Raw genomic sequence first — 72,089 nt, 5'->3', positions numbered from 1 at the left:
GAGTGCTGTGTTACTTTTTGGTAACGTGGCAAGTGTGAGCTGTGCATGGCACAATAAATCTCTGCATTCAGAAAAGCTTGGAGGATGCACGACAAGTCCATACGTTACTGGCAGCAGCAAGGAGACTGGTTGCACATTTTAAAGAGAGTGAGATGGCAACAAGTGTTTTAAATAAAACAAACAAAAATGCTGAACACAGAAAAAGCAGCACTCAAGTTAATACAGGATGTACAAACAAGGTGGAACATGGATTATTATATGTTTGAACGTCTTGAATTAAAATGGCCAGTTATTGCTGTTTTGTCAAAACCAGATTTGACCAAAAAGTCTGACGCAGCTACTTTAGATCTCACGACGCTAATGGCTGCGATACTACTACAGCCATTCAAACTGGAGACAGTACTTTGAGTGCAGAGAAAAACATTATGGCTAGTTGTTTGTACCCACTTGCAACAGGGATAAAACACAGACTGACTGAAGTCCCTCAGGAAGAGGAGACATTGTCTTCTTCAAATTCAACTGATTTGCTAATTCCAGTTACACAGAGTTTGAGAGATAAGCTAGTGTCTCAGTGATTTTGTTTACATCAGCTGAATGACCCAAGTAATGAGGTTATGCCACTGCTTTTTGTGTCATTTCCTGACCCCACGATAGCCATCTGGATTTCCTATACAAACATGCCAAAGACCGCATGTCTGTAGCATGGTCTTCCAAACTAGTGAGGCTGGTGGAGGACAACCTTGAAAATGACAGAAATCATCCCTGTACAAGTGAGGACTTGCCTCTTAAAAACAAATACAGAACAAGCAATGGAACTGTTACTTCATGGACAGCAACAAAACACACACTGCTTCCAAGGAAATCTTAATCCAACAAGAGATTATGATTTATGCTTCTGAAACTCCACTAATCAGCAAAGTTCCCCCGATTTGGCGGAAAAATAACCTGAACACGCTTTCCTAACCTAGCACCCTTGGCAAAGAGCATGTTAAGTATCCCTGCAACATCGGTCCCAAGCGAGCGTGTGTTCAGCAAAGCAGGGATGCTTGAGAACAAACTCCGTTCTTTGAAACCGGAGAACGTCGATGTCATAATGTTTCTGAATAAAATGTCAAGACATCTTAAAGTAAAACAGTAATATTTTATTAACCTTTTGTGAGGAACCTCACCAACAGTGTGACTAAACAATTACAAATGTGTAGTTAAATTCAACTGGAGAAATGTTTACTTTTATTATTTATTTCTTAGCAGATGCCCTTATCCAGGGCGACTTACAATTGTTACAAGATATCACATTATTATTATTATTTTTTTTACATACAATTACCCATTTATACAGTGTTTTTTTTCTACTAGAGCAATCTAGGTAAAGTACCTTGCTCAAGGGTACATCAGCAGTGTCCCTCACCTGGGATTGAACCCACGACCCTCCGGTCAAGAGTCCAGAGCCCTAACTGCTACTCCACACTGCTGCCCTACTTTTTGTGATTAGATTTGATGAAAATATGTGTACTTATTTACACGTTTTTTTTTGTGATGAAAAAACAATGCATTGGGTCTTCATGAAAACGATGCATTGATAGTAAAAAAAGCACTATCGTCCCAGCCCTAATTTAAAACGTGATCATAATTGGAAAGGTTTGCTTTAATAATAGGAGGATGTTGAAAACACCAAGGTGGTTCGCAAAAAAATAGTAAACCAAAAACTTACAGGCTTACAATGGAGGGAAAAAAGGATGTACTTTCCATTGCTCTACTGGTACAGGAGGTGGTTTCACTTCCGACGACAAAGCAAGTCACCACCGCTGGGAAGGTCGATGGGTTGCTGAGGATTCAAACGTTCTCTGAAACAGCCTTACAGTAGAGATCCTTTAGAAGTTTTGAAGAGTCACGGATTAAAATCAAAACTGCAGTAACGACTGTAGACGACGTGACTTTGTTTAAGCTCTTCATTTTTATTATTATTATTTTTTTTTTTTTTTAAGTATTCCAGTGAAATTGTGTACTGTTCATTAAGAACCACATTACAGAACTATAATTTCAATCCAAAGATGATCATTCTGTGCCAACCTACACACACATTCAAGGTCTGTTCACATTCATAAGTCAGTTAATGCTAAACCAACAAAAAATAAACAAACATTCACCCCTTCAGTTAAAAATTAAAAAAACAAACCCACTGATAGACTGTATCTTATCTCCTTTCAATGGTCTCATTACTATGCCACACATACATAACATTTATAACGAGTACACTTGTCATCACACAGTACTATGCTTCAGCGCATTCTGTGATATTTAAATAAACCCACTCATATTTCCTTCATCTTGGGCTCGTTTGCATTTGGAAGGACAATTTCTCTCGATAAAATTAACTCACATGCAAACGGCACTGTAAGGAAGTCATTACCAAAAGAGCGCAAGTTATAACGGAACACGTTTTTCACTTTTTGCATGCAAACATGGCCATCGTCTCACTTCAGATGTGTTCATATTCTAATCGTTCTGATTATCTTTTACAATTCACATGCCAATTGTTTTAGTCTCAAAGAACAGTAACCTTTCTTCACTTCTAAAGCAGTGGTTCACAGCCCTGGTCATGGGGACCCCTTGTCTCTGCTGGGTTTTGTTCCAACTGAGCTCTGAGTTATTTAAATGAACTCAAGTGAACTAACAATTTGGTTAATATTCTTCAGCTTATAAAGTAGTTGGAGATTTCAAGTTCTATTCAAATTTCATACTTAACCTGTTTAAACCCCAGCCCCTCACAGGCAATTTCTGCCTGGGGGGCTGTGCCCTTAAATAAATCACAATATCTTCCAAAGTATAGACAGCACAGGCATGGTTCAGGGCTTGAACCCCTTGGGCATCAGGAGTAAAACCTCAGGTGTGATCAAAGTCTTACTCAGTACCACACTGGAAGGAGATATCCAGAAGAAAATACATAAAAAAAACAAACGCTTTTCATTTTTTTTTTATTTTCTATAGTCATTTTTTCAACTTGTAGCATATGAAAAGAGCCAGATTTCTTTCCAGTGCTTCACCAACATGTCTACTATAGGTAAAAATTTAGAACTGTTTGAACAAAGGGATCAAATTCTACAGGAGTTTTTACAAAGCTAGGCCCAAGTGTCCCCAAACCTCTCCAACAATGAACATTGTGTAAATCTTTATGTCAATTGATATACTAGTTTCTTGAGCAAGTTCTAAAAGGGACGTTAACTTCTGGCACCTCACATGCTATCCATTGCCACATGAATTAGATTTTGTAATCCTCTTTTTTTTTGTCCAATATTTCATTCAAAAGGTGGCCTTTTTGGAGAGCTTTGGGGTGCCCGAAATGTATCCATGATGAGTATGCATGATGACAAATACTCTCAAGCCATATGCCACAACTGTCAGGCACATTGCTCTCACATAACTGTGTGTTTGTGCAGGAGAATGTTGCTACTGAGAATGTTTTGTAGCTCTGAATTTTCAGTACTTGATTCTGTATTTGTGTTACTCGCTTGAAAGTATGTAAAAGTCAAGAAGCAAAATTATTATTTATTATTTATTTCTTAGCAGACGCCCTTATCCAGGACGTCTGCTAAGCAGACGCCCTTATCCAAATAATGAAGAGTTGTTTTTTTTTCAAAAAAGTGTTTACTTCAAATCAAATATTTTCTTTCAAACAATACATACAATTGAACAAAAACCTAATTACACCATGAACTGTACAAAATGAACAAATGAATTACTTGCATCCCTAAGTTGCTATAAAGTCTTTTTTTCCTAACGCATGTGCCATTTCTTGAAGCAGTTTCTGTCCACAATGACACATAATGGCACATCACAGGCTTCGCATTTCCAGGGTGTTTTGTTCCTCAGTTTCCCTTCATTGCACAAAGCACAGTGTCTACGCCCAAAGGAGGCCTTCATGGAGGGGTCGAGTTCCTTGCCCTCTGTAATGGCTACAGGGACACAGAGTTTATCTGTACTCGCACTGGCCTCCTGCTCCACAAGCCCGATGTCCACCAGCTGCTTGCATAGCTCCTCTCTAAACGTTTTGTGTGAAAGTGCCTTTGTATTTGCAGCCTGTGCCAATTCCTTATGGAGCAGAAAACTGTTGACAACAGCAATGTCAATGAAATGATTAAAAATTTCCTTGTACCACTTTTTGGTTTTCTGTGCCATGTTGTAATACTTCATAAGGGCATCTGACAAATCCACCCCTCCCATGTGCTGATTGTAGGCCTTTACAGGAGTAGGAACAGGAACAGGAACATTCTGTGTTCTCCAAATCCCATCTTCATTCCTTACCCGTTTCTGGACTTTGTCTCCTGTGTACACTTTATGAATGGAACTGCACATCGTCACTTCACGTGTATCCATCCACTTGGTGTACAGCAGTTTGTCGCTTCGTATCCAGCGAATTGTCCCCCTATCAGCTTTTTTAGGGAGGGCGTTTTCTTTTGTCCGTGGGAAGCCCTGACGATTTTCTCTAATGGTCCCACATGCTCCAAATTTGAGCTTGTAAAGGTCCCGAAACAGTGTTGTGCTGGTGTAGAAATTGTTAACATACACATGGTACCCTGTGCCTAAGTATGACACCTTTATGAGGTTCATAACGGAGTCATAACTCAGTCCTTTCCCAGAATCTGATTTGGATTTTCCTGTGTAGATGTTGAAATCACATGTGTACCCGTTGTGGGCATCAGCCAGCACGAACAGCTTGAAGCCCCATTGTGTCGGCTTTGCTTTCATGTACTGCTTGAACCCCATCCTGGCTTTTGAGGCCACCGTGCGTTCATCAATTGAAAGGTTCTGTCGGGGGTGGTAGTATGCCTTGCAGGACAGGAGGAGGGAATCCAAGAGGGGTCTGAGACGGAAGAGGCGATCATGTTGTGGAGTTCCTTTCTTCTGATCATTCTCTTTATCTTCCTCTGGGTCACTTATGTGCAGAGTCCAAGCGATGGCTTCATATCTCTTCCTGGACATCACAGTGTGACAGAATGGGATTCCATAAGGCTTACGTGGACTCCAGTAATCCCTCACGGTGGAAGTTGTCAGTAGCCCCATTAAAATTCGGATTCCTAAAAACTGGTAGAAGTCCTTGATTGAAACTGGATCCCACTGGTATTTTTTCCCCTGGGCCTGCTGCTTTTCTCCATTTTTATTTGTGTTTGTACACAAAGATTGAACGACGTTCATGCTGAAGTAAAGCTGGAAGAGGTCTAGCGGGGAATACTTTCTTGAAGTATCCAGTTGTGCTCCAGGAGCTCGTGCAGGACAGAAGCGGTGCTGCATAGGTTCAACGTCATCCTCAGTTACAAATTTCCACCTCTCCTCAGGGTCTGAGGTTGTGGGGGTGGGGGTGGGTGTGCTTGCCCGCCTGCTCTCAACTGGTCTTGCAGGCATGCTTGAGGTGATATAAGGGAGAGGGGTGGGAATGGATCGTCTCCTTTTCCGCTGAGAAACATAAAAACTCTCACTTGAGGGGGGAGGGTTTTCTTCAGTGTCCTCACTGAAAATAAAAAGTGAAATGAATTGAAAATTAGAATAACATTTCCATTAACAGTATCAATGAGCAACAGATTCAAGCACAGTATTTGCACTGCTGAGAGGTGAACATTGATGGATAAAAGTGTCTGCTAAATGTCTACAATAATAATGAGATTGCAGAGAACTTGGCTGCTCTCAAATCAAGCTGCCAGACTAAAAACACCTCAGTTCCTTTCATCTTTACTTTGATTGGCAAACAAAGGAACTGAGTGAGTGATTGTTGGGGCAGGCAGACAGCTTATCTTGAACGGCTAAGAAAACATACACTGTCTCTAGGGGAGTAACATCACTCCTTGTAATCATGGAATTAAAAAAAAAAAAAGTTTGCTAAACACTCCCATGCAATAAATCAGTGAACATCAATGAGAAAACAATAAAGACGGTCAGGAAGAAACAATTATTTCTTGCAACTTCTATTGCATGTAAAAATTAGACTGTATAGAGCAGCACAGCACAGATGAGACATGGTTTTTAAAAAAACGTTATTTCTATGTGTCCCTTGAGAGTCAAATGGTTGCATTTTCTAATAACATACTTACAGTAAAAAAAATGCATATTGAAAATTATGTATAATAATAATAATAATAATAATAATAAAATGTAGTGTGGATCCATTATACTTACAAATCCTGAAGAGGATCCAATCCATCTTCAAATGCTGCTTCAGACATTGAATCAGCGCTCTCCAACCCAGAAAGTTGATCACTTTCGCCGTCACTTTCACTACTATCCATCTCCTCCAAATCTTCAGAAACACTGAATCGACTTCGTTTGGGATGCTTTGGAACACTGCAACATTTTGTTCGATTTTACAAATTTTATAAATTGAAAAATGATCAGAAAATGTTAAGAACCCGTGATCCGTTGTGCATAATGCTGCGCGCTTGCTTGCAATAGATGTGGCTCTGTTTACTTCGCACATCGATTACTCTAATGGATTGGGCTACAAACAAAGTCAAGGTATGATTGGACAGCTTGTGACCTCCCCTACAACGTGATCTGGGAGATTTCACTATCATCAGATAGTTGCAAGACCAGATGGGGTACATTGCTATTGTACCCTTGAACAAGGTACTTCACCTAGATTGCTCAAGTAAAAACCCAGCAGTATAAAAGGGTAATTGTATGTAAAAAACAATGTCATATTATAAGGGCATCTGCTAAAAATACTGGGGGCCATTTTAGTTGAACGATAATAGGAGTGCGACTTCAACTGGAGTGTTTAAGTACCTAGTAGCGTAACCCATCTGCTCCCTGCCTCTCAGTCCTACTGTGGATAATATGACACAGTATAATTACAATGCCACGGCTACTCAGCTACTCACCTGCTGGACTGCATTCTGAATGTGAACTCCCCACCGTCTTCCTTTCCACATCCTCGCATGCTGTTGGGAGAGCTGGCTTCCGCTCCAGCGCCCTGCACTCTCAGGCAGATTCTCTTCAGCACCACACTACACGCCCGCAGGCGTACAGGACCCAGCGCAGGAGGGGCTGCTTTCAAGTCCTCTGATTCTTCCCTCTCTGGTTCCAAGCATTCAAACTCCACTTTGAGGGGCTCCTGTTTAATATGCATTATTTCCAGAACTGCTTCTTGCAAGGAAACTGGTTCTGTCTGGCAGATCTCCAATTCATTGCATTCAGCTTTAATCCCAGCAGACACCTCTGTTTTGATCTCACAGAGCTCCTGTTTAATGGGGAGGGAAGCCAGTGCAGATAAAAGTCTAATTGGGGCCACTTCAAGTTCAGGGAGCGCCTCTTTAATCAGGTCAGTTTCAATCTTCACACTGTCCATGGCATCACACACTGTTCTGCTTGGTAGCTGCTGTAAGAAGAAAAAAATAAATAAAAAATGCTATCAAAAGATGTTTAAAAATGAAGTCCCTGCATGTTGTTGAGTAACATTCATGCAATTATAACCTCCATTGTTAATATCCAGACAAGTTTTTACACTTTAGTAAAAGGAAAAGAAGTTAGACGTGCCCAGATAAGATTGTCTTGGCCAATACCGAGAGCCGATCGAGTTCTGATTTTTTGTGTTTTACCTTATTAGGACACACAGATAGAAAGACACAGAGAACAGAAAGACAGCAAGACAGACAGACAATGCAAACTTAAATGCAAAATACTGTAGAACAGTTTTGATTTTAGCATAATTTAAAAACATTGCCATTATGGAGATTACGGAGAGCAATCACAAGCTGGCTAGAGAAATGAAGTGCTTACGTGTGATAAATAATTAGTATAATATCCATCACCTATAAAATGTGGCATTGAAGTAAAGAAATGGGACCCTCAAAACACCAGGTCCTTTCCAGGCTGGAGCCGGGTTGAAAACTGATTTCTCAGAGGAGAGTGTACTCACTTTGATGTGGACAGCACTTAAGAAATACATGCATGTTACCAGCACAAAGGAAAGAAGCAAAGTTTGTCGGTCTGACATTACCAGGTTAAGTGGCATCTACACAATACAATATATTTCATACATACCATTTCCAGCACCTCTTCTTTAATGGGAACTGGTCCTGCTGTCTGGGGGATCTCCAGTTCATTGCTCTCAGCTTTAATACCAGACACCTCTGACTTGATGCTGTCACATGGCATCTCCGGTTTCATGGGGAGGGAAAGCAATCCAGAGAAAGCCAGTCTAATTGGGACCCGTTCAAGTTTAGGGAGCTCCTCTTTAATGGGGACAGATTCCATCTTCACACAATCCATGGCATCAGACATGGGGGTTCTGCCGAGTAGCTGCAGTTAAAAAAAAGAAATTAATAAAATGTGTCGCCATTCTCTCAAGTAGCCAATCAGAATGCAGCATTTTGTATTTTGACTGGCTAACCCAGACCAATCATATATTTTTATTTTACCGGAAAGTCAGCCCCTTTTAACAATCCTAGTCGATTCAAATTTGCAGCCGCTCTGCGACACGGGGGGGGGGGGGGCAGAGCCCGCAGCACAGAAAAACAAACTAAAGGCAGCCAGTGTTCACTCTGACAACATGTGAGGCGACAGCGTGGGAGAAATACTAGTGGACAAGTACAACGCAGTTAGAAGCAGGTTGACAGCTGCAGAAGACAAACTAAACTTCCAAAAATAAAAACACACATGGTCGTCAAGCCAGTAATCTGTGACAACTGCATGATGTGGGAAATCTGAGAAAACCCAACAGAGCTCAACCAAGTGTGTGTAAAGTGCTGCACGATCCAGGAATTGCTTAAATTAGTAAGTGTGCTGGAAATGGAGCTGGAGGAAATGAGACAGCAACAGGAGCTTGAGGAGCTGACACACCCACAATTCATGGAAGTCTGCACCCCTAGCAGACTGAAAGCCACCAGGGAGATGGAAGAGTCGAAACAGCTGGGTTCAGATAGGCAGAAGAAGGGAAAAAAAGAAACTTCGTCAAACACAACCACCAGAAATCAAAACATCCAACAAATTTGAGCCACTTCAAAATTTAGACAACCAAAAGCAACATCAAGATAATGAAAGAAACACCCAGGACCCTATAAACAGTGCTGGCCAGGCAGCAAAAAGAAGGGAGGTCATGATTGTTGGGGACTCCATATTGAGGAACACAGCAACTTCAGTTCACAGTTTGGACTCTCTTATTAGTGTGCTGCCTTCCAGAAGCCTCTGTCAAGAATATCACTGAGGACGTGGACAGGCTCCTAGAACGAACAGGAGAAGACCCGGTAGTAGTCGTCCACATCGGTGCAAACATTGGAAGAGACAGGCCAAGATCCCTGCAAAACAAGTTCAGGGAGCTAGGAAGGAAATTAAAAGACAAGACCAAAACTGTGGTATTTTCTAGGATACTGCTGGCACCTTGCAAAGGACCATATGGGCAGCTGGAAATACAAAATCAAAATGCATGGCTGAAATCGTGGTGTACACAGGAAGGCTTCATCTTTCTTGAACATTGGAGCACTTTCTACAACAAGGACTATCTATACAGGTGGGACGGACTGCACTTAAACAGAAGGGAACCAATCTACTCGGAGAAAGGATCCTTCAGGAGGTCCAGAAGCATTTAAACTAGAAAGAAAGGGGGAGGAAACAGAAAACAGAAGGGAGACCACATCAAAACAAGGGCAACTCAGGTAAGACAACTATTAAATGTATTTATCTTAATGCTAGAAGTCTCCGAAAAAATATGTTAGAACTTGAAACTACTGCACTAAGTAGTAACTACGATGTGATAGGTGTTACAGAAACTTGGTTGTCTGAGAGTGATGGAGACAAATATAATATTAGTGGGTACACACTGTATAGGAAAGACAGGCAGGACAGAAGAGGCGTAGGGGTAGAGCTATTCATAAGAAATAGTCTTGAAGCCCAGGTGTTAAATCAGGACAAAAAACAACACCGAATCAATATGGGTCAGAATAAATGGACAAAAATTCAAAGGTCATAATAGGAGCATGATACTGACCGCCAAATTCAGACGCCGAGCATAATAATCTGTTACACAATGCCATTAGAAATGCATGTAGAAAAGGAGAAGCCATACTAAAAATGGGGGATTTCAACTTCCATGTAAAATGGGAAAACCCGGTAAGGAGCACAACAGATGAAATTGAAATGGTGGAAATGACAGATGACTGCTTCCTACCGCAATTTGTCAAGGCACCGACTAGAGGGGAGGCATGCCTTGATTTAGTCTTTTCAAATAATGAAGACAGAATAACTAAAACAGAGGTCAGAGCGCCATTGGCAAACTCAGACCACAACATGATGTCATTTGAAGTGTTTTTTAAAACCCCAAAAGTAATGACTAAAGCTAAGGTTTACAATTGTAGAAAAGCAAACTATGAAGGTATGAAACAAAGGCTAACAGAAGCAGATTGGAGTAAAATAGAGAAAACATCCACAGAAAAAGGATGGCTTTAATGTAGTAATAGAGGCACAAAACAATTACATCCCAAAAGTAGACAAATCCAAAACAAAATGGCCAAAATGGTTTAATAGATCAATTAAAAATATTCATAAAAAAAGGCAATTTACAGAGCATTTAAAGGGGACCAAAAACAAAAGTACACAGAAAGTGTACTTCGAACTGCAAACAACTCAAAAAGGAAGTTAGAAAAACCAAGAGAGAGATCAATATTGCTAAGGGGGCTATAACCAATTCCAAACTTTTTCCAATATTATAACAGCAAAAGAGCATTCAAAGAGGAGGTTAACCACTTCAACACCATGACAGACTCACGTACGTCAAATGAACACCCACTTACAGTACCACGCCGTACCTGCATACGTCAAGTTACCCATTCTATTCTATGATCGGTTTCTCAGTCTAGCGTTTCAGGTTTCATTCTCTAAAGCAGTGCTAGTACTGTGGAATGTGCAATGAAAGTTGAGGGAGGGTCAGGTGACATTGGAATAGCTACATGACACACAATTGGATACAAGTCTACCTGTGGGCATTTAGAAGGATGAGATACATTTAAATTATTATGTTTTGTTTTATTATTAGTTTTACTTGTTAAGTTGTAGTTTATATAGTTTTTAGCGAAAGCTAAACATGGCAACGTACGTGGTCTTTCTATAATGAGCAATGGGAATTAAGTTGGTTCGGAGGATTTTGATACCAGCGACAGTGATGCTAACTTATCACTCAGCTATTATGATGAAGAGGATGTGGAGCCAAGAACAGTACAAACAGAAGAGCATGCAGCTACTTTACAGGTAAGCCAGCTGCAAACGGGAAGCTGTTTGGTTTGAAATTGCAGTACTGTGACAAAATAGTAATCAAAACACAGCACTGGGTACAGGCAATGCAGCAGCCAGATCCATCACAATGCCTGTGCAAGGTAGCTGTGTACAAGCATTTGTGACTATCCCTCCAACACAAGCGAAGCAGACACTGTAAAACAGGTACAGGGTCTGCTACAAAATGAAAAAAAAAAAGACACAAGAAAAAATGTGCCGTGGTTGCGAAGGCAATCCTGGTTTCTGTTGTATTGAACATTTCAATAAATGGCACAGAGCAAGTCGATAATGGCACACGTTTTGATGTTCGATTTTTATTTGATAGTTACTGTTTACCGATTATTGTTATTAGCAGCGTTTGCTTTCATTATTAAAAAAAAAAACGTTTTTATCTCTATATTGAATATAGGTATGTAGTACACAGCAGCATAAAAGGTTAATGAAAAACACAGCTTAAGTGATTTATTTGTGTTTTATTAATCATATGTTAACATTTTATAGCAATTACAGGTTTGAAAACATTTTCAAAATCTGAAACCTGGGAAGGGGCTTCATTTTTACATCTGGAGTTGAAGTGGTTAAATGTCTAAGACACAAATGGACATAGACAAAGAAAAAAAATAGCAAATATATTAAAGGATTACTTTTCACAGGTTTTTAACAAAGGAGGACACTGACAACATGCCCCACATGTCGACCTGTTCCTATCTAGTTTTAAATAACTTTAGCATAACAGAAGCAGAAGTGTTAAAGGGACTAGGAGCTCTTAAAATAAACAAATCCCCTGGGCCAGATTAGATCTTCCCAATAGTACTCAAAGAAATGAAAAGTTATTTACAAACCGCTAACCAAGATCATACAACAGTCTCTTGACACAGGGGTTGTACCGACAGACTGGAAAATAGCAAACGTAATACCGATCCACAAAAAGGGAGACAAAACCGAACCAGGTAACTACAGACCAATAAGCCTGACTTCTATTATATGTAAACTTATGGAAACTATAATAAGATCCAAAATGGAAAAATTACCTATATGGTAACAATATCCTGGGAGACAGTCAGCATGGTTTTAGGAAAGGGAGATCATGTCTAACTAACCTGCTTGATTTTGTGGATGTAACATCAACAATTGATAATTGCAAAGCATATGACATAGTTTATTAAGATATCCAGAAAGCTTTTGACAAAGTCCCGCATAAAAGATTCATTCTCAAACTGAACAAAGTAGGGATTCAAGGAAATGCATGCACATGGATTAGGGAGTGGTTAACATGTAGAAAACAAGAAGTATTGATTAGAAGAGAAACCTCAAAATGGAGCGAGGTAACCAGTGGTGTACCACAGGGATCAGTATTAGGTCCTCTGCTATTCCTCATCTACATTAATGATTTAGATTCTGGTATGGTAAGCAAACTTGTTATTTTCAGACGACACAAAAATAGGAGGAGTGGCAAACACTGCTGCAGCAGCAAAGGTCATTCAAAATGATCTAGACAGCATTCAGAACTGGGCAGACACATGGCAAATGACATTTTATAGAGGAAAGTGTAAGGTACTGCACGCAGGCAATAAAAATGTGCATTATAAATATCATATGGGAGATACTGAAATTGAAGAAGAAATCTATGAAAAAGACCTAGGAGTTTATGTTGACTCAAAAGTCTTCATCTAGACAATGTGGGGAAGCTATAAAAAAACGCCAACAAGATGCTCGGATATATTGTGAAAAGTGTTGAATTTAAATCTAAGGAAGTAATGTTAAAACTTTACAATGCATTAGTAAGACCTCACCTAGAATATTGTGTTCCATTCTGGTCACCTCATTACAAAAAGGATAATGCTGCTTTAGAAAAAGTGCAAAGAAGAGCAACCAGAATTATCCCGGGTTTAAAAGACATGTCATATGCAGACAGGCTAAAATAATTGAATCTATTCAGTCTTGAACAAAGAAGACTACGTGGTGATCCGATTCAAACATTCAAAATCCTTAAAAGTATAGACCATCAACCCAGGAGACATTTTTGACCTGAAAAGAAAAACAAGGACCAGGGGTCACAAATGGAGATTAGATAAAGGGGCATTCAGAACAGAAAATACAAGGTATTTTTTTTACACAGAGAATTGAGGGTCTGGAACCAACTCCCCAATAATGTTGTTGAAGCTGACACCCTGGGATCCTTCAAGAAGCTGCTTGATGAGATTCTGGGATCAATAAGCTACTAACAACCAAACGAGTAAGATGGGCCGAATGGGGCCTGCTCTCGTTTGTAAACTTTCTTATGTTGTCATAGTCCATATCACCGACATCTTGGTTTGCAATTTGATGACGACGCCATCTTTGTTAGTGTTTTGTGAAGGAAGAGCCATCTTGGTCAGCAGTATGTTAGTTTTTTTTTTTTAATAATTTTAAGGCACTAAACCTGATCAATAGACAAACATTTATAATTTAAAAGTAACGAAAAACTGTGTGAAAATACAAGCGGGTCAAGCGATATTAACAAAGTTAGAAAGAAAACATGCTATTGTTATATATATATATACGACAAGTTACAGACTGCAATACAATAACATGTACAGTTTAAAATGTACAGCATATATGCATTTACTACTACAAACTATCAACCTACCACTACATTACTTATATAAATAGATGTGAATACCTCGGTAAAGGGATAGTTTGTGTCTCGCAGGTCCAGATTGGGAACAGAAATATTTTGCGTTCAGCAGGCAGCGCGCTGAAAGTTTGAAACACTTCCTCTTTGTCTTCAGTCCCTGCCGAAGCGGTGTATCATGGGAATCCAGCGATGCGGTGACGTGTTTCCCAATAGTGTATACCTGCTAAACGGACTCACCACGGCTTATAAACCTGCTTCTGCAAAACTCATACCACTAACACCACCTCTACAGTGATGCAATCGACAAGCCCCACACTCATCCCACCCACGGGAAGCCTTTTTTTTTTTTTTTTTTTTTTACAGAATCTGCTTGTTTGTATTGTTAAGAAAAGCTCAGACACCTAAAAAAGAAAGTGCAACATGCCAATTTGAAGCGTTTTACAAATACTGAATACATCGTCAATATTTCTTTAAACAAGTTTGAAATTGGGAAAAAATGTATAGTGTTGAAAAATAAAGCAAGCTTGAAAATGTGAAAAACAAAAATGTATCAAGTGTTGAAAAGATAAAGCAAGTTATGAAAATAAAATGAGCAGTAAATTGTTAAAACCTGTAGAGAACAGAGAAGCGTGTCTGTTAAAAAAAGAATAAAAACGTGCTAAACAAATAAATAAAACAAAATAAAATGTGAGAACCTGTATACATTGTTAGCATTTTAACAACCTTAATTTACACAGCTTGAGACCCAAGCACAAGTTCCAACTTTGTTACAATGTATTTGCTTAAAGAAAAACAAAAACATTTTTAAAATAAAATGCTGCAAACCCTAAATGTGTCTGTGTTTGTCTGTGTCTGAGGGAAAGAGAACACTGTTGTACACTAAACTGTGCCCCGCAGGAGCTAAGGGTGCCTCTCAAAGATAAGAAACTAGGGGGGTCCAGCACTGGCTAGCAGCATTGTGTCAAGGGTGTTGCTGGTTTGTTTGTTTGAAGATAAGAAACGGTGCAGAACCAAACGTCGAATCTTTGCAATAAATGGTAAAAACAAGGTTGCAATTTAAAAGGGGAGAAATGTGAATTGTTAACACGTGTAGAGGCTGCATGTCCAGAGCTATATTGCCCCGACACAGAAGGAAGCGACACAGGATGGCTTTAAACAGAGAAGTGTGTATATTTAATAAAAGACAACATGTTTAAAATTAGGAACAACCTGTTTAAGAGAGTTCAAGAGTTTGTTACAATTATTTTAGCCAAGATGAAAATAACTCAACTTTAGAGATGCTAGTTGGGCCCCTCATTAGCTGGGGTGGGTGTTCTTTAGAATGTCCAGTTTGTAACGGTCAGCTAAGAATATATGGTATTTTAAGATGCCAAGTGGCCAACCAACCTCGTGGTTTTCACATTATTGTCCTTTTAGAAATGCTTTTGTGTCAATGTTCTGCCAACAACTACAGTGTAGTATTGAAACATAGTGGTGCTGGTAATTCAGTTATGCTAACTGAAATTTTTAAAAAGCAATAAACACGTTAAATCTTTTAAATAATCCAATTTATTCATCAGAAAACATTGCTTACAAAACATTTAAAATATTTACAAACAGCTACTTAGCCACATCCTGTAAAAGTGTTCACTTGTATTGTGCTTACATGTTACAGGATGGATCCACTGCTTCTTGTTATTTATATGCAACATAAACATAGTTCGGGGTGTGTAAGCAGATATTTTACATTTTTTAGGCGTACATTTTGTCTACAAACACTCATGCATTTATATATAAACACAAACAAATACTTTACGCAGATGATAAGCATTTTCTTTGCAAATAAACATTTTTGGAGGTATCCTAAATTCACTTTAAGGATTTTTCCTTGGTTTACAAATTGACTTGTTAAAACGGAGTGTGTAAAAACAAGGGGTTGAGGGGCTCTTCTTTAACTTGTCATCTCTCGTGGCTATCTAAGTTACACCTGCCCTATCTGGGGTGTAATGCAATCATCTGATAACCACATTCTTCACAATACAGTATGTAGACCCTTTGACAGAGGGGCTCCTCTTAAAAGTTCCTGAAAATAAAAAGCCAGAGTTTGAAGGAAAATAAATATCTCCCTGAGCTGGGCGGTTGTAACACCATTTCATTTTTTACCAGGGGAATTATAACACGACTGAAGTAAAATAGAGAAACTATTTTTGATCATTTACATTATCAAATTGTATCTAATGCTCATTATATTTAAGTAGAAAACACATGCAGTAGACAGAACACAAATATTCACTGGCAAATTGAAACCTTTTATTTCTTGTTGGCTCTATCAATGATAGGAGAAGCACTTTTAGCGACCAGGGGCATTGAGACACAGCCAATTAAGCTGTATGGTGCAGTTTACAGTTTATAAACTAAGTAATATAATGTATTACGATCGCCTTTCAACCCTTTCTAGGCTGTTTTTAGAGATGAAATTTCATCTAAAAATAAGATACAAGCATTCTTCTTAGTGACTCACGACCAAATCCCAATATAACAACTCATAATAATAATAATTTACATTTAGCACTTTTTCACATTTATTTGTCTTCTACCATAATCGTTTCAATGTTAGTTAGAAACAAAGTCATTACACACACACACACACACACACACAGTACAAAAGTAAATGTCTGTGACATCCATACAAGCTTGGGGTAGTTCTAGAGCCTAGTGGCTTAAGTTTTCAATAAAGAAGATCCCTGGTTCAAATGTCACTGGAGAAGTTTGTTTGTGGCATAGTCAATTCAACTGATGGACAATTTGTTTCAGTATTTCCAACAGTTTCTAAGATACATCTCGGAATGATTTTGAAAAGGACAGAGAGAGGTTAACAGATGGACACTTTTAGTTCAGATCTTTTGTTTTTCTTTTATTAAATGCATCAATAATCCAATCTACAGTGATACTAAAACCCACTCCCGACGCATCTTAAATATACAACAAATACAAATATATTCTGAAACCCAGGTTACTGTTTTGTGTTCATTAACAAGTTTAAATGTTGAAACACAATATCAATATTGATTCTTTTAGACTTGTTTATTTAAGATACCGATGGTTTCATAGCAGCTTGAATGGTGATACTTTGCCTCGAATTCAGAAAAGACGATGTTCTGGATTTAATAAGCTTTGGGTCAGGATGTACTGCTTTTATTTTACTGGTTTAGGAAAAGAAAATTGGGTAAGATTAAAAAAAATATATATGTTATCGGGCTTTAGTTTTGCACGGGGGGGGGGGGCTCGGTTTAACTAAGCTCGTATTTAATCATTATTAACACAAAGAGTTACTTTTTATTGTATTCCATTCAATAGAATTATTCAATTACATACCTAAACGTTTCATCAAGAGACAGATCTGTGTTTAGGAGCTTAAGAAATCTAACACTAGTTTAAACTAAAAATGACCCAGAAACACAGCGTGAAATAAGTCTAAATTAGTAATAAAACAGCAGTTACACCCCCTCCCTTCCTTTTAAACATTTAACCAGGTAATTTCCACTCAGATTTAAAGGATTCTTCTTTTAATTTTTGCACAATGTTAAAACACATTCACAGCACGCCCAAAAACAAAACATTAATAACATACATTGTATATGACGTATGGGTCGTCTTCTGGCTTGGATGTGCTTATAACCTCCTCTACCTTTAAGTAAGTAGGATGCATAGAAGACATACCCGCGTCATTTTTAACAGAAAACAAAGGTGTCTGTTCAGCATGCATTTGAAAGTACACCCTGGAGACTGTTTGCTGTGAGAAGCGTGTTATTTTAAAACACCATCCTGCCTTGCACCTCACGCTGCAGGTGGATTGCTCTGCTCGATCCAGTTGAGACCGGTTTGTTAAGTGGAGCGCTTTATCCTCACAGCCTTTGTTTCTTTATGCACCATTTCCAGGTAATTGTGAAGAAGAAGAATCTCCTTTATTGTCTGACGGGCTCCAGATTAAAAGGAGGTTAGAAACGAGAAAGGTGATTCGAAACCCATTAACAGCCATATCTCACCTGGCGCATAGCAACCGCCTATGCAGTTTAAACGAATTAACAGAGTAACACAACTGTATCTGATCATACTTTGAAACGTGAACACATACCGGGTAAGAGGGGTAAAACGCTGTATAACTCAACAACTCCTAGTGGAATATTTACAGGCAAATTCGGGTTTGTCTTGGTCAGAAAATATTAACACAAGTGATTCTGTTTGCAAAAATAATAAGTGAGCTTTGCATGTAATCGCCTTTCTTATGTAACTGTGCTGTGGAATGCAAAATTCAAAAATAAATAGGCTATATAAAACTTCGAAAATCAGAATGCAAAAACATTATCATCAAAACATATGTATTTCTAAAACAGATCAGAGAACATTTTTAGTATCTCCGCATATTTGCTGTTGGGTTAACTGGACCACGGCAAGCACAGCCACTCTGCTTCTAAACATAATAGGTGACGATAAAGCAGGTCGTACTTTTCCATTATCTTCTGAAATGCATCGCAATGATTGGTTCTAACATGATTGGTTCTAACAAGGATTTAGGTTTAACATCAATGTTAAATAATAGCTCCATGAATAACAAACGGAACTAAATATGCCATACAGTAATACCGGTCCTGAAAATAAATAGAACATTGAAATAAAAATCTTGTGAAATGTCATGAAGAATGTGTGCCACTAGGGGGAAGCAAAGTCCATGAAATAAATAAATACATGTCATATGAATTGATTTGGCTGATGCGTTTATGCACAGCAGTTGACATTTATATACCTATACAAGTACAAGTTTCATGTAAAAAAAAAAACATTTACGTTGTAACGTTTAAAACAATCTTTTAAAATGTAACAAACAAGGGTCATTTAAATGTGTTGGCTGAAAAAAGTAACAAGCAGACAAAACTGATTAAAACTAAACAACTTTGAATGACAAATTCGGCAACATTGTCGAGTTTTGTAGACATTTAAAACTTGTACGGTAATTAAACGGACTGTGTTGTATTGCGTTATGTTGGCTTTGAAAAACAAAATGTTAAAAAACAGGATTTAATGCAAGTGACAAAACCGCTTTTCTTACACACACTAAATTATATATGACGCGCACGCAAGCATGCTCACACACACACATACACACACACGCACGCACTCACAGACACAGACAGACAGACAGACAGACACACGCACGCACACACACACACTTACACACACGCGCACACACACACACTTACACACACGCACACACACAAATTATATGGCCCGTGAGCAGAAAACTAGTTATTTGTTGAAGGCCGACATGGGCAGCAGTGTGGATTACTGGATAGGGCTCTGGACTCTTGACCTGAGGGTCGTAGGTTCAATCCTAGGTGGGAGACACTGTTGCTGTACAAAAATAAATAATAACAATAATAATAATAATAATCGTGCATCGTGTTGCAGTTTCAACACACATGTTTGTCTTTGTGTGTAAAAACCTGTCCATATGCAGAAACTGCTTGTGCTGCATCCACAGAGTTTGGTGGAATTGACAAAAAAACTATGTGCAATTTTTGCCATGTTTCGGAATCTGATTTCATACCTCAGCCAGAAATCAACAATATTGACATTTTTCACGGTAGGCAGTCAAATATGTAAAATCGTGAATTTTCCATGGCCTTATACAACGAGACACTAGTGATCCGTCGCATGCAGCATCTGTGGAGTAGCGGTTAGAGCACTTTGTTCTTTACTGGGTTCAATCACACGTGGGGGACACATTGCTGCTTTATCTAGATCGGTCCAGTAAAAAACCCAACTGTATAAATGGGTAATTGTATGTCATAATTGTAAGTTAGCCTGGATAAGTGTGTCTGCTAAAATAATAATAATATGCATGTTTGGTTGGTACTTGGATGGGAGACTGCCTGGCAATACCAGATACTTCAAACTTTTCTTTGAGGTTTTACTTGTATTATTAACAAATAGTAAATTAAACAGCAAAAATGAGCTGATTTACTTTTAATTCATTGACATGGACCGCAAAAGGTATTAATCGCTATTGAAATAATTGAATAAGAGAAGTTATAAATATATTTATTTCACGCCTCCACCCGCTGTTTTAATTGTATTTAGATCATTCCAGACACCACCTGATACGTGAGCGCAACAAACTCAGCAATGCATTGATCATTAATACATTTTAAAAACAAAACATCAAAGTCCCTCAATGCTATATATTCGGGCCGGGACATTTCAATTTGATGAGAATAAACAAAGTGTGACATTAACAGAAGTGACATTAAATTTGACTGTATTATGGCTACGTCTGTCTTCTTTTCATACATTTACACTGTAAAACACGAGGCTGAAGTTGGCTTATTTGCCAGCTTCTTATTCGCAAGCTTTTAAGTGCATAAATGTATTTGTCTAAGTTGAAGAAGTAACCTTGCATTTAAAGGGTTAAATCACTTTGGGCCGCCGATTTCTCTGCAGGTACCTGAAGAGGGGCAACCCTCCTACAAGCTACACCTGTATTTAGCCTGGCCCAACGTGTTTTACTGGGGCAGAACAGCGGGTACACTTGCTACATATGCCAATCGCTCAGCTTCTTATTCGCTTTATGTATCTATGTTGAATAAGTAGCCTTGAATTTAACAGGTTATATCATGTTTGGGCCGCTGAATTCTCTACAGGTACCTGCCGAGGGGCACGCCCCCTGTAAGCTACACCTGTATTTAGCCTGGCCCAACGTGTTTTACTGGGGCATCAAAAAGGCGCCAAGTTAGAAGCAAGAATTGTGTGAATGTTGGGCCCCGGCACCTTTCCAATTGTGCCTGTTTGCTTGATGCTTGACAAGATTGGCCTAATTGCTTCTCCTAACTTCGACTTTTGATTTTGATATCACCCCTTTAAACGACTGTTGCGTTTTTCTAACTTGTTTATTTTTTACATTGACAATGTTTTTGTTATAGATTCTATTGAATCCAGAGATATCTTAGATTCATATATATTTTGGTAGAAAGACATACAGAACTCAGCTATTTCCTTTGGGTTATCTGTAAGTGTGTTGTTAATGTTAAGCTTATTTATGGAATTATTCTTATAGTGATGTTTTTCCAATTTAAAAAATAAGCTGAATTTTGTTCCCCTTCTCCAACCATTTTTTTTTTCTTGAACGAATAAAAGCTCCTTTTGCTTTGTAAATATACATTTGATCTAATTTGCCCTGTAATTCAGTGAGCTGGACCTTATTTTCATTGGACATGTTTTCAGGAGACAATTTGGATAAAGATAATAATGTAACTATTAAACGGGTTTCCTCCTTTCGCCTAGATTTAGATAGTTCTGCACCACTTTTCATTGTAAATCTTCTGATTTTGTATTTTATTAGTTCCCAGTTTTTTTTTTCTAAACATGTTTTCTGCTATCGCTTTCTCCCAGTATAAACTAATAGTATTTTTTATTGCTGTTACAATAACATAATTTTCTAGCAAGGAATTATTCAGTTTCCAGTAACAATTTTTTAATTTTGCTTCATGAGAAAGAGATAAATCGAATTGTAAAATTATACATTAATGGTCAGATAAAGGTGTTGGAAGAATTTCTACTTTAGTCAGATGTATAGTGTTGGAAATTAGCCAAAAATCAATTCTGGATTGCTGAGAGTGAGATTTATTACACCATGTGAATTCCTTAATCTGGGGAAATTTATTTATCCAAATATCCACCAAATCAAAATCATTAATACAATTATTAAATGTGTGATTAGTCTTATGAAAGGATTTAGGAGGCCATCTGTCAAGCATCTCATTTGGTGCTATGTTAAAATCACCTCCATTTACAAGCTTGGTATTTGGGTGTTTATATTGCAATTGCTTAATTTTACCCTCCAATGTTTCTATTAAGTAGTTATTTTCTTTCTTTGTATTAAAACCATATATAGTAATTAGTAGTAAGAAACAATCATTAAGTGTGACTATTAATAAAATAAAATGGCCATATGGATCGGTATCATGAGATAGAACTTTACCATTAAATCTATGTTTGAGAACAGTCACTCCAGCAGCATGAGCTGAGCCATATGCCATCCATACACCTTCTCCCCATTGAGATCTCCAAACATTGTTATCGTTACTACAGGAATGAGATTCTTGTATAAAACAAAAGTCTGAATTCAAGCTTTTAGCACAGAGAAACTAAGCTAATATATATATTTTTGTTATGTTTGCAAGCTCTCTCAATCTTTTTTTCTCACTGCTGTCTTTTTCTGCAAGTGGTCCCTAGTGGGAGACCCAGGTGAGGTATTAGTTTAGTTTGTCGGTTTTAACACTGTGTGTACAAACGAGTCTTTAATTTTACTCTAGGAATTGCTTTACCCCTTTCACAAAACACGTTCTGTAACAAATCGGTACTAACAGGCACTGATTCACCCGATGCGGGGAATGTTTAGATCCGCGCACCAGTCGGAACTACAAGTTTGATTGTTTGAGCTGCTTGGAGAAAAAGACGAGAAAACAGAAGGAATAGAAGATAGAGAGAAAGAGAGCGGTGAGTTATTGAATTGAATGCTCTACACCCGCTGGAAACCCCGTGTGTGGTAGCGGGGTGTGTAATGTGTTTATATTATATAGAGGACGGCGAGTTTGATGCGAGACTCGAGCAGACACAGGCGCTTTCATTATTATAAACCTGCTCGCAGACTCTCCGGTGACGTCACTCTGAGTGCTCTTTGAAACAGACTGACTTCGGATCCTATTTATATTCATGTTGGGTTAATCAGACTATCGGCGGCCCGTCTGTAGTGCTACAGGAGATTTGAATTGCACAGTTTGTCCCGCTCTGTGCAGCGCCGTCCCGTTTGTAACTCAAATGAACTGCATTCTGCTAAACTGTCCGGTCCTGTACTGTACGTGCATCGGCGTGGTCAATAATAACAACACAATGACCGCTGCTTTCTTATACGATCGCAACGTGATGTGTGTCGAGTAGCGTTACCACATTTCCACACGGAGAAAAACTGTTTTTTTTTGTTCTTCAGTTCATTGAAACAGCATCAACCATGAAGCCGTTGAAATAACTGTATATTATTAATATTATTATTATTATTATTATTATTATTATTATTATTATTATTATTATTATTATTATTATATTTATTTCTTAGCAGACGCCCTTATCTAGGGCGACTTACAATTGTTACAAGATATCACATTATTTTTACATACAATTACCCCTTTATACAGTTGGGTTTTTACTGGGCAATCTAGGTAAAGTACCTTGCTCAAGGGTACAACAGCAGTGTCCCCCACCTGGGATTGAACCCACGACCCTCCGGTCAAGAGTCCAGAGCCCTAACCACTACTCCACACTGCTGCCCTAATATAATAACATAATCATAATTAAAACGTTAAACATTGGGTGTATTTATTGCAGATCATACCATTTCTTTTGTAATTGTTCTATTGTCATCTGATCAAAACATGTTAAATTTAAAAAGACAGATTAGAAAACAATCAAATTCCATTTTTACCATTTAAACATGTGAGCATTTAAAAAAAAAACATATGGTATAAAGGATCAACTGATCTTATTAACACTGAGATTTATGAATAACCCATATTACTATCTTCATATTTTTATTAACTTTATATTGCTATGAATTGTAATGTGTTCAAGCAAAGTATTGACCAATATGAATTGGACTGGAATATTTAAATGTGTGTAACTTCTAACTTGTGCTATTGGCAAAACCAAAACAATAAATAAATAATGGTTTGCATTATTTCCATAACTAAGTCTATAATGTTTATTATAATATCTGCAGTAAATGTGTTATTTTGCAGAAACGGCACAAAGATACTCTAATTACTCAGACACAGAGTGTTTATTAAGTTAGAAAAGTGACAATACATGACAGCACTACACTCCCTCATGCAACACAGACAGCTCTACACCCTGCATGTAACACAGACAGCTCTACACCCTGCATGTAACACAGACAGCTCTACACTCCCTCATGCAACACAGACAGCTATACACCCTGCATGTAACACAGACAGCTCTACACTCCCTCATGCAACACAGACAGCTCTACACCCTGCATGTAACACAGACAGCTCTACACTCCCTCATGCAACACAGACAGCTCTACACCCTGCATGTAACACAGACAGCTCTACACCCTGCATGTAACACAGACAGCTCTACACCCTGCATGTAACACAGACAGCTCTACACTCCCTCATGCAACACAGACAGCTCTACACCCTGCATGTAACACAGACAGATCTACACCCTGCATGTAACACAGACAGATCTACACCCTGCATGTAACACAGACACACTGCACCCCATGCATAAGAACATAAGAAAGTTTCCAAACGAGAGGAGGCCATTTGGTTTTTAGTAGCTTATTGATCCCAGAATCTCATCAAGCAGCTTCTTGAAGTATCCCAGGGTGTCAGCTTCAACAACATTACTGGGGAGTTGGTTCCATACCCTCACAATAATCTGTGTAAAAAAAGTGCCTCCTATTTTCTGTTCTGAATGCCCCTTTATCTAATCTCCATTTGTGACCCCTGGTCCTTGTTTCTTTTTTCAGGTTAAAAACGTCCCCTTGGTCGACATTGTCTATACCTTTTAGGATTTTAAATATTTGAATCAGATCGCCGCGTAGTCTTCTTTGTTCAAGACTGAATAGATTAAATTCTTTTAGCCTGTCTGCATATAACATGCCTTTTAAACCCGGGATAATTCTGGTTGCTCTTCTTTGCGCTCTTTCTAGAGCAGCAATATCATTTTTGTAACGAGGTGACCATGCATTGTAAAGTTTTAACATTACTTCCCTTGATTTGAATTCAACACTTCTCACAATATATCCGAGCATCTTGTTGGGCTTTTTTATAGCTTCCCCACATTGTCTAGATGAAGACATTTCTGAGTCAACATAAACTCCTAGGTCTTTTTCATAGATTCCTTCTTCAATTTCAGTATCTCCAATGTGATATTGATAATGCACATTTTTATTGCCTTTGTGCAGTACCTTACACCTTTCTCTATTAAATGTCATTTGCCATGTGTCTGCCCAGTTCTGAATGCTGTCTAGATCATTTTGAATGACCTTTGCTGCTGCAACAGTGTTTGCCACTCCACCTATTTTTGTGTGGTCTGCAAATTTAAGTTTGCCTACTATACCAGAATCTAAATCATTAAGGTAGATTAGGAATAGTACAGGACCTAATACTGATCCCTGTGGTACACCACTGGTTACCTCGCTCCATTTTGAGGTTTCTCCTCTAATCAATACTTTCTGTTTTCTGCATGTTAACTACTCCCTAATCCATGTGCATGAATCCCAACTGCGTTCAGTTTGAGAATTAATCTTTTATGCGGGACTTTGTCAAAAGCTTTCTGGAAATCTAAATAAACCATGTTGTATCCTTTGCAATTATCCATTGTCGATGTTGCATCCTCAAAAAAGTCAAGCAGGTTAGTTAGACACAATCTCTCTTTCCTAAAACCATGCTGACTGTCTCCCAGGATATTGTTACCATGTAGGTAATTTTCTATTTTAGATCTTATTTTAGTTTCCGTAAGTTCACATATAATAGAAGTCAGGCTTACTGGTCTGTAGTTACCTGGTTCGGTTTTGTCTCCCTTTGTTGTGGTTCAGTATTACGTTTGCTATCTTCCAGTCTGTCAGTACAACCCCTGTGTCAAGAGACTGTTGCATGATCTTGGTTAGCGGTTTGTAAATAACTTCTTTCATTTCTTTGAGTACTATTGGGAGGATCTCATCCAGCCCGGGGGATTTGTTTATTTTAAGAGCTCCTAGTCCCTTTAACACTTCTGCCTCTGTTATGCTAAAGTTATTTACAATTGGATAGGAACAGGTTGACATGTCGGGCATGTTATCCGTGTCCTCCTTTGTAAAAACCTGTGAAAAGTAATCATTTAATATATTTGCTATTTTTTTCTTCATCTATGATTTTGCCATTTGTGTCTCTTAGACATTTAACCTCCTCTTTGAATGTTCTCATGCTGTTATAATATTGGAAAAACATTTTGGAATTGGTTTTAGCCCCCTTAGCAATATTGATTTCTATCTCTCTCTTGGCCTTTCTAACTTCCTTTTTGACTTGTGTTTGCAGTTCCAAGTACTCTTTCTGTGTACTTTGTTTTTGGTCCCTTTTAAACGCATGGTAAAGTGCCTTTTTTTGCTGAATATATTTTTTAATGGAACTATTAAACCATTTTGGCCATTTTGTTTTAGATTTAGATTTGTCTACTTTTGGGATGTAATTGTTTTGCGCCTCTAGTACTACATTTTTAAAAAACAGCCACCCTTTTTCTGTGGATGTTTTCTCTATTTTACTCCAATCTACTTCTGTTAGTCTCTGTTTCATACCTTCATAGTTTGCTTTTCTAAAATTATAAACCTTAGCTGTAGTCATTACTTTTTGGGTTTTAAAAATCACTTCATATGAGACCATGTTGTGGTGAGTTTGTCAGTGGCTCTCTGACCTCTGTTTTAGTTATTCTGTCTTCATTATTTGAAAAGACTAAATCAAGGCATGCCTCCCCTCTAGTCGGTGCCTTGACAAATTGCGTTAGGAAGCAGTCATTTGTCATTTCCACCATTTCAATTTTGTCTGTCGTGCTCCTTACCGGGTTTTCCCCATTGTATATGGGGGAAGTTGAAATCCCCCATTAGTATGGCTTCTCCTTTGTTATACAATGACATTAGAAATGCGTGTAGCAGATTATTTTGCTCGGCATCTGAATTTGGCAGTCTATAGCATGTTCCTATTATTATGCCCTTTTGAAGTTTTGTCCATTATTCTGACCCATATTGATTTTGCATTGTTTTCTTTGTCCTGATTTAACACCTGGGTTTCAAGAGTATTTCTTATGTATAGCGCTTCCTCTTTGCCTCTTCTGCCCTGCCTGTCTTTCCTATACAGTGTGTACCCACTAATATATTCGTCTCCATCACTCTGACAACCAAGTTTCTGTAACACCTATCACATCGTAGTTAATTGTTAGTGCAGTAGCTTCAAGTTCTAACATTTTGTTTCTCAGACTTCTAGCATTTAGATAAATACATTTAATGGCTGTCTTACCAGAGTTGTTGCCCTTGTTTTGATGTGGACTCCCTTCGGATTTTTTTGTAAATTTCTCCCCACTTCCTTTCTAGTTTAAATGCTTCTGAACCTCCTTGAGGATCCTTTGTTTCCCTTTATTTAGCTGCAGTCCGTCCCGCCTGTATAGATAGTCCTTGTTGTAGAAAGTGCTCCAATGTTCAAGAAAGGTGAAGCCTTCCTGTGTGCCCCACGATTTCAGCCTTGCATTTTGATTTTGTATTTCCAGCTGTCCATATGGTCCTTTGCAAGGTGCCATCAGTATCCCAATAAATACCACAGTTTAAGTCTTGTCTTTTTAATTTCCTTCCGAGCTCTCCAAATTTGTTTTTCAGGGATCTTGGCCTGTCTCTTCCAATGTTGTTTGTACTGATGTGGACGACTACTACCGGGTCGTCTGCCGTTCTTTCTAGGAGCCTGTCCACGTTTTCAGTGATGTGCTTCACAGAGGCTCCCGGAAGGCAGCACACTGTTGTAGTAAGGGGGTCCAAACTGCGAACTGAACTTGCTGTGGCTTGAAGGGCATGGTGTTTTTTTTTTTTTTTTGCAAGTTTAAGTTTAGTTTCTGCAGCTGTCAATCTGCTTTCAAACTGCTTCTAACTGCTCTGCACTTTTAAAACAATGCACTTCTCACACGATGTCGCTCCACGCTGTCGCTGGAAGAACTGCCTCGCTTTGTTGTGTTCTGTTGTGCTGTTAGTTCCGCCCCTTCCTCATGTCTCAGATCAGCGCTGAATTTGAGTCAAATTTGAATCAGAGCAGTATTAGTACTCCGTTGGTTTATTAACTACTAAAAATGGATTGAGTTGTTACTGACTGTGTCAAATCCCAGCTGACAGACAATCTGGGAAGTCCAGTGCCTTAACAGTTGTTAGCATTAATACTTCAAATACATTTTATGGTTACAACATGTTTTGCTCTAAGGCTACGCATGCATAAAACTAATGACGCCCACCGCTAAGTCCTAAAACATCCAATATATCAATCTCATAGACTAAAACATAAGTCATATACCTTATAGCAATGCATCAATATAGGAGAGATATCTATTCCAAATAGTTCTTACCTCCCCAATTATATATGGAAGTGTAGAGTATAAGGTAAGGACAGGAACTGTCTTCAAAAGCAAAGACTTCTGAACACGACACCAGAGTTTTTGCCTCGCTTCTTGCGTCAGAAGTCTCAATTAAGTTATGAACATTAATCAGCCTTAACAGTGCATGTTCTTCAAGTGAATAACATTTTTAAAACACTTGGTAACTCCCCTAGTCCACCTTTACTTCATCTCCAAAATATGGAAGGTGAACTTTTGAACTTGTGTGTTTTTTCTTAGTACCAGAGAGTTCCTGAACACAGCATACATGTGAATACAGTACAAGTATATCAAAATACATAGAAAGATGTGATTATATATAATATATAATATATATCGGTGTAATTATCCCAATTCTAAGTCAAAAAATATATAGATGTCCCTTTTGACATCAAAAGACATTCCCCTAATTTGGTTGGCTTTGTTACATGCATAGATGTGGTTTAACAGTTAACTAAACTCTATTGGATAGAGGCTGGTAGAAGGTTCATAGCAAACTTCTTAAGCAGGCAGCTATATATGCAAGCATTCTCACTTAAATCCAGTCTATCAGGAACATAATCAAAATATAACAGTCTCATTTGAGCTATTCAGTGCTTTAAACTAAAAGTGACCTCTGTTTCTTTTTCAAAAATCCTGCTCAAGCAAATTCTGAACCAAATTCTGCTTCTCTGTCAAGGTCATCCATCATTGATAGAAGACTCTTTTGTAAGCATCTTCTCAGATGTATGGCATTCCATGGTCCTATGCTGATAGCCCCCCTCATTTGTTCCAAGTAATAGATCACTCATTATATAAACCTTGGATTCCAGACTCCCAAACTTCACTTTCTGCCTGGTACTATAAGCAAGGGTTACCAAGTTTAATTACCCTGTCTTTTGCAAGCTTGTGGTATGCCTGACACAGACTGGTACCATTCTGCTTTGACTGAAGTTTTTACTTTAAGAGAATATAGTGCAGAATTAACTTATTTTCAAACTCTTACAGTTCTTCTGTTATAATAAAACATTTAGACTTATATTCTGTTTGAATTATTCTAGAATACCTGTGTTTAGCTTAAACACTACTTTCAGATCAACCTTACTTCTCTAAATAAGAAACTTGATGCTCACGTCTGCCTTTTTACTCAAGGTTATAATAGACTAAACAGAAATGTAGAATGATCTAGCATAACTATAGGTTAATATAGGTTAATAGCGTATTGTAACTTTTTGCGTGAACAGTGTGTATTTCAGCTGGCTTTATATTCTTTAAAACACAGTACAGTTATTACAACATTTTAACACACATGCAGTTTCACAAATGTTCAATTTGCATCCCAAAGATCAGCCTGCTTCCAGTAGCTGTCACAGTCTTGGGTCAGTTTCTGCTCTCAGTGAGTCTGTCAAAGCCACCACAGATGTGTCTTTAAAAGCGTGATACCTGCAAAAACTTAAATCTTGTTAGCAGGGCTTCCATCTCTACATTCTCGTTCCCATCATCAGTCGGCAAAAACATTTTAACTGAATCTGGGTCAATCAAAGAACCGCACACCCTTGTAACCGAGGCCTTCCATGCAAAAGGATCTAATGACTTGTAGCACAAAAGGGACGTGCCAGAACTGTCTGTGACAGCATGCTGTTTGTTTTGCCCACAACTGTTCGTTCTTTCTGTGAGGGATTAGAGTCTGACCACTGAGCAGTTCAAGCTAACCACTGCTGCTGTTCATGGCAGCCCATCTTACTTACTACAGTGTTGTGGATGGTGATTCTAGTCTTGTTATAGATTTTAGTACTTAACAGTCCAAACTATCATTTTATCAAGTTTATTTTGTGAAATAATGTCTCTATTATACTGTAAATAGACCGTTTGGTAACAACAGCGATGTGTAGATTGTCAAAATTGGCTGAAACAAAGACTAAAATCCGTGCAATTCACAGAATCACAGCAACAGCATCCTTCCACTCATACACATCACCCGGGTATCTTTTGAAAGCTGTGGCTTCCCTCTTTCCCGCTATGTAGGTCATTAATAGACTGACATCTTATTTAGCCAATGAAAACGGTTTCAGGAAGCGGTTGCAGTGTAAACTGTTCTGCTTGTTGCTATGCGTGACGTCATTTGGCTCTGTGTGGTGTCCACCGGTTGGCTGAATGCCTCCACGTACTGTGACTTCTGGGACAGCGGCATTGCTGTGGTCGTGAACGCAGTTAAGGTATTTTCTATATGACTATATACTTGACCTGAGGACATCAATGGGTTCATTGCCAGACTACGAGAAGGATCTGATTTGCTTAGGAAAAATCAGAGCCACTGTCAGCAATGACAAGCTAACTACAAACTCAAAAAGAGAAGAACAGATGCCTAGAAAACACCAAACAACAACTGACTACATACATGCCCATCATGTTTGCAGAGAAGCTTTGAAGTTTCTACACTGGTAAGCACTTTGCCATTGAAAACTTTCTTAAAAAAAAAATCTGAATTTAAATTACTGAAAGCTTTCTTCAATAAAAAATACTATGAAAATATTTGTATTAATCTTTTTCAGTATCAACCAGGATAAGCTGACTGCACTGCTGAAGCATTACAAACAATTTGGATGGGTACCTTGGTACAAGAAGTCAGGAGGCAGGCAAGCAACATATGTCAGGCTGCTGACGCATGCTGATATAACGGAAGTGGTTGCATTCATTGTTAATTTTGCTGAAGACCCTGCTATGGTGCTACCTGGACGAGTACCTGGGTTCAAGAGGTTTGACATAAAACTGCTGCCGTCAAACCATACAAAGGCAAGCATCTGGTGAAAGTACAAAACTGCTATGGAGGAGGCAGGTAGGCAGTTATTTAAGATTATTATTATCGTCGATATTGTCCCTGCTTGGTGTGTTATGTGTTTCAGTAGCAGACTCTATTTATTAAGTAAAACATGTCACACATGAAATCAGTCAGCACAAACTCCTAAACACGTTTTGGGCTGTATATTAATAAAACAAATAAATGAACTGAGACGCATGTTTTTTTTTTTAGCTATTTAGAAGTAGGGCTTATTTTTTTATTGTTTTTAAGATGACTTTTAAATAAAAAATAAATAAAAAAAAAAGATTTGTTTTAGTTAATTTATTTTGTGAATGGAACTGAAAAGGTATGTAATGTTGATTGTTTTGTTTATTTATTAAAAATAACTTTTACATATCTAAAATTTTTTTAAAAAAGATGCATCTCAGTTCATTCATTTATACAGCCCAAAACGTGTTTAGGAGTTTATACTGATTCATTTCATGTGTGATATTTACACCTTATAGTTAAAGAGTTATAAGCCAAATTTAACAGTAAAAAAAATCTCTTGCAGTTAAACAAGCTGTAAAGATTGACTCATTCTGTAGGCTGTGGCGGACTCTGGTGCCCTACATTCACAAGACTCGACCCATGACAGATCTCTGTTGGACCTGCCAAAAGAATAATTCTGCCATTTACAGGAGTGTCAGCATTTCTGATGAAAAAAAATCAGAACACTAACAAAATCAGCAGACCCACTTAAATAAAGTAACGCTGGAGCGGTCACTGTGCCAGGAAATGGTCAGGGCAGCTAAAGTCATGATTAAAACCAGTGATGACAGACTTGGTATGAATGTCCCAGTATCAAAGGAGTTGGCTGTGCATTACAGCTTTAATTATGCACAGCAGTTACACTTTCCCACTGATCCCATGCAACCTGGCCCTATGTACTTTTTGGCTCCCAGAAAGTGTGGCCTGTTTGGTATTGCCTGTGAAGGAATACCATAACAGGTCAATTATCTAATTGATGAAGGCATGTCCATTTCCAAGGGTTCAGACTCACTCATACGCTCCCTGGACCATTTCTGTATGAGGTATGGACTTGGTGAAACCGAGGTTCAGTTACATTGCGACAACTGTTCTGGACAAAACAAGAACAATTATCTGATCTGGTATCTGGCATGGAGAGTTCTGAATGGGCTGCACACATCAGTTTCCCTCAGCTATTTGGACACACCAAATTCACACCCGATTGGTGTTTTGGCTTACTGAAACAAACCTATCGGAGGCACATGGTCTCATGTTTGGATGATATTGCTATTGTTGTGCAATCCAGTACCGTGACAGGAGTCAATATTGCCCAGAAAGTTGGAACCAAGGATGGTGAAGTTCTGGTCCCACAGTCAGACTGGCGGTCATTCCTTAAACCATTCTTCAGGATGATGTTGGGCATAAAAAAATATCATCATTTCAGGTAATGGATTTAAAAAAAAATAAGCAAGTTTTTTTCAAACTGTTATGTTTTCTTTTAAATACAGATTGTAGTTGACACTTGCAACCACAAAATCGGTATTTTATAAGAAAACATAACAGTTTGTTATGTTTTTTAGGTTTGATACTGCACACCATGGAATGGTGTTTAGAAAACAGTATTCAGATTCCAAGGACGAGATGTTTGCCCTCCTGAGAGATGACACTTGTCAACCACCAGCAGACAGGCCACAGCCCATCAGACCACCTGGTTTAGACTGCAAGAGGAAGCAGTACCTTTACGAAAAGATTCCAGAGTATTGTACGCCTGCTACGATGGATAGAACCTGTCCACAACCTACAGATGTTAATGATGATTAGTCTACACAAACATTAGCAACATTTGGGCTAGTTCCGTAGACCCACATTAGTACTAATTATTAATTACATTTGGAAACAATCCTGGTCCAGGTTGATCATTGTGTCTGCTGGTTTCTTGTTCCAAATGAGCGCAGAATTATTTAACCGAACCCTCAATTGAACCAATAATTAATTTGCCTAATCAGAGCTTTTTAATGATTTTTAACTCTTAAATGGCTGGTTTCACATACTGATTAGCACTAATCCTGGACTATCTAATGTTAACTGAGGTAAGGTAGTCCATTGTAAATAGTAAATGTAAATAGTTCAGCACTTTTAATTTAAAAACATTAACATTTTTGTTTTTAAAAAAAATACACTATGAATTGTAAAACAATGAATTTTTCTATTTTCAATAAATGGAAAATAAATATTTGTATCATATAATTTCTTTGTCATATTTTGCAGAAAGGTATGAGGAGTTATTTGTGAACATTTGGTGTATGTGTCAGAATTCTAACATAATGGTTGCTAAGGAAATAGCTGAAAAGTAGATGTCCCATCTTTCAACTTAATTTTCTCAAAATGGTATCTTCTGACTGGTGATTTCAAAATATCATATCTCGGGCCCCGTTTGAGATATATCAATAAGTTTGGTATTATTTTAAAGCTTATTATATGCCAGATCAATTGCCACAATAAAACAGTTTTTGAATTTTTTCACCAAGTGACTGATTTTGCTGTCCTGGGTCACAAATGTATTCGAATGACAATGTTTTATTCAAAATTCTTTTGTAAAACCATACTTAGTTGCCCTAATGATAAAGAAACAGGCTTGTAACCAGGAGGTCCCCAAATCCCACCTCAGCCACTGACTTATTGTGTGACCCTGAGCAAGTCACTTAACCTCCTTTCGGGTGAGATGTTGTTGTAAGTGACTCTGCAGCGGATGCATAGTTCACACACCCTAGTCTCTGTAAGTCGTCTTGGATAAAGGCGTCTGCTAAATAAACAAATAATAATAATAATAATATGCTGTTTTCCCACTAAATCACAAATAGCTGGAACATACTGTTCTTCCACATTTTTTAAAATTGTCTGTAAAACCTAAATAACTACTCAGAGTGCACATATATGGTTCTTCATGTGAACGATTCAAATATTGACTCCGGCTTTTAAGGGAGAGGCAGCATTTTTGTGTTGCTGTCGCCAATGGCGTCTAACCCTGAAAGTATTTTTTGTTGTATTTGCGACCATTTTAGTCGCAGTCTGGAGCCCTGCTTAAGAAGCATTAACGCTTGAATAATTTCTATAAATTTAAATCTATAATGTTTATCCTAATTAATACGGTTAATGTGTTCTTTTTGCAGACACGACAGCAAGGTGCTCTAATTACTCAGACACAGCGTGCTTTTTAAACATTAGTAAAATGACAACACATAAATATGTCAGTCTTTTCATTTCCATTGAAAGCAGGAGGCTAGAAATCCTAAATCGAAGGCATGGGGGTACAGGGGTCCTCCCCCAGCGCGGGTGCAGGGGCGTACGGGGGTCATCCTTGAACAACGTAATAATCCAGTTATAGGTATATGAAAAGGAAAAAACATGGAAACTACTTCAAATGAAAAAGAGTAATGTTGAAACGGGAAATCACTTTGGTGTACAAATCGTACACAAATGGCTTTGAATATTTCTTATTCATTTTATTAATACAGATTAGCACAAACTGACATACCACATTCCTTAGGAGATTAGCATGAGCTACTAAAAGGAATCTGGAGCAGCTTCCCTTTACGGCTGGTGCTTGCAGTCTGCCACAAAACACGGCTTTCTAGCTTGAATTTGTATTAAGTTAATGTTAATGTTTATGTAGGACCCTGGACAAGGGTAAAAGTTTTATTAATGTAGATTGTATACACTCTATTTAAGACTATGTAATACTGTACAGTGATTCCCCTACCATTCTATAGGCCCGGTGGCCCACCGGGTCAATAAAGGCAGCCTCCAGGCCTACAAAATTTGAAAAAAATAAATCATAATTACGCGTGTGGTTAGTTTTCAGGTTTGTTTTAGTGGAACAGGCTCTGCAAGGCTCCTGCACCACCTCGCCTCGCTTCCCCACATGCACCACAGACCCGACTGGATCAGTTACATTTAACTAGTATAGTGTGTGTGTGTGTGTGTATATATATATATATATATATATATATACACAGTGTGCATGGCTTCCATTTCATGAATCTAGGAAAATGGGCCAGTGTGCCAAAAAGCTGAAAATTAATTTACAAACCATTTTTTAAAAACATAACTACGAACTAATCCTAACTTTCCCGCCTCATGTCATATTTGTTATACAGTCAGAATCTGAGACTGCGTACTGAAGTGCTGGGTTGGTGGTACTTCCCGCGACATGGCAAATCTTTTACAAATCGGGTTTTCTACAACTAAGCAACCAATGAGCCAAAAGGAAAGAGCTGAAATCAGTAAATCATAAAGAAAGTAATTATTGAAACAAAATTGAAGACGAACATTTGGAGTGTAGGCTTCATCTGGCTTCATTCTGTCAGTGAAAAAAGTAACGGTCTGCCTTGTTTGGCGTCAGTTTCCCAGACTTGCAGATAAAACAGCAGCTGTATTTGTTGTGAATTCAACGTTTCATTTACATCATATCCAGTCTCACAGTAAGATGTCTCGATGGATACCCAGATACATGATCGAATTGTCTAACTTTTTGATTTGGGATCCAATGTGTTCAGGTCAAAAATGCCATTCCCAATCTTTCCAGGACTCAGTGGTATCACTCAGCAAGATTGGCGCTGTCTTGGAAGAGGCTACACAAGCGACAATGCTTTGAGAAGGATTGTTGTGATTTTGTATTATGAATATTCTTTTAATAGTGTTTATTATTAGGATTAGGGATGGAAATTTTGAATAGTTTCCTATTTGAATACACAGGGGCAACATTTTTGTGTATTTGATTACCCGAACTCTGGTCCCTTACGTTCCCAAAAATAAAAGGCAAATGCGTGTGTACAAGCAGACCCTATGTCCTTAGGCACAAGTTTTTCTTTTTGTTTACTGAATTAAAATACAGAACTCAGTGAGCAGCAACGTCACAGCGCGGATATCTTCCAAGTAGCATATAATACTGCGCAAACCATCAAATAATATTTTTTTTTTCTGCAGTGTATTCAGAATAATATAACACACATCATATAGCAACCTAAATATTCTACATCTGTTTAATTCTAACAAATAATATTTATAAAATAATCTTAATAGTGTAAATATTATAACCTGGCCAAAACAATAGAAAATACATTCCAACATTACAATAGTTTAACATTACTAATTATAACTAGCCATCAAGTACTGACATCAGATGAATCGAAGTCAAGTTACTTAAGACTGATATCATGTGTTAAGCGTCAGCATTAAAAAAAAAGAAAAGACGCATTTGCTTCTACTAGTAGCTAATGTGTAAGGGTTTTGTTTGTGATATGCTCTTTGAATATTTTTTTGTGTAATCTGTATTTGACTACACTGACCCATCCCTAATTAGGATTATTATAATTCAGTTTTAGCGTTGCTGTGACTATATGGTAACAGCTTGGTTGTGGGTTTGCTTTTAAAAAAATGAGTCTCATTTGTACACATACATTTTCAGATCTTGAAGACAGTATTTTAATTTTCCGACAAACACACAAATGTGAGCATGTTAAATGGCTGAAGTAACATATATTGAAAGACTTTGTATAGACACTTTCTTTTGAGATGTGGGCTCTCTTCGGTTACCATACGCAGTTAGGAACATACTGAAAATAAAAACCATCATGAAAAAATATATTAATATATTGGGCCAGATAAAATTGCATCCGGGCCAGTAGAAAAATTAGCTCAGTGGCGCAAGGAGCCAGTAGTTACGAATCTAAACGTAGAGTCCTGGAATGGGTAAAGGACCCCAGGTACAGCCCCTGGCTGTCCAACACTGACCTTTAAAAAATAAATAATGGGTTGATTGATTTGTAACTCAAATGCTTTGTGTAACTAACGATTATACAATGTGAACTGCGTAAATTACCAAATGAAGAAGTATAATGCTGTTAATAATCCATATGAGAGAGTATTTTCACTTATTTTGACTCTTCCTCCAATGATATTTAGCAAATCAAACTTGCTAAATATGAACGACGTGAGTGTTTGTTTGAAACACAGCCTGGAGGTTTACGTGTGGCAAAGTGGTTAATAGAGTACAGGTGCAGGTGATTAAAGAACAGACAGACAATTGTAATCCAGGTGAAGAGGTTTGTTTTTATTAGTTTTTTTTGTCCAGTGCCTGACGGCGAATCAAACAGGAAATAATAATGATGGTAAGTAATACAGCGGCATGTATTACTTCCATTTATAATCCCCAGGCTGGTCTCGAAATAATAGTCCCTTTCTTGTATCCCCACATTAAACACAAAACAAATACACAAGTCTGGTTAGCGCATGAATTAGTGATTGTGGTGCAATACAGTTTTACAGTGGTACAAGTGAAGTACTGTCCTGTCCTCTGGTGACAGCTCCAGAACATGTACGCTCAACAATAGACAGTACAAACAAACACTTACGATTATTTTACCAACAGTACGGGTCCTTCCAGGTCAATGACACTACCAGAACGAAGGAACAGATAACATTGCTTTGACCCCTATTTATACCGTCACTCATGACCCCTTGGTAAACAATTGCAGCTGCTTTTTATGATCTGCAGCTGCCACATCATTCCTCCTCCGGCTCAATGAGTTAGTGTACCGAAGCTCTGCCTCCTTTCTAGATGACTGACTTCCTTTTAACCCTCGGAACGAAGTGTCAGACCACGTAGTCCAGAGTACTCTGTTCCCGTTACTTAGCGCCCTCACAGGTTGAGAGGGAGATTTACCACCAAGAATCATTTGTCTTTCTGTCACATATCCCACCGCTCAGAGTGGAGCCGAAGGAATACTCGGCTGAATCTACCTTTCCCATTACTCTCCCCTCCCGGGAAAAATAATCCGCCTTTTGATGGCCTTTCCCTGTGCGATGTACTATGAGGTACATGAAGGGCTCCCTCCCATTTTGCAGTCCTTCTCTCTTTATTTGTTTTTCTAGGACGGAAAATAGGAGAAAACATTTCGGCTTGAAAAGGAAACACATCACCAATTGTTCCTTTTTCTTTTTTTCTGCCACGTTTACATGTGTGGTTGAGACTGTCATTAATTTAATTCTCTATAATTTGGAAAGTCTCGACCCAGAATTATTGGGTATGGTAGCCTTTCCGCCACCCCAACTACTAGGTGGTGTTTTATCGGTCCTACCGATACATATACTTTTAGGGTGGGGTATGTCGCCATATCTCCATGGACGCAGGAGATCGCCACCTGGCCTTGTGGCTGCCACGACACACCGCCTAAGAGAGCTGTGTTTATTAAGGTCTGCTCACACCCGGTGTCCACTAATGCGTGGGTTGTCACCTTGCCTAAAACTGCATTAACAATACAAGGCCCCTCCCGACCATTTTCCCCGCACTTACCCGTTCCAGGTGCCCAATTGCACGCCGCCATGTCACACTCCACTGCTGATGGGCATGAACTGGCCTGGTGCCCCTGTTGGTTGCATCTAAAACAGATAGGGGAGAAGGAGGGAACACTGGTTATTATTATTATTATTAATGTCTTAGCCGACGCCCTTATCCAGGGCAACTTACAATTGTTACAAGATGTCACATTATTTTTACATACAATTACCCATTTATACAGTTGGGTTTTTACTGGAGCAATCTAGGTAAAGTACCTTGCTCAAGGGTACAGGAGCAGTGTCCCCCACCTGGGATTGAACCGACGACCCTCCGGTCAAGAGTCCAGAGCCCTAACCACTACTCCACACTGCTGCCCTTATACAACGAAGCCGGGGTAGCAGCTTTACCCCCGCTGGGGGTCAACCTTGTTCTCCATGGAGAGGAGGCAAGGTTGCCCATTGGGGCTGGAGATCTAGGAGGTCTCGGTCCCGGAGCAGAGAGAGGAGGTGGTGTGCAGCTGCTCCGGTGGACGGGAGCTGTGGACAGGTTGATGTGGACTGAGACCAGGGTGTCCTCAAAATCCTCCTCCAGTTTTATTGCTGCCACCAGGGTGGCAGTTTTATTGCTCCCGACCACATGGCAGAATTGCTCCACTGCTATGGCTTCGCCTATTTGCAGACCCATTTTCTGGGCAGGGCTTATCCAGTGCACCATGTGGTCGCACAACTGCTGCGCAACCACCCTGGGGCGTGTATCTGGGGATCTTCTGTGCTCCTGGAATTGTACCCTGTGCATTTCCCCTGTGATGTTTAGTTGCGTAGGATAGCTAGCTTTACCAGGACTTAGTCGGCGGCATCAGTGTCCGTCATGGCCTGATACACTGCCTGAGCCTCCCTGATCAGGCAGGATCCCAGCTGGCTCCCCAGTACATTCTGGGCCATGACGCAGTGGTAGCCAGCTGCTCGAAAGCGACCAGGTGAGCCTCAGGTTTTTTTTTTCACTGTGCAGGTTCGCCATGCAGCCACCTCAGAGCTACAGCGTCGGAGGACAACGCAGTTTTGGGCAGCTTACAGGCAAGCCTGCAGGTGCCCGGCTAGCCTACAGGGGTCGCTGGTATGCTGTGAGTCGAGGATGCTCTGGCCGACCTAAGCCCTCCCCACCCGGGCAACACTCGTCCAATTGTGCACTGCCCCTTGGGAGCTCTCATCCACGTTGGGCAGTGAAATAGCCTGTACTCGAACCAGTGACCTCCAGGCTATATTGTGCATCCTGCACTCCACACGGAGCGTCTTTACTGGATGCGCGACCCAACCCAACCCCAAAACAATATTTTGATAATATTGAAGCATAATACAGTCTCATGAGTCTGTTAAATCAGGTAATGGTCTCGCTCCTGTTGTAGTGCAGCAGTAAGAGGTTCTAAATTACATTATCAAGCTACAGTATTTAACTCTACGTTTATTTGTCTTCCCGGTCATTAGAATGGGAACTGTTTTGTAACAAATCAACATTATTAAGCAAACTTTGGGCCAGAGCAGCACTACAGCAGTGCTACTACTGCTTTTACATTTTAAATTTTTGTCAATTTAACTGAAAGCTTAAATGCCTGGAAGGATCAAATGTTAAAAAAACAGTAAAAATCAGAGATGCCATTAATTGAACACATGCAACAATACATTCTTGCATTCATAAATATATCATATTATGTTTTAAGCACCGTCACTGGTTAACTGAAAAATAAATCAAACATCACAACGAAAACCAATTCCTGTTGAGCTGTGTTCTCTATTAATCACCATGCTGTGTCTGCAGAATGAATCTTCATGCGACAGAGTGGAGGCTAGTTATTGATCATTTCCATGTGTATAAGAAAATATCACAATCACATTTACTGTGTGTTTAGATTTATTTGTTTAGTGTGTCGGACGTTTACATAAAGACACATCACTCCAGCACTTGCTATAAGGAGTACAATGATATGCGTTCAGGGGCTATGCGCACGCATATGGGACCAAAGCCAGCCTAGGTCTGTGTTCAAGTGTAAACGGGGGGCTCAGATGATAAGAATCATTGAAACTGATTGAACCTAATCCAGTTCAGGTCTGAGTTGTAAGTGTAAACACACCAATAGAGAACAGATCATAATACTTCATTTCATTTTCTGTTTTCAGGACTGTCAATGATGGAGTCTGTTTACATTAAACAGGAGGAGGTTCTGGAATTGGTACCTGTCTGCATTAAACAGGAGATGCCTGAACTGGAGCCTTTCCACATGAAAGAAGAGACTGAACTGCTGTCTGTCCACATTAAAGAAGAGGAGACTAAGCTGGAGCCTGTCCACATTAAAGAGGAAGAGACTGAACTGCTGTCTGTCCACATTAAAGAAGAGACTGAGATGGAGCTTGTTCATATTAAAGAAGAGACTGAACTGCTGTCTGTCCACATTAAAGAGGAAGAGACTGAACTGCTGTCTGTCCACATTAAAGAAGAGACTGAGCTGGATCCTGTCCGTATTAAAGAAGAAGAAACTGAACTGGAGCCTGTCCACATTAAAGAAGAAGAGACTGAACTGGAGCTTGTCCACATTGAAGAAGAGACTGAACTGGAGCCTGTCCACATTGAAGAAGAAACTGAAATGGAGCCTGTCCACATTGAAGAACAGACTGAACTGGAGCCTGTCTACATTGAAGAAGGGACTGAACTGGAGCCTGTCTACATTGAAGAGGAGTCTACTGGCTTGTTTAAGGATTCAGAAAACATATCCCAGCCAAAAATATCACATCAATGTACTGAATGTGGGAAGAGCTTCAGTCGGTCAGCAAACCTAAGATCACACCAGCGAATTCACACTGGAGAGAAGCCGTATTGTTGTACTGAATGTGGGGAGAGCTTCACTCAGTTAGTACACCTAAAAACACACCAGCGAATTCACACCGGAGAGAAGCCATATTGTTGTACTGAATGTGGGAAGAGCTTCAGTCAGTTAGGAAGCCTAAAAAAACACCAGCGAATTCACACTGGAAAGAAGCCTTACCACTGTACTGATTGTGGGGAGCGCTTCATTGAGTCAGGAAACCTAAAGAAACACCAACGAATTCACACGGGAGAGAAGCCATATCACTGTTCTGAATGTGGGAGGTGCTTCATTGAGTCAGGAAGCCTAAAAAGACACCAGAGAATTCACACAGGAGAGAAGCCGTATTACTGTACTGAATGTGGAAAGCGTTTCATTCACTTAGGTAGCCTAAAAGTACACCAACGAAGTCACACTGGAGAGAAACCGTATCACTGTACTGAATGTGGGGACAGTTTCAGTCAGTTAGGACACCTAAAGAGACACCAGAGAATTCACACTGGAGAGAAACCGTATCACTGTACTGAATGTGGGGAGAGCTTCACTGAGTCAGGAAACCTAAAGAAACACCAGCGAATTCACACTGGAGCCAGCGTCCCTCCCTCCCAGTCCCTCACCTCTCCACCCTGCCAGTCTGAGTTTGTGGAGAGCTGACTGATTCCTTGTGTCTCTCTCACCCTGCAGTAAATGAAGGGAGCCCCCAGGAGTGAAAGCCAGTCTGAATCCAGAGACACTGAGAAGGGGAGCGTGTCAAACTGAAGGAGACAGACCCATTCTTTCAGAATGAACTGGAGAGCCCAGGGATTCAGCTCCACTCCTGCCCCTGAATTGGAAATGAATCTCACTCATCATGCTGTGAGGATTTAGGACAGAGTTACAGGGTCATTCTACTTAGAAGGGACACATTGGAAATATATGCCAATCTTTTTCTCTGAACACTTACTGTATATATGTGTGATACGAACCCAACACATTAAACAAAGCTGCCAATGACATATATGATATTTTTTAATGTAATTTGAGCTATAAATGACATTACTGTACCAATGTCAGCGATTACAGTATACGATACAGAAATTAATTGAAATGGAGTTTGAGTTCCTGTAGGTTTCCGGTATCTTTGTAAAGGGTGTGTGAGAAATTTGTAGTGGTAATTGAGTGTACTTTTTTAAAATGACATTCTCTTAACATTAACCTTAACATTCTCTAGATCAGCGGTTCTCAAACTAAGGGAGGCACGAGCTGTGTGTCCTTTTTTTTGGAGAGGTTGGATGATTTGAAAAAAATAACAAATTATGATATATTTTAAATGTATTATATTTAAAAATAACTAAAGTAAAATAACGCAAAAAGCTTTCGTTTAATGTGCTAATTTTCCTTGGCAACTGTGACACGTCGCATGTACATTGTGTGGATTCCCCCTCACACACACACACTTGTAAACTTAAAAACAGTATCAGCAGCGCACTTCCAGTGAGAAACAGCTTTAATGAGAAATGGATCGTTTTGTGACAAAGGGAGAAAAACGTACAACACAAACTGAAGTGAGAGCAGCAGCGGAGGTTCCAGCAAAACGCAGAAAAATATGAGGAAGCATATTTAAAACTAGGCTTTACATGGAGTGGGTCCAGCAGTGCACCGAGGCCTCAATGTGTTTTATGCAGCGAAATACTGTCAAACCACAGCATGCAGCCCTGCAAGCTACGCAGGCATCTCGAAACACGACAACCCTACCTTAGTATCTAAACCTGTAACATGTTTTCAGAAGAAGCTCAATGAGTTTATTTCTTTATTTATTTATTGCATTTATATATCGCTTTCTATACAAAAGTATCGCAAAGCAATGTACAGTACATAGCAGAAAAAAAGAACAAACCACAATACATTTGTATAGCATGTCACACATACAACCGCCACAGTCAGACCATTTAAATAATGGATTTAAACAACAGTATACACAAAATACAAAAGCAGCAATTTTAAAGTTACATTAAAACCCACTAAGGTAAGAAAGTTAACAGGACAAAAAAAAAGATTTTGGCTGCTTCCATTTGTACTGTTTTTGAATTAATACTTCTGAAACTCATACTGATCAAATCCCTTATACTATTCATTATTTTTTTCCAACATATAGGTTTTTCAGTTTGTTATATTGTTTTAGTAAACAGGAGAGGCACAGTTATTTTTTTTCATAGCTCAGGGAGGCTCACTATGATAAATCACTGCTCTAGATCTACTTCAAAGGACTAGACATTAGTAACAGAGGATCGTAAAGATGTGCATTGAAGAATAGGTTAGATGCCCAGTCTGGTATAAACAAACACAGCTGATGCTTATCTTTTAATTAAGAATGTCTGTCTGAAATCAATATACAACTTCATTCATTAAAAGGGTTACAAAGTGTGACACCTGGTGGATACAAGGTGCCATGACTTTCTCCCATGAAATTTATTGTTACCATGAAACACTGAACATTTAAGTCAGGGGTGTGAAACTCCAGTCCTCGAGGGTCGCAGGGTCTTCTGGTTTTCATTCCAACTTAAGCTGTCAACTAACATAATTGATCTAATTATTTGTACAATTGGACATATTTCATATTTTTCAAGGTTTTTTACAGTTGATGATTTTAAAAATGCACTTGATTCAAGGTACACAACCTAGGAAACATTTTGAGACCTGGAGAGAAGTGTTACATTTGTCCAATTATCAATTATTAATTCATTAGACCAATTAAGTAATTGAGAGCTTGACACCCCTGATTTAAATTAATTTAAATTCCTAGTTTCCTGATTCTAAAAGTTAACTGAAAAACAACCCTTTTGAGGGTATAATCTCAGGGTTTTACATTTACTAAAACTAGGAGACTGAAACGTAACATAAGTTAAACTTAACTGATAAATTGGTTTTAGAATCATTTGAATTACTAATCTTGCTGATGCCATTTTAAGAGTTGTTTAAGTATGGTTCCCAATAAAATGGAGATGCTTGTTGTGTTGTAATTAAGTTTAAAGTGAGAATAATTCTTAAATGATTTTACTTTAATTGTTGTATAATGTGTTTAAATTGCTTAGAATTATAATTTAGTTGGGAGAATGAAAATGAAATGTGTATTTATTTAATCAAAATGAAGTTTTCTGTAAATGTTTCAAATCCTGTTCTATCTCTCTGCATGGAGGAGGGGGGACTACCTGTGTTAATGACACACATTGCGTGTGTAAAAGTAAATGTCATTCAAACTGTAAGACAATGAAAGGGATTTGCTTCCTGTTTTACCCAGAAGGGACTTGATCGCCAAACTCCTCTTTGGGCTCTATATTTAAATAAAAACAAGCATGAGCTCATTCTCTTCATCTTGGATTCGGACTCCCCTCACAATGAAGTAACCATTGAGCCGTTGTTTGAATGGGGCTCCATTCGAAGCACTGTACTGCAAACATCCTTCGAAGACGTCGACTCCACATCCAACTGCAGCTCTCTGAGAGACAAGACCAACTGCATTCCAGATGTGTTTTTCAACAAGGACCACATCTCCAGAATAAGTATTACCTTTCAAAAACTTTAAGACTCAAGTAAAATACTATGTTTGTATAGGAAATAACTACATGCAATCCAGAAGGAAAAATGTTCAATATAACGTAACACCTTGCCCGAGATGAACAATACAAACAATTCTACTTTGATGAACAATTGAAACAAGATAAGACTTTAACTGAACTGATGATATTGTGTGCATTTGAAAACAACAACTACGAACATCAGAACCATTTAAACATTGATTGAATTGATCTAAAGTTCTGAAGTAACTCGAGATTACAACTGAATACTAAAGGCAATTGAAACTGCTTCCAAACTGAACTTGTTGAAACTAAAATGCTGTCTTCATTCCAACCATCACAACAGATGCTGCTTAACACAGTCACTGTGTGTACTGTGTGTGAGTCCTGCGTGTACGTAACCATACGGGAGCCTGCATGCTTATGAAAATGTGTGTTTAAATGTGTTGCTCCTGCTTGTGTCTCTACTTCTAATTCTGGTACCGTGATTTCTAACTTATATTCTTCTTACGTTTGTGAGCTATAATAAACTTAATAATGTTTATGCGTTGAGTTTTTTGCCTGTTATGAGTACTAAAGTAACCAGTTATGATTAATTAGAATCCTTAGATAAATGTATAAACTTTTAATGTTAGTTTATTGACTTAGTTATTTGACTGGTTAATCTTTCTTGATATTGAAACTGGAAAGCATGTTTTTATAACTTAGCCTCATATTTAATTTCTATTTTGTTAATAGTTATTTTGATATATTTGAAAAATGTCATAATGGAATTGTAAATATAATTTTATAAGAAATGTAAAATTTGTGAAGGACTAAACCCTTAGTTTTATATTTAAATATGACTCACCTAATGTCATCCTGTGTATTAAGAAATTCATATATACTAATATTAAATGTATATTACCAACATGGAGGGGGGGGGTGTCCTAGGATATTGAGGTATTAGTTAAATATGATATCTTCATAAGTATGCAGTACAAGGGCACATTATTATGTTTCCATTGCCTCTGCATGTTAAAGTTTTGTCATTTTTAAACTGTCATTGAATCCTGAGACACATATCTACAGTGGAACTGAACAAACCCATTGAACATTGAACAATACAAGCTTGCCAAAGGGGGAGATGCTGCTGCAGGTTTGATAATATTGTCTTCATGAAATGAGAAATGGAATTCCCTCTGTGTCATGGAATTCCTTTGCTAGTGTATAATGATGTAAGCCCTGGAGTGTGGGCTCAGTCTTCTCAGCTGCCTGCTTGTTCTCAGTGTGTGAGTTTAGTTGCATTTCCAGTGTCCTGAGCTGGGCTTTGAACCCACTGGAGACGCAGCTGAGAACAAGCCAGACCCACGACTCAGGGATTTGGTTTTAGATCAAATAATAAGATGAGAAACATTATACACAACTCTGATTTATTGTTTTTATTGATTTTTTTTTCTATGAATTTATTAAGACTCAGAATCTCTTTGCATCGTGTAGCAATTTAGACATTTTCAATTTACATATTAAAAATCACAGCTAAGTCTGTTAGAAATAGACTACATCTCTGGCCAAAGGTTTTGCCTCACTCTATAGAATGAACTAATTTTGCTTCATAAAGTCGAATGAAATCTGCTGAATAATGTTACATTAACATATTGAATGACATATTGCCACATACTTTAACATATACTTAACGAAAAACTAACAGCATTTGAAAAATGTACATTTTGGAATCTAAATTGAAATATTGTACTAGTATTATGACTATTGGTCGACTTTTGCAATATCATTTTGTAGTTTCTTTGATTAGATGATGGTAAATAAAAGACTTAAATTATGTTGATTTTTTTAATGATGTCTCAGTCCTAAATATAAAACAGAGCTGCTCTCGTCCTGCTGTTTTAATTGGTGTTGAGGTAAATACCACTACAGGGTGCTTCATGTGGACAACCTTGGGAAACACATTTAGAAGCACACTGCTGGAGTTTAAAATATGTATTTTTAGATGTAGAATGGAATGAGGGTCAAATGATGCAAAAAGTAATATGTAACAATAATAATAATTGTTTGTTAAGTCTAGTTTGTAGTTGTATTGGAACCCAAGGGCTGAAGCTGAAATGTATAGAAGGGGTTCAGACTGATACAAATGAACAAGGAAATGGCACTTACACTAACAAGGACCATATTGCAAATGGAAACATAATTACACCACAGAAATCTAACAGCGGTGTTATTAATGTCCAAGAATAAGCTGGATTGCTGGACTGCTTTTGAAAAAAAATAAAAGGATAATTTCTGCCATCTACTGGTCACTTTTATTAACGGTGATCCAAATATAAGATCCAGAATGTTTTACAAAAAAAAAGCCACATCTTTATATACAATTGTTCTGTATCCTCCTTAATATGTTTGAAATAATTATTTAATATACTTTCAACGAAGGGTATATTTGTTGCCTTTATTAGTTTTGTTCTGCTGGTATCATTTAAAACACTGAGGGAGACCTCAGTTCCAAACTCATGCAAGGTTTTAGTAGCCTTGTTTTCAGATCATATTGCACTTCCTTGCTCACCTGGGGGATTAAATTGTCCCCTTCGCTTGAACGGCTTCTTTCACAGTAACTTAAACTGTATTCTTGTAATCTCACACACTGCACGAAAAATATGGATTACCAATTGTGTAAACATATTTAAACATATACAAACTTCAAAGTTTGGAAATTTTGCACAGGTTGCAACCCTATTGTAAACTATAATTTTACTAGAAGTTTAAAGTCTACAAGACCAGGAACCTAATGGAGGTCTTCAAGGTTTGCGCATCAGTATAATAATTGTTTATGTAAACCTTGGCAGATGTCTTTTTCAAAAGGTTTATATGAATTGGGGCATGAACAGTATTTTAACAGGTTTTCAAAGAGCAAGTAAACTTCCTCATCATGTCAGGCTGCACATTAAAGTTTACAAGTTGCAAACTTGTCTGTGAATAGTTTACACATAGCATTGGAATCTGTTATTTGTGAATGGTTTACACACAGCATTGGAACCTGTTATTTGTGAATGGTTTACACACAGCATTGGAACCTGTTATTTGTGAATGGTTTACACACAGCATTGGAACCTGTTATTTGCATTACCTCTGCACATCATGTTCATACAGACATAACATTTTCCAAAGTGTAAACCCCCATTGTGTATGTATATTGCATAGTAATTTTACAACATGTTTAATATAAGCTGGGCTGGAAGTTCCAACCAGGAGTGATCTGTTTAATTGCTTAATGGAAAACCCATGTTACCCAGTTACATACCTACTGCAGTTACATACCAGTCTGCACAACACTGTTGTGTAAAAATAACACCATAGATTTGACCTGTTAGCTGTAACAGTTCAGCAATATACAACATTTTATGTAAGTAATAACAGACACATTTTAAAATGTACTTTATTTGTTACACTGTGTTATATATTAATGAACTCACACAAAACTGTTTGCCTCCTTGACGTCAGTTGAGTTCCCTTTCTTCTCCCGCATTCTCATTTAGTTCAGTTTCCTCGCCCACATTCTCATTGTTTTGTTCACTTTCCTCTCCTGCATTCTCATTGTTAAGTTCAGTTTTTATTACTAATACAACTTTTAAAAAAAAACAGAAAAAGTGAGCAACTTTAGGCAGTGAAACACAAATGCAGCTGGCAGACTTGTTGGCAACACATAATATAGCGGATATTACAAATGAAATAGCTGACTCAAAAAAGTTCAAGAAAAAATTCAAAAACATTTGGAAACTTATTTCCTTATCTGTAATACTGGTAGTCATTTCTATCTTCTATAATTCATCCAAATTCACCAACCAAGAAAATTCAGCAGGCAAATCTGCCTGTTATAATTTGAAAAATACCTGTTTTTGTGAGGAATTTTCCAGAATGCAAATGGTGTATTTTTGTGACTAACATTTCCATGGTTAGACAGCCTTCACAGAGATGTGTCCTCGCTGGTTAAAGGGATTGTCCACAGTCTTCACAGAGATGTATCCTCGCTGGTTAAAGGGATTGTCCACAGTCTTCACAGAGATGTATCCTCGCTGGTTAAAGGGATTGTCCACAGTCTTCACAGAGATGTATCCTCGCTGGTTAAAGGGATTGTCCACAGTCTTCACAGAGATGTGTCCTCCTGGTTAAAGGGACAGTCTTCACAGAGATGTGTCCTCCCTGGTTAAAGGAATTGTCTTCACAGAGATGTGTCCTTGCTGGTTAAAGGGATTGTCCACATTCTTCACAGAGATATGTCCTCCCTGGTTAAAGGAATTGTCTTCACAGAGATGTGTCTTCCCTGGTTAAAGGGACTGTCCACAGTCTTAACAGAGATGTGTCCTCCCTGGTTAAAGGGTTTGTCTTCATAGAGATGTGTCCTCCCTGGTTAAAGGGATTGTCCACAGTCTTCACAGAGATGTGTCCTCGCTGGTTAGAGGGATTGTCTTCACAGAGATGTGTCCTCGCTGGTTAAAGGGATTCTCCTCACAGAGATGTGTCCTTGCTGGTTAAAGGGATTGTCTACAGTCTTCACAGAGTTGTGGTTTTACCCACATGCTGTTTCTCACAGTCAGGGCGCTTGCTCTGTATAATATAGATGGCATTGATACAGGAGATACTCTGTTTTATACTGTACAGCTGAGGCCAAAGGTTTGGCATCACCTAGAATTTTAGGATTAAGACATATAACAAAAAAACACTGTATGAACTGTGGCAAAGAACCTGGAGGGAAGTATGTTAGTTTAGTCACAGTAAAGCACTATTCCCATATACAGAACTTGTATAAAAGAAGTGGGTAAATAGACTGCAGTACCAGTATGCTGACAACTAGAGGTCATTCAAAATGATCTAGACAGCATTCAGAACTGGGCACACACATGGCAAGTGACATATAATAGAGAAAAGTGTAAGGTACTGCATGCAGGCAATAAAAATGTGCATTATAAATATCATATGGGAGATACTGAAATTGAAGGAATCTATGAAAAAGACCTAGGAGTTTATGTTGACTCAGAAATGTCTTCATGTGGGGAAGCTATAAAAAAGGCAACCAAGATGCTCGGATATATTGTGAAAAGTGTTCAATTTAAATAAAGGGAAGTAATGTTAAAACTTTACAATGCATTAGTAAGACTCATGTAGAATATTGTGTTCAGTTTTGGTCACCTCGTTACAAAAAGGATATTGCTGCTCTAGAAAGAGTGCAAAGAAGAGCAACCAGAATTATCCCGGGTTTAAAAGGCATGTCGTATGCAGACAGGCTAAAAGAATTGAATCTATTCAGTCTTGAACAAAGAAGACTACGATTTTGTGATTTGATTCAAGCGTTCAAAATTCTAAAAGGTATTGACAATGTCGACCCAGGGGGCTTTTTCAACCTGAAAAAAGAAACAAGGTCCAGGGGTCACAAATGGAGATTAGATAAAGGGGCATTCAGAACAGAAAACAGGAGGCACTTTTTTACACAGAGAATTGTGAGGGTCTGGAACCAACTCCCCAGTAATGCTGTTGAAGCTGACACCCTGGGATCCTTCAAGAAGCTGCTTGATGAGATTCTGGGATCAATAAGCTACTAACAACCAAACGAGCAAGATGGGCTGACTGGCCCATAGGATTTATTTGGTTTTTGTTTTTGTAAATATTCTAACTAAAACAATTGAAACATATTGGATGAATCAGTTCTACAAGCACATATTTTCAATGTAAAACATGATATCTGCTCCTACACAAAGTTAAAGAAATCTCTGCTTCCACAAGCCAAGCTTCTCGACTGTCTTACACTTCCTGGGTCATTTCATCTGGAGAGTGAAACTGTCCCCACCCCCTTCACTGGCCTCTTTCCTGTCAATAACCAATCAGCTGCTTCCCCTATTGAGTGACATACTTTGACCCAGAAATGACCCAGTGAGTACAAATGCAAACAGATAACCTGAGAAAAAGGTTAACCTGAAGAAGCACCAGATATCATGTCTTACAATTAAAACATGTGTGCTCTACAGGAACACATTGTGCATGAATGTAGTGAATGAAAGTGCAACACCACAAAAAATGTGGAATTATTGTGTCAGCTACAATTACTTTAACATGGTCTATATTCATTGTATGTAAAAAAAGAAAAAGCTTTGGCACAGAGCTGAGGCAGACCCATCAAACAGGAATATATCCCCTTTAACGGGCAGCAGTGTGGAATAGTGGTTAGGGCTCTGGACTCTTGACCAGAGGGTTGTGGGTTCAATCCCCAGTGGGGGACACTGCTGTTGTACCCTTGAGCAAGGTACTTTACCTAGATTGCTCCAGTAAAAACCCAACTCTATAAATGGGTAACTGTATGTAAAATAATGTGATATCTGTATAGTGTGAAATGATGTATAATGTGATGTCTTGTAACAATTGTAAGTCGCCCTGGATAGGGGCGTCTGCTAATAAATAAATAAATAAATAAAAAATAATACGATGTCCTTGTCTTACTCTAGAAGTTAGCAGGCTAAGTGCACTTGGTGTATTTTGATGTATGTTTGGAATTTCAGTCTGCCGTCCATATAGTTCAAAAAGGAGTCTTTCATCTTTCTTCTTCTTCTTCATTTCTTAGCAGAGGCCCTTATCCAGGGCAACTTACAGTTGGCAAGGGTGGAGAGGAGCAGGCTCTGGAGGCAAAGGTGCGGAGAGGGTGTGTAGGGAGAAATAAGAGGGGGCAGGTAAGAGGGGGCAGAAAGGTTGAGACAGCGATAGGCAAGTACAATAGTTTTGAATTGGATGAAGTGGAGGGAGCGCAGCAGCGGAGTAGAGTGGGTGAAACGAGGAAGGGAAAAGACTAGGTGAGCAGCAGAGTTTTGAATGAGGTGGAGCAGACGGACAGGGAGTGTTCGAGGGGTCAGGTGCAGTATGACTCCATGTGCATTTGAATGAGGTGGAGCAGATGGACAGGGAGTGTTCGAGGGGTCAGGTGCAGTATGACTCTGTGTGCATTTGAATGAGGTGGAGCAGATGGACAGGGAGTGTTCGAGGGGTCAGGTGCAGTATGACTCCGTGTGCATTTGAATGAGGTGGAGCGGACAGACAGGGAGTGTTCGAGGGGTCAGGTGCAGTATGACTCCATGTGCATTTGAATGAGGTGGAGCAGATGGACAGGGAGTGTTCGAGGGGTCAGGTGCAGTATGACTCTGTGTGCATTTGAATGAGGTGGAGCAGATGGACAGGGAGTGTTCGAGGGGTCAGGTGCAGTATGACTCCGTGTGCATTTGAATGAGGTGGAGCGGACAGACAGGGAGTGTTCGAGGGGTCAGGTGCAGTATGACTCCATGTGCATTTGAATGAGGTGGAGCAGATGGACAGGGAGTGTTCGAGGGGTCAGGTGCAGTATGACTCTGTGTGCATTTGAATGAGGTGGAGCAGATGGACAGGGAGTGTTCGAGGGGTCAGGTGCAGTATGACTCCGTGTGCATTTGAATGAGGTGGAGCGGACAGACAGGGAGTGTTCGAGGGGTCAGGTGCAGTATGACTCCATGTGCATTTGAATGAGGTGGAGCAGATGGACAGGGAGTGTTCGAGGGGTCAGGTGCAGTATGACTCCTTGTGCATTTGAATGAGGTGGAGCGGACAGACAGGGAGTGTTCGAGGGGTCAGGTGCAGTATGACTCCATGTGCATTTGAATGAGGTGGAGCAGATGGACAGGGAGTGTTCGAGGGGTCAGGTGCAGTATGACTCCGTGTGCATTTGAATGAGGTGGAGCGGATGGACAGGGAGTGTTCGAGGGGTCAGGTGCAGTATGACTCCATGTGCATTTGAATGAGGTGGAGCGGACGGATGGAGTATTCGAAGGGTCAGGTGCAGTATGACATGTACACTGGGACAGTTTAGGCTTTTCAATTCACACCCCAATACATTAAAAATCTTTCTATCGATAGATAGATAGATAGATAGATAGATAGATAGATAGATAGATAGATAGATAGATAATCACTAAAGCTAAATCCTGCATTTCAAATATAAATAGAAAAAATGCTTTATATAATAACAATATACAACACAGAGCTGATAGAATCCCTCTGGATTCTACCACCCTTACCACCCTACCAACAGAAAGAGAGAGAAACTTTACAATTTTACAAGACCCATCTACAGCGCCTATTGATGTCATATAGAAGAGACAAGAATATAAGAGAATATGTGGTACACAGTGCTATTCGTCCTTCTGGGGAACCTTTGAAAGGCACATATCCATGTAATAGACCACGATGTAATACTTGGAAATACATTCATTCTGAAATGGAGATTAGAGGCATTAAATCTTCATTCAACATTCATGAACATTTTACATGTACATCTAAAGGAATAGTCTACGGCATTATCTGCAAGAAATGCAACAAATTGTATATTGGGGAAACTAAAAGGCGTTTAGCAGACCGGTTTGTAGAACACTTCAGAAGCATTCACATTAACACCACTGCATTTCCAGTAGCCCATCACTTCAACAGTGATGATCACACTGCTGAAGACATCACAGACTGTGATCAATCAGTGCTTTGGAACAAATGTTGCTCGGAGACAAAAGGAACAAGAGTTTATCTTCAAACTGGGAACTTTGGAACCTCTGGGAATGAACATTCTATTCTAATAATCATGACATAATCAACAGAATTTTTGTATAATTACAATTCTTGAATAAAAACAAGTTTACTGCACGGTTTACTTTTCTTTTTGAACAGCTGAAGAAGGGCTTTTACCCGAAATGTCCTGAAAATAAGATTTTTTTAATCTTGTAAACTTTTCTTTCATATGCCTTCAATTTTGTACACTGCAGTTGTATATATATATATATATATATATATATATATATATATATATATATATATATATATATATAGGTTTAAGGATCCCAAATCAATCATAAAAAGCTTACTTTAGTACACAAAACAGGCAAAAAGAAACTCAACACATACAACTAAATAAGTTTATTATGGCTCACAAAAGTAAGAAGAATATAAGTTAGAAATCATGGTATCAGAATTAGAAGTACAGACACAAGCAGGAGCAACACATTTAAACACACATTTTCATAAGCATGCAGGCTCCCGTATGGTTGAGTGCACGCAGGACTCGCATACAGTGCACACAGTGACTGTGTTAAGCAGCGTCTGTTGTGTTGGTTGGAATGAAGACAGCATTTTTGTTTCAACAAGTTCAGTTCAGAAGCAGTTTCAATTGCCTTTAGTATTCAGTTGTAATCTCGAGTTGCTTCACAACTTGTAGATTCATTCAATCAATGTTTAAATGGTTCTGATGTTCATAGTTGTTGTTTTCAAATGCACACAATATCATCAGATCAGTTAAAGTCCTATCTTGTTCATCAAAGTAGAATTGTTTGTATTTTTCATCTCAGCAAAGTGTTAAGTTGTATTGAACGTTTTTCCTTCTGGTTTGCATGTAGGTATTTCCTATACAAACATAGTATTTTACTTGAGTCGAAGTCTTTGAAAGGTAATTCTTATTCTGGAGATGTGGTCGTTGTTGAAAAACACAGTTGGAATGCAGTTGATCTTTGTAACACAGAGTTGCAGTCAGATGTGAAGTCGACATCTTGGGAGCACGCAGACGCATAACATGATTTGTAACATTTATAGAACACAACTTAATGTTGTTTTAACTGTAGTTATTTTGATCATAGAAGGATACACATTTGAGTTTCATTCTCCTAACTAAATTACCATTACAAGCATGTTAAACACATTAAACAAGAATTAAAATAAAACCATTTCAAATTATTTTCACATTAAAACGTCATTAAAACACAATACACATTCAATTTTATTAGGAAACATCCTTAACAGTGCTCCCTCTAAAGCTAAAATGCGCACATTTTTCACAGTAACTGGCAACAACTTTCTCACTCAGTTTACTAACTTTCAATCGAGACTCCAACATCTCTGGGTAAATCATTTTGAGAGCATTTTTACAAAGCACAGCAAATTCGTGTCTGTCTTGCAGCTCGTTCTCTGACTTCCCTGTAAAAATGCACACCACGAGTGCAGAACTCGCTCGGGCACCAGCGAATCTACTTCCAGGGCGGGTGAAGCAGGCATCTGGCGACTCTGCCTCTATGGAGTGCTGCTCATGAACTTTACAATTTTGAACTCGTTGTATAATTGAATACTAAAAATCAGTGAAGCACAATCTTCCTGCATTATTTAGAAGTAGAAATATTCCAGTAAACATAAATAAAAATCACAATACTCACACTTTGACGGTTTTTATTTCCCTTTTAACAAAGCCCATTTCAGAAATCATCTCAAGAGCTTTTAAATTGGTAAAAATGTAATCAGCACATTAGTCAAAATTACACATTTATGTGTATAGTAATTGAAGAAGACATACCATGCCCATTATTTTTATTCCTCATGTGACTTCACTCCATGTCACTGCTGAAACTCAAACATGGCGGCTGCACCAATGAAGAAAAAAAACAATGTTTCAGTAAGACAGAGCTAAAAGAAATCGGATTATCTACATGAGGATGGTGCGATAGTATTCTTAGTGTTGCTGTAATTCGCGTGATCATGTACGAGTCAATACCATTAAATATCATAATGCCAGTCACAAACACGTAGAGAATAAGAAAGCAAATAAGACGGCAACAATCCACAATCCTTAAAGGAAATGGATCACTTTACTGTGTAAAGGATGCAGTCACTACACTACACAGCGTTGGGTTCATGAAGACATTCTGTCTGGAGACACGCCTCATTTTAAATCTTGCAAATAACACTGCAGAATTAGGAAAGAAACAATTGAGAGGATTAATCATGTGTTTACATTAAAAGGGGCGCTATTTAAATTACAATCGGGTAATACACAGCAGTGAACCTGTTTAGAGCAACGAGCCAGTCAACACACCTTTACCAGCGTTTCATATTTTATCCTGGTATTTATAATGCCAGTAAAATGCTACACTTCATTTGTGCAGTACTGTACATAGGATTACTCTCACATGACATTGCTGTACTGTTACTAAACTGTTTCATATTTCTTATTGTTATTGTAAATGCCAACAATAGGATAAACAGGTATTTTCAAAACACCTTTATTTGTAGACTGAACTACTGTGTCAGTGGAAGACTGTAAATGTGATTCTCACAACTGTGCTGGACATTTGGCTTTCTTGCTTATTTTAATGTCAGCAATGAGCCGTGATGTCTATAAACAGTATGACAGGTTTGAAGTGTCTTCAGATGCTTTACTTGCTATTACAGCAACAAGAGACTTTATATATATATATATATATATATATATATATATATATATATATATATATATATATATATATATATATATATATATAAATTTAGAACATAAGAAAGTTTACAAACGAGAGGAGGCCATTCAGCCCATCTTGCTTGTTTGGTTGTTAGTAGCTTATTGATCCCAGAATCTCATCAAACAGCTTCTTGAAGGATCCCAGGGTGTCAGCTTTATTTATTACATTTACTTTATTTTAACTACCAACATTATATTTATGTTCAGATGCCATATTTAATTATTAATATGTTGATAAAAAGTGGGAGCAAAAGGAATTGGCCATTTTTGAAAAACAGAATTTGGTATTCCCAAGAATGGAATAATTAGTAGCCCTAAAGATGGTTCCAATTGATGGCAGTGCAGACCCCCGTGTTTTATACAGTAGTATAAAGCAGTTTTATGCAGGCCACCAGTGAAGCATGCAGTCTATAACTATGATAACAACCATAGGATCAGAGGAGGATTCAAAATCAGAGGCAGAGCCACAATAAATGTCTTGTTTAAATTTAAAGTAAATTGTAAAATTGCTGAGATGCTTGTGTTGGAATATTGTTTCAAAATTGTATAACGCAACAAAAATATATTAAAAGGGTTAATGCGTGGCCGAAGGTTTCTCACTGATAATTTACCCTCTCAGTCAAAACAAGTTTCTCAGAATCTAAAAAGCTTAGAGGGCACGCTGATCCTAAACAACTCAAACTTGCAACCGCAAGATTAGTAATTAATGATTCTAAAACCAATTTATCAGAAAGCTGTACTTGGTAAATCTAAAACCCTGACATTGTTAAACAAGTTAATACTATACCCTCGGAATGGTTTGTTTTTCAATTCACTTTTAGAATAAGGAAATTCAGAATTTCTATTCACTTAAATGTTCAATGCAAGTAGTCAGAGATTTTGGCGGTTCTAGTGTTAATGTGTTGGGTTCGTATCACACATATAAGTGTACAGAGAAAAAGTTGGGCATATATTCCCAGTGTGTCCCTTCTAAGTAGAATGACCCTGTAACTCTGTCCTAAATCTTCACAGCATGATGAGTGAGATTCATTTCCAATTCAGGGGCAGGAGTGGAGCTGAATCCCAGGGCTCTCCAGTTCATTCTGAAAGAATGGGTCCGTCTCCTTCAGTTTGACATGCTCCCCTTCTCAGTGTCTCTGGATTCAGGCTGAGAGAGAGGAAAGAGAAGTAATCAGTCAGCTATCCACACACTCAAGCAAGCAGGGTGGAGACGCGACAGAATGCGAGGGAGGGAGGTTGGCTCCAATGTGCATTTTCTGGTGTCTTTTTAGGGAGTTTGATTGGCTGAAGCTCTTCCAACATTCAGTACAGTGATATGGCTTCTCTCCAGTGTGAATTCGGTGGTGTCTCTTTAGGCTTCCTAACTGACTGAATCTCTGCCCACATTCAGTACAGTGATATGGCTTCTCTCCAGTGTGAATCCGCTGGTGTGTTTTTAGGTGTCCTAACAGGCTGAAGCTCTCCCCACATTCAAAACAGTGATACGGCTTCTCTCCAGTGTGAATTCGCTGGTGTGTTTTTAGGCTTCCTGTCTCAATGAAGCTTTCCCCACATTCGGTACAGCGATACGGCTTCTCTCCAGTGTGAATTCGTTGGTGTCTTCTTAGACTTCCTAAGTGACTGAAGCTATTCCCACATTCAGTACAGCGATACAGCTTCTCTCCAGTGTGAATTCGGTGGTGTCTTTTTAGGCTTCCTAAGTGACTGAAGCTTTCCCCACATTCGGTACAGTGATACGGCTTCTCTCCAGTGTGAATTCGGTGGTGTCTTTTTAAGCTTCCTAAGTGACCGAAGCTTTCCCCACATTCGTTACAGCGATACAACTTCTCTCCAGTGTGAATTTGCTGGTGCGATTTTAGGCTTCCTGTGTCAATGAAACTTTTTCCACATTCAGTACAGTGATATGGCTTCTCTCCACTGTGAATTCGCTGGTGTCTTTTTAGGCGTCCTAACCGACTGAAGCTCGCCCCACATTCAGTACATTGATGTGATATCTTTGGCCAGGATATGTTTTCTGGATCCTTAAACAACAAGTCAATAGAATTATCTTTAAGGTGGACAGGCTCCAGTTCAGTCTCTTCTTTAATGTGGACAGGCTCCGGTTCAGTCTCTTCTTCTTTAATGTGGACAGGCTCCGGTTCAGTCTCTTCTTCTTTAATGTGGACAGACTTTGGTTCAGTCTCTTCTTCTTTAATGTGGACAGGCTCCAGTTCAGTCTCTTCCTCTTTAATGTGGACAGGCTCCAGTTCAGGCTCCTCTTCTTTAATGTGGACATGCTCCAGTTCAGTCTCCTCTTCTTTAATGTGGACAGGCTCCAGTTCAGTCTCCTCTTCTTTCATGTGGACGGGCTCCAGTTCAAGCATCTCCTGTTTAATGCAGACAGGTACCAATTCCAGAACCACCTCCTGTTTAATGTAACCAGACTCCATCTTTGTTATTTGGCTTTCACCTGGATAAGGAAAAGAAAGCAGAAAATTAAATGTAAGTATTATGATCTGTTCTTTATTGGTGTGTTTACAGCAGCATTTAAAACGTGCATATCAGGCATTTAAAGAAACAGCTGTTATTGTCTGCACTTGCACATCATACCGACAACTCTTCTCATATGGAAATGAAAACAATAATTCCATGGACACAGAGAATGAATGCAGGAGGCAGAGCATTCAGCTTCACAGCCCCACAGCTGTGGAATGATCTGCCACGATGTGGAAGGGAGGTACCATCTCCTGCTGCTTTTAAATTCAGATCAAAAACACATTTTTATAATTTAGCAGATGTATTTCAAAGGGAACATTTTAACATCCTATTTATACTTCTTATTAGTATTGATTTATTTGTATGCTGATTTGTATTACTGCTTTATAAAGTAATATATTAAATGACTTTAAACTACTTTGCATAATGTCATTTCACGTGGTTATCTTTTAATATTTCTCCAAATTGTTTTCCATGTTTTTCACTTTTATTATTTTTATCTGTAAAGCACTTTGAGGTGAATCATGGCGAAAGGCGCTATATAAGAACTAAAGATTGATTGATTGATTGACTGCATAGACAGGTTACCAGATTTCCAGAGTGAAAATGATGTATGTAAGAAAGAAGACCTGACACAGGCATTATATGACCGTTTGGGTAATGGGGCCCGTGATGAAGTCGAGACGCTATTACAACCAAACGGTCGTCTAATGCCTGATACTCCCAATGTGGAGGGTCTTATTGCTTATATACTTAAATGTTTCAGGACAACTATCATTTTTATTGATTTTATCTGAATTTTTAGGTTTTTGCTTTTTTGTTCCACTTATCCTGCCACATAAGAATTCTAAAATGACCGTTCTATAAATATAGTATTCAACAAAAATGATCTTCTCGTTGTTAAAAATGCTTCTGTGAAAATAAACTGAGGACAAAGGTCGGGTAAAAAAGTATTTTCCATGGTAATTGGTTTGAATATTTCCAGATATCGAGCAGTTATTAAAAATGCTTCCGGGAAAGTTGCCTAGTACTTGGACAGCAGAACCAATGTGACCTTCGGTAGAGTTTGATGAAGAAACAGGTTCAGTTTGTCTGACAGTACTTCTCTCTGTACTACTTACAGCGACTGTAGATGTCTCAGAGGTGCTTGTATTTTCTGGTATGTTTTGATTTAGCCATTCCTCAATTGACATCTTATTAAAAAGTTGAAATTTACTTTAAACGATATATCAGGGATTATATCCCTCTAGCTCAACCGTATTTAGAATGCGTGGAATCTTTCCATTGAAGTATAGACATAGTTAAGGTTTGAACTAAGGTACTGTTTAAAGTCGATTTTACAACCAGCTCAAAAGGGGGGTAAAACCTCACCAATATACATGAACATTTTTATGTGTGGTCAGATTGGCAGGCTCAACAAACCCTTTGGTTGAATACTTTACAAGATAGAGTGGAGAAAAAAAAGCTTTTTTGTTTTTGTTTCAAAAAGTATAGAAAAGTAAAAAAACCCACTTGGCATACACACCGTCCCTGGGGTGTAGATGTGCAACAGGGTATTAATAAATTTGGGGGGTCCTAGTTTTACAGAAACTGAACCCCAAAGATAACGATCTGACGTCACTGCTGCCTGATGTCATTGCTAGGCAGTGACTTGCGACTGTTCCATGGCACTGAATAGGGAGAGATGGAATATATATAGTTCAGCACTAGGGCAGGGTTAGAGTACTCACATACTCGAAATAATTAGAATTACTTGAGCACTCATTTATTACTTGAGTACTCGAAAAAATTTAAATACTATCTCTAAATGAATTTAAGTTCAATATATTGTATCGACCCGGTCAGTTCAGGTTGGCAGACACTTGTTTCATCTGGTCCTGTGCATTCACATTATCTGTATATACCACTAGTAGGAGAGATTTCATCTTGAAGGTAGCCACAGCGCTTCAGCAGAAACATTGATCAGAAAACTGCAAAGCAGCAGGCAGCAGCAGCTCAACCTGGATTCTGTGCTGCACCAAATGACACACACAAGAGCTAACACATGATACTTTCGTGTTTACAGGGTTCATACATTTTTTCAACATCAAAATTCCATACTTTTTCCATACTTTTTTCCAGACTTCCATTTGTTTTTCCCAGACTTGTGTTTTAGTTAGTGTGGAGTAGTGGTTAGGGCTCTGGACTCTTGACCGGAGGGTTGTGGGGGGGAGACTGCTGCTGTACCCTTGAGCAAAGTACTTTACCTAGATTGCTCCAGTAAAAACCCAACTGTATAAATGGGTAATTGTATGTAAAAATAATGTGATATCTTGTAACAATTGTAAGTCGCCCTGGATAAGGGTGTCTGCTAAGAAATAAATAATAATAATAATAATAATAATAATAATAATAATAATAATAATAATAATAATAATAATAATAGTTTTTCGATAGTTATCCACATAGGCGGGCAGCCACAGAGCATTATAGCTTTTTGATACAGAGCAGAAGTTGCTCCTGGTTCTGTAAAAGTATTTGTTAGAATCTGGAGGTGCATATCTAGCAAGAGACAATGCAGGAATGGACAAGAGAAGTAAGCTACAATCTAAGAAATGTCCAATGTTTGAGAACTAATTTGCATTATTTACAAAAATAATATAAAAAGTTGTATACTGCAAGTATACTTATGCCAAAATAGGATAGTATTATCTGATCAATAGGATACTAAAACCAGACAATTTTGGCACAAGTATACTTGCAGTATATTACTTTTTTGTAAGGGATGAGATTGGATTCTGAGCCAAACTTCTTTATGCCATCTGTTAAATGTTGAACATTATGGGAGTGATAAATAACAAAAATGAAACAAATGTACACGCATTATATATTAAAATGTGCAAGTGTTGTATATATTAAACATACAAGTCAAACCCTGAATACAGTACACCCTTGCTATAACAATCCTGTTTGAGTCAAAAGCCTTTTGTTCGCTATAGTAAAAGGACAATCCAAAACAAACAATATAAACTGCTGGAGTAAGTCAAGGAAGTCACCTTGGATAAAGGCATTAGCTAGATTATTAGTACTGTTTTTATTCTTTGATTTTCTTTATTATTACAGTATTTGTCACTACTACCACTAATAATAATAATAATAATAATAATAATAATAATAATAATAATAATAATAATAATAATAGCAATGAGATTGTGAATAAAAGTTGACATACAAGTACAGTACCTATTTGTGGCTGCATCCAGTATTCTGGCTATAAAAACACAGTACAACCTCCCCCCCCAAATAAAAGCACATCAAAGTTTCAGTTTTGTTTCAATTGCAAAGTTAATTTAAATCTTGGTTCCTAATTTAAAAAAAAAAACAAAAAAACAATGTTGCTTTGCCGTGCCGGTTGCCTAGAGCTGTACGAGTGAACATCAGCAGCAGTTTGATTTTTTTAAATCAGTATTTAATCATATAATGAAGGCCATATAGCGAGGAAGTAAATAGTATATCAGCCCATCTTGCTCGTTTGGTTGTTAGTAGCTTAAAGAATCTCATCAAGCAGCTTCTTGAAGGATCCCAGGGTGTCGACTTTAACAACATTATTGGGGAGTTGGTTCCAGACCAACAGATTTATACAGCGCCATTTTAAAATTCAAACAAGGAATGAATTATCCCCCATATTATCAGTGTATTAAAATGATATGATATTGCAATTAATACAGCACTTGCTAATTTCAAGCATGAGTTGTAATTGATAAGAAAACATTTTCATCTCGGGCAATCGTGTTCCACAAAGGGAAAACCATCAGCCATGGCCACTGTGTTGCCTGGGTGTGAAAAGATGAGCAATGGTTTCAATGTAATGATACTCAACACACAACAACACATCAGACTGCCTAAAAACCAGCATTATGTGGCAGATGTGGTTGTTTGATTTTCCAGGATGCCTTCTGCAAAACAGTGGAAATTCAATGGCAAAACTTTGTTAAAGTAACGTTAAGGTTTGGTTGCAAAAGTCCAAAAGGTTAGTAAATTGCAAGTTAAGGTAGCCACTCTGCACCCTTGTGTATGCTTCCCGTCACACTTGACATCGACAATGAAATCACTAAGCACATGACACATTCTCCCTGAAGACTGGCCATACGGACAGAAGAGTGGGAAATCATAGTCCTTGTGATTGGTAACATGTTGTGGTAGTGAGCGCCGCCCCTGTGTGTATTTTATGTTTATATGTTGCGTGTGGTGTATTAATGTTGGTGTTAGGGATGAGACGAATCATCACGTTACTTTACAACACAAATACACATTTGTGTATTGAGATACAAGCTTCAAATGAGTAGCTAATATGCCACATTTATTAAACAGTCATGAACTCCACTTGATCCTAGACATATCCCATTGAGCAATGAGCAATGAGCTGGCCAGGCGCTTCCAGAATTTAAGCAGGATTACAGGAAAGAATTATTTTTCTGTATTCCATTGCTAGCAAGCAGGGAATACTGACACTGTACTAAAGGCTTAAGAACATACTGCTGAAACACTGCCTGGCCAATGGGAGTTGAGGCAGCTGTAAGACTGGCCAATGGGAGTGTAGAGGAGGCGGAGACAGCCTGCCTTATTTGTTCTGGACAGAGAGGAATGAGGAAGCGAGCAGTGTCTGTAAAAACTCACTGCTATGGCTTTTTGAATACAAATGTTATATATATATATATATATATATATATATATATATATATATATATATATATATATATATATATATATATATATATATATATATGTCTTTTTGTGAGAGAGCATTTTATTTCATATAAACAGATAGTTATGTTTTTTTTTTCTTTTTACCAGTTTTAATGTATTGCTCTCCTTTTAATGTTTCCTTATAATCTGGTGTAAATTATTCCTTTATATATATATATATATATTATATATATATATATATATATATATATATATATATATATAATGAGGAAAGGTGTCATTTGTGGGGGAGGACAGGCTATAAGAATTTTGAAGTGTATCTGACTTGACTGTTTTGCAGAAAGAACGTGTGTTTCCTGTAAAGCTATGTAAGTATAGATTACAAAACATATCACATTTTTACATTTCTTACGAGTTTTATTTTATATTTGTTCATCTTTCAGTGTGCCCTAATGTTTTTATTTGGTTGAATGATCCTTAAACTTTGATCTGCTTGAATATGTTACTTTCTTTAAAGAAATGTGTTAATCCTGATGAAAATGACTTATTTAATACTTATTTTATCATTAATTTAAATCTAATAATTTAAATGATTTCTAACCACATTTAAAAACAGCACAGTATAGAACAGTATACAAATAAATGTATATACTCAACCTTAACATGAAAAATACAAATACTTAGTGATAAAATTTATGGTAATAATAATAATAATAATAATAATAATAATAATAATAATAATCTATTGAGTTAAAGTTAAGTATGATGCAATCAAAAACACTGATGTACATTTAAAAAAAACACATCACAACTTAATGCTGAAAGACTTGATATTTAGATTGTTCTAAAGAAACCCATGAACAAACTTAGTACTTTTATAGTCATCAAACACATTGCTTAGTATTTTTTCCTCTCTCAGAAATGTAGTTAGGAGATTTGGTTAATTAAATCTGATATCCCAGAAAATCTAGCTGACATACTGCTTTGTCTTTAAACTCACTCAAGTGCTGTACTACTATATGGTAAATACAGATAATTAATTTTCAATTGAATCTGTGTATAGATGTGAAATATTTTGAAGTCCATCAAGCAGAGCTGAGTTTTTCATAAGTATCGTGATACGAATCGTATCGTGGCCTGTGTTTCGTGATACGAGTCGTATCGTGGCCTGTGTTTCGTGATACGAGTCGTATCGTGGTGTATCGTCTCACCCTTAACCATTGCTACTGTAGCTAAACCACCTCAGCACAGTGCTTGTTTGTTTAGTGTTTGTCTATTTGTTTTGGCCACCATGACGTTTTGTTTGTTCTGTTTTGTTCAACCTTTTATTTTGTTCATTTAATAAATCAGCGCTTTCATTGCTGTGTGTTTGTTCCGGGTCTGACGTCACCGCTCAAGCCAGCCTGCCTGTTACTGCATTAGCATTCCCACAATGTTGCAATGATGCTCGGAATCCTTCATTGCACTAATCTAGTACTTTGTCAGACACTACAAACAGACAACTACTAGTCTAGCACATGCTTAAACCATCCAAAATTACACCAAAATGCATCATTTTAATCCATTTTTTCAACCCCCCCCCCCCCCCCCCACTCCTCTCTCTCCCCCATCGGTCCTTCGCGTCACGATGAGATCGATGCCCCCTACATATATCAAAACTAATTGAAAACCATGTTAACCACTCAGCAGGCAACAAACAAGTGAGTGCAGACATGAGATTACTGTTTAAATATTATTATTATTATTATTATTTGTTTATTTAGCAGACGCCTTTATCCAAGGTGAGTACTACTGTGTAATTTTTTATATATATATATATATATATATATATATATATATATATATATATATATATATATATATATATATATAATAACGTGTTAATGTTTTAAACGCTTGTTAATCGCAGTCCTCTGTTTTGATCCTCTTAACTTCCCGTACTTCATTGTCTGCCGTTGCATTGTTGAGTGGAGGCGAGATCAGAAGTAAAAAAAATTTTAAAAAAAATACTGGTGAAAAGCTGGAGTTTTGAATGGGTTTATTAAAAAAAAAAAAAGGTAATTTATTCAAAAGACTTCCCTATGGTTATTTTGCTAAAAAAAAAAGTCAGTTAAGCTATACTGGCAGGCTGAGTTTCACAGGAAAGTAAATCGAATGTGTTTATGTATGTTACATTTGTGTATTGGATTTTGTCAATTATTTTGTTTACCTATAGTGCTTAAGTGCATATCATTTTTTTTAAGCATGATATTCCATTTAAAGGTCTAGTTTAAATGCACAGTTTGTATTGTGGAGGAGTGTGTTTGCAAGAAGAAATCTCAGTTATCTGTGTGTTAATAAACCGTGTTTCTATAATCTGTGTGGCCTGTTGAGTGGATATATGCGCACTTTATTACAGTACTTTTAAAACACAGTGTATTGTAGTGTACCAGTACGAGATCAACATATGCAGCAGCGATCTTCATGGAGTTTGTCGACTCACAGACACTGTCACTGCTTTGGAAACCAGTAAACTAGCAGACAGTCTCAATGAGAAAGCGGTTACAAATCAAAAACTCAAAGCAAGCTCTGTGACTTTTTTAAAACCAGCTCCCTCCGCCTCTGAACAATGGATATAATATACAGGTAGGTGTGTAATGTAACTTTTTTGGCTGTCAGCACAGGGATATATTGTTATGCATACTAATTTGTGTTATTCGCTTATTCTGGCGCACTTCGGTGCCTATTTGCATGAATTAATGGAAGTCTGCTGTGTTTACATGAGATACAAGCAAAATCCAGTTGGCATAAGTGAATTGGGAAAATAAAAATTGACAATGCAAATATTTGTGATCAAAAGTAAATTGAGTTTGTATTCATTGTATTCTGTATCGCTGTTGAAACCAATATATTTAAAGTGGTAAAAAAAACAAAAAAAACATCCAAGCTAAGCAAAAAATCTTTCTAAACATTCTAATGTAATGGAAAAGAGCTGGGATGGTGCTTTCTTGGGAGGTTTTTACTTCATAATGAACTCTTTTTAAAGAAAACGTTTATTAAAAGGGGGATTTGTTGCTTTCCTAAACATTGCTTTAATTAAGATTGTATTTTACTGTTATTTAAAAATGCAATTAATCTAATTATTTTTTTTAATTGCACGATTAATCGAAATTATTTTTTGTAATCAGTTGACAGCCCTAAACACACATTTTTTTTTTTGTTAAAGCACACGTTTCACTAGTTAAACAGGAGAAGTACGCAAGGTAATGATAATCTATTATAAACAGATAGGTAACTGAATGCAGCTCAAACTTGTATTTCGTCTATTATTCGTACTGATAGAACAAAGAAGCTGTTACTTGATTCACGGTAACGTTATAGCTAGCTATTTGCTCCTGTTTTATTTATTATATATATTTTTCGTAATCAGAATTTTGATAAAGTAATAATTATCCACCTGTTATGTGTTCATTTTTAGCGCGGGTGAAACCAGTGTTAACATCATAACAAAACCGGAGCCGCCATTCTCCAGGACAGATTAAATGAGCATGTTATAGACACTGAATAAACTTAATATCCTGTTAGGTCTGTTATATTATAACATCGTAAACATTTGCATTGTGGACCTCGCGCGTATCTACATGGGCGGTACACACCTCAGTCATATAGGGAAGCTCTATTAGCAATGGTTTCCCGCTTTATGAAATGTACTAATAATGTTCTTGTTCTAATACCAATACCAGTAATTCAGTGCGTGTTCACTCAGGGTCGGTCATATAAACTGCAGAGTAAGGTGTCAGGAAAATGCTACTGCATAAAAATCTAGCAGCAGATTAAGAGTGTTGTGTAGCAGTTTTGTGTAGCAAAATGCTACCAAATATATTAACTTCGAGCCTTGCTTATACCTCATATCACGTTTTTAAATGGCAAAAGCTGATCTATATTTTATAATCTGGTTGTTGTTCACTTAACATGACAAAACAAATACAACAGGGGCAGCAGTGTGGAGTAGTGGTTAGGGCTCTGGACTCTTGACCGGAGGGTCGTGGGTTCAATCCCAGGTGGAGGACACTGCTGTTGTACCCTTGAGCAAGATACTTTACCTAGATTGCTCCAGTAAAAACCCAACTGTATAAATGGGTAATTGTATGTAAAAATAATGTGATATCTGTATAATGTGAAATAATGTATAATGTGATATCTTGTAACAATTGTAAGTCGCCCTGGATAAGGGCTTCTGCTAATAAATAAATAATAATAATAATAATAATAACAATGCATTGCTATGATCTGCAATAAATATACCCGATGTTTAACTTTTAAATTAGGATTGTGTTATTATATACAGGTGTTTTAACTGCTTCGGAGTTGCTACAGCTTCAAAAAATTTAAGAAAAAAAAAGTCTATAAGAAAGCAGCGGTCATTGTGTTGCTGTTGTTATTATTGACCACGCCGATGCACGTACAGTACAGGACCGGACAGTTTAGCAGAATGCAGTTCATTTGAGTTACAAACGGGACGGCGCTGCACAGAGCGGGACAAACTGTGCAATTCAAATCTCCTGTAGCACTACAGACGGGCCGCCGATAGTCTGATTAACCCAACATGAATATAAATAGGATCCGAAGTCAGTCTGATTCAAAGAGCACTCAGAGTGACGTCACCGGAGAGTCTGCGAGCAGGTTTCTAATAATGAAAGCGCCTGTGTCTGCTCGAGTCTCGCATCAAACTCGCCGTCCTCTATATAATATAAACACATTACACACCCCGCTACCACACACGGGGTTTCCAGCGGGTGCAGTGAATGCAATTCCAATAACTCACCGCTCTCTTTCTCTTTCTCTTTCTCTGTCTTCTATTCCTTCTGTTTTCTCGCGTCTTTTTCTCCAAGCAGCCCAAACAATATAACTTCCGGTTCCGAATGGTGCACGGATCTAAAGATTCCTTCCCATCGGGTGAAACCAGCGCCTTCATGATGTTTAGTAGCGGAGTAAAATAAAAGACTCATTTGTACACGCCGTGTTCAGATTGAAAAGCTAAATACCTCACTTGGGGCTCAGACCAGGGAGCAATACCAGTAACACACTATATAAGCCAGTGAAAACAAACACGAAGAGAACTTGCATGCTTAACAAAAGATAAATCTATTAGACCCATGTAAACACACACACTTTGTGTGATGGTAGAACAGGGTATAGGGAGTGTTGACAGTTTTACCCTAAACATGCATACTGAAAGCCGCATGTCAAAGCAACAAGGAATCTAATCAGCAGACTATGCCTGCGTAATCACGACTCTCAGAGGCTGTTAGACCACACACGACTACAGAAACTGACAAATGGTTCTGGGGGTTGTAGTTTTTCATGTTTTCAGTATCACTGTTATGAACACTGAAGGCTGCATTAGCCACCATAATAGATTTATTAGTTTTACATCAGCTAAGGTGAGTAAGTCCAAAAATGTAATAGGCTGTAATATAAAGCTACTTTTCCCATGATTTTTCACTGCTTGCTTTCATACATCGATAAGACGCATGTGCTTAAATAAAAACTAGATAACGCTTGAAAAACTGCATTATTAAGGAAAATGATTTTAATGTCATGTATGTATATGTATGCATATATAGTAAATGTATTTTCAGTTTTCATTTATAACTGACTCAGAATTTTTCAACTGTTGTATAGGGCACACAAACACACACACACACACACACACACACACATATATATATATATATATATATTAGCTCAAAGAGCCAGCTGCCCAATATATATATATATATATATATATATATATATATATATATATATATATATATATATATAATGTGTGTGTGTGTGGCATGTTTGGACACATAACGTACTTGTTTTTGTGAACTTTATAATACTGTTTGTAGAATTATCTATCTTTTTTTCTTCCCCATGGTGTTGCTCTTCATTTGCACAGTGCTGATTTATGGCAGTAGGCTTATGCAGATCTAGGAAGTCAGGAGGCTGTGATGGCTTAGATATTAAAAATATCTTATTAACATATTTAGTTGTAAGTTCAGAATGAAGTGACATTAAAATACATTCCTATCTGATTGTGAGATATTACAGGACAGCGGTGAATGTGTGATTGTGACTGTGTCCTGTGCATCCCATATGGAATGTGTGATTGTGACTGTGTCCTGTGCATCCCATATGGAATGTGTGATTGTGACTGTGTCCTGTGCATCCCATATGGAATGTGTGATTGTGACTGTGTCCTGTGCATCCCATATTGAGTGTGTGATTGTGACTGTGTCCTGTGCATCCCATATTGAGTGTGTGATTGTGACTGTGTCCTGTGCATCCCATATTGAGTGTGTGATTGTGACTGTGTCCTGTGCATCCCATATTGAATGTGTGATTGTGACTGTGTCCTGTGCATCCCATATTGAGTGTGTGATTGTGACTGTGTCCTGTGCATCCCATATTGAGTGTGTGATTGTGACTGTGTCCTGTGCATCCCATATTGAATGTGTGAGTGTGACTGTGTCCTGTGCATCCCATATTGAATGTGTGATTGTGACTGTGTCCTGTGCATCCCATATTGAGTGTGTGATTGTGACTGTGTCCTGTGCATCCCATATTGAATGTGTGATTGTGACTGTGTCCTGTGCATCCCATATTGAGTGTGTGATTGTGACTGTGTCCTGTGCATCCCATATTGAGTGTGTGATTGTGACGGTGTCCTGTGCATCCCATATTGAATGTGTGATTGTGACTGTGTCCTGTGCATCCCATATTGAGTGTGTGAGTGTGACTGTGTCCTGTGCATCCCATATTGAGTGTGTGATTGTGACGGTGTCCTGTGCATCCCATATTGAATGTGTGATTGTGACTGTGTCCTGTGCATCCCATATTGAGTGTGTGATTGTGACTGTGTCCTGTGCATCCCATATTGAATGTGTGATTGTGACTGTGTCCTGTGCATCCCATATTGAGTGTGTGATTGTGACTGTGTCCTGTGCATCCCATATTGAATGTGTGATTGTGACTGTGTCCTGTGCATCCCATATTGAGTGTGTGATTGTGACTGTGTCCTGTGCATCCCATATTGAATGTGTGATTGTGACTGTGTCCTGTGCATCCCATATTGAGTGTGTGATTGTGACTGTGTCCTGTGCATCCCATATTGAATGTGTGATTGTGACTGTGTCCTGTGCATCCCATATTGAATGTGTGATTGTGACTGTGTCCTGTGCATCCCATATTGAATGTGTGATTGTGACTGTGTCCTGTGCATCCCATATTGAGTGTGTGATTGTGACTGTGTCCTGTGCATCCCATATTGAATGTGTGATTGTGACTGTGTCCTGTGCATCCCATATTGAGTGTGTGATTGTGACTGTGTCCTGTGCATCCCATATTGAGTGTGTGATTGTGACTGTGTCCTGTGCATCCCATATTGAGTGTGTGATTGTGACTGTGTCCTGTGCATCCCATATTGAATGTGTGATTGTGACTGTGTCCTGTGCATCCCATATTGAATGTGTGATTGTGACTGTGTCCTGTGCATCCCATATTGAATGTGTGATTGTGACTGTGTCCTGTGCATCCCATATTGAATGTGTGATTGTGACTGTGTCCTGTGCATCCCATATTGAATGTGTGATTGTGACTGTGTCCTGTGCATCCCATATTGAGTGTGTGATTGTGACTGTGTCCTGTGCATCCCATATTGAGTGTGTGATTGTGACTGTGTCCTGTGCATCCCATATTGAGTGTGTGATTGTGACTGTGTCCTGTGCATCCCATATTGAGTGTGTGATTGTGACTGTGTCCTGTGCATCCCATATTGAGTGTGTGATTGTGACGGTGTCCTGTGCATCCCATATTGAGTGTGTAATTGTGACTGTGTCCTGTGCATCCCATATTGAGTGTGTGATTGTGACTGTGTCCTGTGCATCCCATATTGAGTGTGTGATTGTGACTGTGTCCTGTGCATCCCATATTGAGTGTGTGATTGTGACTGTGTCCTGTGCATCCCATATTGAATGTGTGATTGTGACTGTGTCCTGTGCATCCCATATTGAGTGTGTGATTGTGACTGTGTCCTGTGCATCCCATATTGAGTGTGTGATTGTGACTGTGTCCTGTGCATCCCATATTGAGTGTGTGATTGTGACTGTGTCCTGTGCATCCCATATTGAGTGTGTGATTGTGACTGTGTCCTGTGCATCCCATATTGAGTGTGTGATTGTGACTGTGTCCTGTGCATCCCATATTGAATGTGTGATTGTGACTGTGTCCTGTGCATCCCATATTGAGTGTGTGATTGTGACTGTGTCCTGTGCATCCCATATTGAGTGTGTGATTGTGACTCTGTCCTGTGCATCCCATATTGAGTGTGTGATTGTGACTGTGTCCTGTGCATCCCATATTGAGTGTGTGATTGTGACTGTGTCCTGTGCATCCCATATTGAGTGTGTGATTGTGACTGTGTCCTGTGCATCCCATATTGAGTGTGTGTTTGTGACTGTGTCCTGTGCATCCCATATTGAATGTGTGATTGTGACTGTGTCCTGTGCATCCCATATTGAGTGTGTGATTGTGACTGTGTCCTGTGCATCCCATATTGAATGTGTGATTGTGACTGTGTCCTGTGCATCCCATATTGAATGTGTGATTGTGACTGTGTCCTGTGCATCCCATATTGAATGTGTGATTGTGAGTAATACAGGCTGTAGCCATGGGGGTGTCAGTGTTCCTGTATTTTAGTATAGAGAGGGTCAGCACTCTGTTCCACGACCCCTTTTTGAATTATTCATATTAACCTGTGTTTCTCCATACAGAGCATCACCACAACAGTGTTGAAATGAGTGTCTCTTACTGTCTGTATCACATCACGGAAGCAGGCTGAGAGTGCTGTACAGGTTTGGATTGTCAGTCTATAACAAGAGATAATAAGTTACTCTGACTTGGACCTTTTAACTTTAACCATTACCATATGTATAAATAAAACAGATTTGCTTGTGTTAAA

The 72,089-nt window shown here is 38.4% G+C and overlaps 3 protein-coding genes across 4 annotated transcripts; 1 reads left to right on the top strand and 2 right to left on the bottom strand.

Annotated features, from left to right (window-relative positions):
* Positions 1-3,530: 3,530 nt before the first annotated feature.
* LOC131723424 (piggyBac transposable element-derived protein 4-like) lies at positions 3,531-14,172 on the bottom strand. 2 transcript variants are annotated; one of them, XM_059017234.1, is made up of 5 exons: positions 13,916-14,172; positions 8,032-8,289; positions 6,870-7,366; positions 6,169-6,333; positions 3,531-5,506 (listed from the first exon to the last, which is right to left on the bottom strand). In XM_059017234.1, the coding sequence occupies exons 2-5, from the start codon at positions 8,269-8,271 to the stop codon at positions 3,775-3,777; spliced, it is 2,634 nt and encodes an 877-aa protein (XP_058873217.1). In that variant the 5' UTR covers positions 8,272-8,289; positions 13,916-14,172; the 3' UTR covers positions 3,531-3,774. The 2 variants fall into 2 exon arrangements, with proteins under 2 accessions (XP_058873217.1, XP_058873218.1); XM_059017235.1 differs by lacking the exon at positions 8,032-8,289.
* Positions 14,173-22,103: 7,931 nt separating this feature from the next.
* On the top strand, positions 22,104-45,166 carry LOC117401646 (zinc finger protein 771-like). The gene is made up of 2 exons (XM_034914773.2): positions 22,104-22,402; positions 40,386-45,166. Exon 2 carries the CDS (start codon positions 40,394-40,396, stop codon positions 41,720-41,722), a length of 1,329 nt encoding a protein of 442 aa, XP_034770664.2. The 5' UTR covers positions 22,104-22,402; positions 40,386-40,393; the 3' UTR covers positions 41,723-45,166.
* A 10,827-nt stretch (positions 45,167-55,993) lies between these two features.
* Positions 55,994-68,412, bottom strand: LOC131723427 (zinc finger protein 501-like). Its single transcript, XM_059017241.1, has 2 exons — positions 67,908-68,412; positions 55,994-58,391 (listed from the first exon to the last, which is right to left on the bottom strand). The coding sequence occupies exon 2, from the start codon at positions 58,369-58,371 to the stop codon at positions 57,118-57,120; it is 1,254 nt and encodes a 417-aa protein (XP_058873224.1). The 5' UTR covers positions 58,372-58,391; positions 67,908-68,412; the 3' UTR covers positions 55,994-57,117.
* Between the last annotated feature and the right edge of the window lie 3,677 nt (positions 68,413-72,089).

This window comes from Acipenser ruthenus, chromosome 55, assembly GCF_902713425.1.
Source record: "Acipenser ruthenus chromosome 55, fAciRut3.2 maternal haplotype, whole genome shotgun sequence".
NCBI classification, from domain to species: Eukaryota; Metazoa; Chordata; class Actinopteri; order Acipenseriformes; family Acipenseridae; genus Acipenser; species Acipenser ruthenus.
The sequence above is the reverse complement of the archived record's forward strand: the minus strand, read 5'-3'. Positions and strand labels throughout refer to the sequence as shown.

Coding starts and splice junctions, on each gene's coding strand:
- LOC131723427 (XM_059017241.1), bottom strand. CDS start 58,371: ATGGAGTCTGGTTACATTAAACAGGAGGTGGTTCTGGAATTGGTACCT.
- LOC117401646 (XM_034914773.2), top strand. CDS start 40,394: ATGATGGAGTCTGTTTACATTAAACAGGAGGAGGTTCTGGAATTGGTA.
- LOC131723424 (XM_059017234.1), bottom strand. CDS start 8,271: ATGTCTGATGCCATGGATTGTGTGAAGATGGAATCTGTCCCCATTAAA. Junction 7,367..8,031: donor AAGAAGAGGTGCTGGAAATG/GTATGTATGAAA, acceptor TTCTTCTTACAG/CAGCTACCAAGCAGAACAGT. Junction 5,507..6,168: donor TTGGATCCTCTTCAGGATTT/GTAAGTATAATG, acceptor TTTTATTTTCAG/TGAGGACACTGAAGAAAACC.